The sequence below is a fragment of the Convolutriloba macropyga genome, chromosome 1 (genome assembly GCF_964194025.1).
Source record: "Convolutriloba macropyga chromosome 1, txConMacr16.3, whole genome shotgun sequence".
Taxonomy (NCBI): domain Eukaryota; kingdom Metazoa; phylum Xenacoelomorpha; order Acoela; family Convolutidae; genus Convolutriloba; species Convolutriloba macropyga.
Genome location: NC_134468.1, coordinates 31,703,666 through 31,775,754, shown reverse-complemented (window position 1 = coordinate 31,775,754; position 72,089 = coordinate 31,703,666). Strand labels below are relative to the sequence as shown.

General features: G+C 36.7%; 3 protein-coding genes across 5 annotated transcripts in view; all 3 read right to left on the bottom strand.

The window, feature by feature from the left end:
• LOC142337904 (uncharacterized) overlaps positions 1 to 1,733 on the bottom strand; it is a 433,158-nt gene extending 431,425 nt beyond the window's left edge. The window contains exon 1 of the mRNA XM_075387540.1: positions 1,647 to 1,733. Within this exon, the coding sequence (XP_075243655.1) occupies positions 1,647 to 1,722 (76 nt within the window). The 5' untranslated portion in view covers positions 1,723 to 1,733. The remainder of the gene's footprint in view (positions 1 to 1,646) is intronic.
• Positions 1,734 to 1,841: 108 nt separating this feature from the next.
• On the bottom strand, positions 1,842 to 5,403 carry LOC142338680 (uncharacterized). Its single transcript, XM_075388580.1, has 3 exons — positions 5,057 to 5,403; positions 1,958 to 2,160; positions 1,842 to 1,892 (listed from the first exon to the last, which is right to left on the bottom strand). The coding sequence occupies exons 1-3, from the start codon at positions 5,130 to 5,132 to the stop codon at positions 1,842 to 1,844; spliced, it is 330 nt and encodes a 109-aa protein (XP_075244695.1). The 5' UTR covers positions 5,133 to 5,403.
• Positions 5,404 to 32,076: 26,673 nt separating this feature from the next.
• Positions 32,077 to 59,028, bottom strand: LOC142337889 (coronin-2A-like). Of its 3 annotated transcripts, none has more exons than XM_075387519.1 (10): positions 58,895 to 59,028; positions 53,118 to 53,300; positions 50,616 to 50,798; positions 45,570 to 45,683; positions 44,694 to 44,846; positions 37,009 to 37,188; positions 36,506 to 36,733; positions 33,200 to 33,427; positions 32,752 to 32,946; positions 32,077 to 32,401 (listed from the first exon to the last, which is right to left on the bottom strand). In XM_075387519.1, the coding sequence occupies exons 1-10, from the start codon at positions 58,895 to 58,897 to the stop codon at positions 32,216 to 32,218; spliced, it is 1,653 nt and encodes a 550-aa protein (XP_075243634.1). In that variant the 5' UTR covers positions 58,898 to 59,028; the 3' UTR covers positions 32,077 to 32,215. The 3 variants fall into 3 exon arrangements, with proteins under 3 accessions (XP_075243634.1, XP_075243625.1, XP_075243642.1); XM_075387510.1 differs by lacking the exon at positions 58,895 to 59,028 and adding an exon at positions 58,209 to 58,815; XM_075387527.1 differs by lacking the exons at positions 50,616 to 50,798; positions 58,895 to 59,028 and adding an exon at positions 58,209 to 58,814.
• Between the last annotated feature and the right edge of the window lie 13,061 nt (positions 59,029 to 72,089).

The window sequence follows — 72,089 nt, the reverse complement described above, 5'->3', positions numbered from 1 at the left end:
AAAAAACTAGAGTGTGCATCTCCAGTGACGGAATTGTTCGAGTTTTTCACAGAAATGGTACTAGAGTTCTTGAAAAAAGCACAAAAAGTTTGAGTTAGGACAAGCGATCACTTATATTATGGGGTTCAACAAATGGACGGAAAAACTTGTTAGTTGACCAAAGAATCTAAACGCTGTCGGCTAATCAGAAAATTGGAATAATTACGAAGAAAAAAATAATTTTTAGAACCTTATTGTTCATCAATATAATCAATCTCCTGTGCATAAATTGAAGATCACCGGCATTTTTTCCCAAAAAGAGGAGTAGAACGTGCTGGAAGGTGCCAGAACTGAATCTAATTGAAAAGTTGTGGGCGATTGAGAAGCATCGATTACGAAAACAGACCGTAAAATTTAAAAGTAAAGGTTGCAGAAATTTGCGACGAAATTGACGCAAGTGTCGCAAGACACCTGTCTGAAAACTATAGGAATCATTCGCTAGACTTAATAAAAATTTAAAGTGTATTATTTGATTTTTGCAAGGATTTTTAAAAGGTCGTCAGGTGTACGTAGTTTTTTGGTACCATAGTGTACAGCAAGTGGATCTAAATCTGACTGAACTAGGTTTGAAGGGGCAAAGATAGTAGAATTTATGCGCCAATATACGTACTGATGCTGACATTTTTAAAATTCTACGCGCTCTTTAGTCTTGTCTAAGACAAAAGTGAAAACGCGGCACGTCCGAAAATTTACTTGATTGATTCGTTATTCAGTAGAAGATGCCTAAAAAAGAGGAGAACGGCGGCGTTCAGAAAAATATTGGGTGAAGAGTGTGAAAGCATAGCTGAACACGAAGGCTCGGTAATGTGCGTTCGCGAACCCGCTCATCGGCATTTTTGTGTATTTGTGTATTTCTTTAATGCGAGACAAAACTCTATTTTGAGAAACATTGTCAAAGTCGAAAAAGCCAAGAGCAATTAAACGAAAACATTGCATTGGTTTTAACTCAGCCAAAATAATTGAAATCGCTACTAGAGTACCCGCTAGTGACACTATTTGATATGACAACAAAGGGAAGATTAGCAAAACTCAAAAACTCACAGCCGTTTTCTAACAACAGAGATCGTCAGTGCATAAAAATTAACTGACACAAGATTAGTTCTCAAATGCCTAATTTCAGTTCCAATGAGACCTGATTTTAAACAGACTAAAATACAAGACTACCAAATAGGAAAAAATTTGCGGAAAAACTAAAAAAAAACTTACAACTCTAACTGTTATACAGGGGACCAAAATATCTGGGATTTAAAATAAAGGAAAAAACACAATCCAGGAAAAATACAAATAGCTGCAAACAGCGCTGAGACTCGAACATGCTAAATGAAAATCATACAACAAGGAACAGGGATGAAAAAAGACCCAAGGAAAACAAAATTCATTACCTCAGGGCGCTAATTACAGCGGATGTTTGAGTTTATCAATAAAGACACAAATAGAGCTTTGCTTGTTTTCTGGCTGGCTTTTGTGTCATGTGCTACTGTTCCCAGTGTATCAATTAGGCAGGCCTACAAATTTTTTCGCTGAAAATCCGGGGTGACTTACTCATTTTCGGGACGAATTTTTGATACAGGAGAAAAAGTATCTCATATAAATTAGGAAGTACTCACAGCCCGCCTTCACCGGCACATAGGTCCAAATAATTGTGGCCAGAAGAGTCAAAGCCAGAAAGTACTCTGGCTTCATTTTCGTTCTCAGATTTTAGAGCTGATTTTTGCGAACAGATTAAACATCTTTGACATGAGTTAAAATAATTTTAAATTGTCAAAAAATGGCTAATTCACAGAAAATCAAACCCAACTTAATTACTCCATGATGAAATGTTTACAAGAGTTATTGGCAAATTTATATAATATCTGCATTATTCACAATTTTTCAATCGATTTGCAAATACAAGCATTTTTGACATTACTATGGTTACCTGAATGGGGTCTTGACCATCTGAAAACAGCAGGCACTCCATGGCGTTGTCACTAATCGACGAATTTGTGCCCATAGGAATGAAATTAAATCCAGTTGCTGCACCTAATGTAATTTGATATTCGGAATTAACAGCGGCATCCTGGCCGTCGTAGAAGACGTAGAACTTGAACTCCTCGTAGCTGTTCAGAAAGGCCAAAACATCTGCAAACAAATGAACAGGTTTAAAGGGCAGTTTTTCTACTCCCGACATTCAGTTTTATATATCATATTTTTCTTATTAGTATTGGTTTTCAGTTTGAAGAGAAAATAAACCCAAAGTTAGACCACTGAACGAACTTCAAGTTTTATCACTGCTTGCTCTTGAAGATTCCAGAATTCATGCATGGAGGATTCTTGATGACATTCAATACATTTGAGTGTCATCGTTGCTTTTCAGAGAGAAAGTAATCATTTTTTGGTGATTAATGGTCGTAGAGGGTCGCTAGGTGCCTCAATATTCTAAATAAAATGTGGTATTTTTACGAAGCAACACTGGGCAACGTTCTGATCAATTCAGAATTCAATAATTCTGTTTTTCAGACTAAGTTTAAAGCAATGCGTCACACCTTTAATTAAACGTAGTACTCATTTGCAATAACATATTTTTTATAGCGTGTCCCATTGTGATCAACTTAGCAAACGTCGACACGCTCAGTTGCAAATTTTTTAAAGTTTTTAGTCCAAAACGAACATTCGTTCATTCCAACTTTATGAAACACACTATACTTAGGAACGCTTGCAATTTCTTTTTATGTCGAAAAATGTTGATGTCGCTCCAAACATAATACACTATGGCACGCAAAAATCTACATACAGCATAATTTCTGCTTTTAAAGCATGATTAATGCTTTATAAGCATTATTTGCGCCAAGGCGTGAAAAAAGGTGTGAAATTTAATAGAATGAAGAGAAATTTCATTCTCATTTTCTCCGCTCAAACGGAATAGATGGTTAAACCGCCTTCATCCTTCACTGTTTGCCAATTTACTGCGCTCCGAGACGTCGGATTTTTATGGGCGAAATTACAAAAAACAACTCAATTTGATGTCAAACTCAAGTGCAAAGTAAAACGTTACCTGAAAAATAACAGTTTTGATTTCAAACATCAAAAATTGAGCGGAAGACCAGCAAAATTGTCGAATAAATCCGGAAAAATATAATTAACGGTGTTTTAAACAATCCCAAAACCTAATTGGTGCGTACTGGAGCGAGCCATAACGCTTTCTTTTGCTACGATACAGTTTCCGGAGGTACAATTAGACGAGTGCTCAAAAAATGTGTTGTTTTTCGAGAAAAGAAGTCAGTTTGAGAGAAAAGGGCAAGTATTTTTGTTCAAAATGGAACAGCAAATTGATTAGGAGGCCTTTTTAATTCTGGCAGAAGGTTGTTTTTACTGAAAAAACTAGAGTGTGCATCTCCAGTGACGGAATTGTTCGAGTTTTTCACAGAAATGGTACTAGAGTTCTTGAAAAAAGCACAAAAAGTTTGAGTTAGGACAAGCGATCACTTATATTATGGGGTTCAACAAATGGACGGAAAAACTTGTTAGTTGACCAAAGAATCTAAACGCTGTCGGCTAATCAGAAAATTGGAATAATTACGAAGAAAAAAATAATTTTTAGAACCTTATTGTTCATCAATATAATCAATCTCCTGTGCATAAATTGAAGATCACCGGCATTTTTTCCCAAAAAGAGTAGTAGAACGTGCTGGAAGGTGCCAGAACTGAATCTAATTGAAAAGTTGTGGGCGATTGAGAAGCATCGATTACGAAAACAGACCGTAAAATTTAAAAGTAAAGGTTGCAGAAATTTGCGACGAAATTGACGCAAGTGTCGCAAGACACCTGTCTGAAAACTATAGGAATCATTCGCTAGACTTAATAAAAATTTAAAGTGTATTATTTGATTTTTGCAAGGATTTTTAAAAGGTCGTCAGGTGTACGTAGTTTTTTGGTACCATAGTGTACAGCAAGTGGATCTAAATCTGACTGAACTAGGTTTGAAGGGGCAAAGATAGTAGAATTTATGCGCCAATATACGTACTGATGCTGACATTTTTAAAATTCTACGCGCTCTTTAGTCTTGTCTAAGACAAAAGTGAAAACGCGGCACGTTCGAAAATTTACTTGATTGATTCGTTATTCAGTAGACGATGCCTAAAAAATAGGAGAACGGTGGCGTTCAGAAAAATATTGGGTGAAGAGTGTGAAAGCATAGCTGAACACGAAGGATCGGTAATGTGCGTTCGCGAACCCGCTCATCGGCATTTTTGTGCATTTGTGTATTTCTTTAATGCGAGACAAAACTCAAAAATTCACAAAATCTTTTTTGAGAAACATTGTCGAAGTCGAAAAAGCCATGAGCAATTAAACGAAAACATTGCATTGGTTTTAACTCAGCCAAAATAATTGAAATCGCTACTAGAGTACCCGCTAGTGACACTATTTGACATGACAACAAAGGGAAGATTAGCAAAACTCAAAAACTCACAGCCGTTTTCTAACAACAGAGATCGTCAGTGCATAAAAATTAACTGACACAAGATTAGTTCTCAAATGCCTAATTTCAGTTCCAATGAGACCTGATTTTAAACAGACTAAAATACAAGACTACCAAATAGGAAAAAATTTGCGGAAAAACTAAAAAAAACTTACAACTCTAACTGTTATACAGGGGACCAAAATATCTGGGATTTAAAATAAAGGACAAAAACACAATCCAGGAAAAATACAAATAGCTGCAAACAGCGCTGAGACTCGAACATGCTAAATGAAAATCATACAACAAGGAACAGGGATGAAAAAAAGACCCAAGGAAAACAAAATTCATTACCTCAGGTCGCTAATTACAGCGGATGTTTGAGATTATCAATAAAGACACAAATAGAGCTTTGCTTGTTTTCTGGCCTGCTTTTGTGTCATGTGCTACTGTTCCCAGTGTATCAATTAGGCAGGCCTACAAATTTTTTCGCTGAAAATCCGGGGTGACTTACTCATTTTCAGGACGAATTTTTGATACAGGAGAAAAAGTATCTCATATAAATTAGGAAGTACTCACAGCCCGCCTTCACCGGCACATAGGTCCAAATAATTGTGGCCAGAAGAGTCAAAGCCAGAAAGTACTCTGGCTTCATTTTCGTTCTCAGATTTTGAACTAATTCTGTTCAACAAACAACTTACAAAGTAACAAACGCTAATAAAGTTAATAGTTGATTATGCCCAATCATTCGTAAAAATATTGAATTGTCGCCAAGATTTTTCTAATGGTAAAACTATATATGATTTAAAAACTACAACATTTGAGAAAGATTACTCTTGTATTTGTGACTTTTTTGATAGAAATGTTTAATATTTAAAAGTTTGGATTATACAACAATGTATAATTTTGATTATTGACTTGTAATACTAATACAAGTGTTGGTAAAGTCTTTTGAATCAGGTTGGTTACTTTTTAGTTCAAAAAGCACGAAAAGACTCGCACAGCATGTAGTAGGCTTTATTAAAATGCCTTTACTCCGATTAAATAACACGTGAGTTTGATGCAAGAGCTACTCACCGTAAAATAAAATTACATTAGTCCTTGCGAAGAGCTCTCCATAATAAAAAGTAAAAACGTAAGTTTGTTAACTTGTTTTAAAACCAGTGAACCGAAAAACAAAACCAAAAAAAGAAAGTCAAGAGAAGTTTAAACTTCTCTTGACTTTCTTTTTTTGGTTTTGTTCACAAGATTTTTATAAACACAATTTTTTCTGGGCCAATTTTGTGATCAAACTGATTAAACACGTGGGACGCTCTGATAGAAATTAAAGTTCTAAATCGTTAAAAAAAATATAATTATATGAATGGCTGGGCTTTTCTTAGATGAAGGGGTAATCCCCTCCGGTTTAATTGAGTGGAGGTTACATTTCTAAATTGAGTATCATGCTTCTCTCGATTCTCCAAAGATATGCATCAAAAGGGTTAATTTCTTTTGTTTCTACAAAAAGGTCGACTAGGCACTGCGTTGAATGTTGCTGCCGCCTTGTTTTATCATCATTCTGTCCTTTACAATCAAGACAAGCCAAACAAATTTTGACACCGGATTTATTTCCTAGGAAATTACATGCGCCTTGCTAACACTTTTCGAAAAAAGACCAATATAACATTTGTTATCATTTTAACGCTCTCTGCTTCAAGAACATCATCGACGAGTTTTGTTACAAATTTTACCATATTTCTCGATATGTGGCCAAAATTCTGGTCATTTTTTTGTCAAGCTTTACAGCGCTATCTGTGTCTACGTTTGAAATACATTCAGCAATTTTTCCAGTTTTTCAGACATTGCAACATATTTCCTAAGATCCCTTTTCACGCTTTTCCGGCAGTTGTTTAGAACTCTTCAGTTCTTCAGATCAAGCGAATATTTTCCCTTTCAGACCAACCAGTTTTTTTTCCAATTCAGATTACTGAAGTTTATTTAGTTAATTAAGTTTATGAAGTTAATTAAGTTTATGAAGTTAATTATTTGAGCCTTTTATTTTTATATTTACCATTTTAAGTGGCGTGATAGCCGAGAGGTAATTTGTGGTTGACACATCAATGGGGGAGAGTTCAATCCCCCTCCTCCGTGAAGCTGTCTGTGTGAAGATGAGCTCTTACTTTACCATAGCTTCAGGTTGACCATAGCCTGACCAATGTTGGCTGCAATGATGGTACCACGTGAAAGTTTCAGACACAAAAAAGTGGCTATAGTCACCAAAAAAGAGCATTCATTATTAAAAAAATGAACAGTCTGAGAGGTTGGGAATAAAAGAAAAAGGAAAGCTGAGAAAAGGCTACTGTTAATTATGCACTGCAGACTAATTGCCTAACGCTGTTCCGTCGCAGTCATGCTTCTTTCATTTTTCAAAAAAAAAACAAATCTTTACTATAATAAAAAGTTTTCTTAGGCAAGCTCCACTGTATGTAGGGGGGGGGGGGTTCAAAAGTTCAAACTGTAGGGGGAGTTCATATAGGGAGGTGTTCAAGGAAGGAAGATATTAATAAAAATTCAACAAACGTTGCAGTTCACATATCCGCATTCAATGATGTTTTCGAAAAAAAATGTGGTACAGCTTGAAGAAGCCACGCACTATTAGATATTTTGAATTTCGAGAGGTCAAAGTTAAATCACATTAGTCCATTTGAATTAGTTGTGAACAGCTCGGTGAATCACAACAAACAATTGAAATACACTATCTGTGTACGACATGGTGCAGTCAGCAGACCGAGTAAGACGCCCTATCCAGCAGACTTTGAAAGAGATTTGAGAAAGATGCCACTATCTATGAAACCCTTCTGGGAAAAAAAACTCCCAAACACCCACTGCGATGAGGGAAATGGCACACCCAAGTAAGAGTGTCAACTCTAGCCAAATGAAACATACTATTAGACATTTAGATTGGATCTGGAAAACCATTTAGAAAAACATTATCAAAAACATTGAAAAATAGTTTAAAAAAATCAAAGTCATGCGAACAGAAAATCAATCGAAGCAGCGAATTTTAGTTCATTCAACGTTTTTGTGCTCTACCTAAAAATCGAGTGAAAAAATTTAACACCGCAGGAGTCTTTTTTTCGCTCCGATTCTTGTTTCGGCATCACCAAATCACTATTCAAATTAGACTTCAATACCCGGATGTGTGTGTCATAACAATTCAGTACTGAATCATAGAATTTCTATTATGATTTTAACAATGACCAGAGTTCTGATCATGGCACTTTTGAGACATTTCATAAAAAAATTCATAGTAAAATTCTGAATTCTTTATGAACACAATGGTTTTTGCTCTGCATTTATTCTGAACATTATGACCTTCTTCTCTCTATTTATTCTGAACATTATGACTTTTCCTCTGAATTTGCTCGGATCAGTATGACAAAAAAATCTTTAACATGATGGAAAAAAAACAAAAAGAAAACTCTAATTAATACAATGCAATATTTGAAAAGGGATAATTATTAAAAGAGAAAATTCATTGCAATTAAACGTTTTGTACATTAATGCAACTAGTTTCAAAAGAGTTTCCAAATGTCATTTCAATTCAGTAATTTTACTTCCGCTCTCGAGGTGCTATATGCCAGCACTTATCACGTTCACTTTCACTTTCGCAAAAATTTGTTGTCAGATCTTCAAAAAACCAAGAAGAATTCTGGGAACATATCGAATTCGTGCCATAAAAAACTAAATAGTTAGTATCTAACGGCAGAACAAATTGAACTCATCTTATGTCGAATATCGGTTAAGTGACCTGAAAATAAAGTAACCTAAAAATTAGGGAATTTCAATTACTTTTTCATATAGTACAGGAACATGTACAAACGAAACACTTCAAGCAATCGAGACTTGAAAATTACCCGATAACAGTTATGCAAGCCGTAATAGGCTCACGAACATCACTATATTAAAAAAATTAAATATGACAACAAAATATGATAAGATTTGGAACAAAATGTATCAAGTTAATCATTTTTTTTTCCAATTTTATGATGAAAAACTAGAATTGAATTGCAAAAAAAAACAACTATGAGTGTCAAGTTTGAAATTGGTTAACGATAAAAACAATGAAATGAGGAAAATATTGAAGAAATAGCATAAAAATCAGCATAATAATTGAAAAAGCTCCAAATCCCTTTAATTGCCAAACAGATCGTAAACCGTATGAAACAACCCAAATGATATTCTTTTAGTATATAACATTCTTTAAAACAATGTTGAAAAACGAAAAGAAAACTTTAAAAAGCGACGCGTGACCAAAACCCTCTCACTGAGGGAAAATATTTAACGCCCAGATCTTACGCTTTGTTTCAAAAGAAAAATGAACAAAAAGCTCTTCGAATTTATTCAACAAACCAGTTTTTAATATTTTTCTCACTCCATGAACTTCAGTTGCTTTTCTGCATGCCCAATTATCAATGAACCTTCAAACCAGAAACTTCAAGCAACTATCCAAATTATCCTAGAAATAATACAAAATCATTTCATCATCAACGCTCTGAACAAAATATATTGCTTTAAAAGGCCGCATGTGAATTTATGTCAAAACCATGACAGGTCACCTTGCTTTAAGAATATTTCTGCATTTCAATTTCTTGCTTGCTCAAAAACAGCGGTATGAACAAAAAACCACTCTCTTTCGAATTTTGGCCAATTGATCAACCACCCAAACCACTTAAACCTTTTAACACATTTCTTTTCCTACCTCAAACTCACTCTAATAAAAAGCATTAGGAAACATAGCCAGAAAAATTTTGCAAATATCTTGTGGTCAAGATCGCCGAAAAACTAGAGTTCCAAATTACTGGTCTCTACTGGCCAAAAGCATGAAATCAGAGAAATACAATCAGAAGGCCAATAGCATGGGAATAATCGGTAATTTCAAATACTTATTCTTATAATACATTTACAAATACAAAAAAAAATTTTATATGCCAATGAAAATATTAGGAAAGCCATGAAAAACTATCAAAAATCTAAAACTTTGAGAAAAACTTAAAACTATGGAATCGAGTCAAAATTCTTACACACTTCGTCACTTTTTTTGAGAACTTTATAGAACTCTACTTCTTTGCTTTAAAAAATCATTTAATTTTTAACGGAGAATACCTTGGAGCATTAGTTTTCGAATCATGTAATAATAAATGCAGAAAGGGCATGTAATGAATAAATGATTGCTAAAATATCCCAAAAAACGGAAATAGTTGAAAAGCTTTGAGTTTAAGTCCATCTAGAATTAAATACGCAATAAAATTTCCGAATTATTACTTTTAGTATACAGCTTTCTTAGACCACATTTATAATTTACAACTAGAAAAAAAACAGCTTGAAAAACTTGCAGGAGAGCAACAAAATTTGCTGCCTGCGCAAAAATTTCACCATGCTTGCATTTTGCTCTCTAAGCAAAAATTTATCCATCTGATTCAAAATAAGTTATGAACAAATCTTCGGATTTGTTCTCCAAAGCAACTCGTCAAACTTTAGTCACCCTCTAAAATTCTGGTTTCATATTATTTTACTTAAAAAACATAGTTGGTAGAATTCCAGAAACGACTGAGATGGTCATCTCTATTCCAAAAGTACTTTTTTTATTAAAATGATTTCCGCTAAGATGGCTAAAAAAACTTAAAAAAATTAGGTCAAAAATCCAAAAATTAGGGCCGAAAGCCAACTGAAATAAATATTACAAAATTTAAATACTTTTTATATAAACAACTTTTATATACAAAAACACCTAACAACAATTTTTTATATTCAATTGAAACCATCACACTTGTCTTAAAGAAATAGGCAAGTGGAAAAATGCAAGAAATTGGCTGAAAACAGTTATCTAATTTATCAATTTCTGTTCATTTATAACAACCAAATAACTCTGTTGCCGTCAAAATGTAACCGTTTGATAAATGTGAAAAAAAGTGATCAATAGTCGTCCTTTTATACGCTTAAATAGCTTGATAAAGCACAAAACAGCTTAAAAATCAAAACAGCTCAAAAATGCGCAAAAATTGGATTAATTTTAAAGTGTTAAAACACTATCTGAACATGCATGGAGTTGTTACTGTTGAAGCCATTAGACCAAGAAGTAACCGTTTAAAACAAAAAACTGCTTCAGCAAAGCCTCACATCCACAGAAAAATTTATCACTTAAATATTTTCAAAATTCAATCTCTAGTTCTATCAAAAACAGTGGCTTGAACAAAAAATCACCGTTTTTGCTCATCTCTCATTTTTTTCAACAATGAAATCACCACAAAATTTACTATGCGTTTCATTTCCTGCGTTACAATCTTTCGAGAATTGATATAAAAATTCCCCACTACTGTTCTCGTGGTCAAAACAGAAAATCATGAAGGTTCTTCGAGTTAGAAAATCTAAACACCAGAAGGCCTCTTCGAAACTTAAAAGGCACTTCTCCAATACCCATCTACTAGCGGAAAAAACTAGAAATCATCTTTTCTCTTCGAGTCCAAAAAAAAATTGCCCCAACCCAATGAACTGAAAATATACCCAGCAAATTGCCCGAAAATATCCGCCATTGATATCTTTAACCACGACTCTGATTAAAATAACAGAAAAAAATGAAAATTGATCTTTGTTCAACAAAAATTATAAGCAGCAAGCTCTTTCAGTTCATTTCGTAGTTAGATAATTTCTTGTGCCTTAACGATATGGCACAGGTGTTAAAATTAATATCAAGAAGCAATAGTGGAGATAACTAAGACTTATAAGAACTGAGATCTGAATTTGGGCTTTATGGGTTTATCTTGTTTCGATTTTTGATTTCATTTTTTATAGCTTCGTTCATTTTAGATTGCTTTATTGTGCAGCTGCTGCATGAAAGCACTTTGAGCCGATTGATGAAAGTAACTAGCCTCGAGAAGTCCAAAACTCTTCATGCAAAATTTCGAAAAAGCGGGGAAAATGGGATAAAGCGATGAAATTTTTTTTTCGACGTGTACAAAAAATATAATAGGACCAGTGCTGAATTACAATTCAAAGAGTTGAAGTAACTGAAAACAACGAACTACCATTCACCTTAAAAGAACAGCCTCTGATTACAAACAAATCAAATACCAAGATGCCACTAAAGAAAAAAACACTACAAAAATCGATGAATGAAACCTATTTCTTTTTTTTTCAGGAAAAAAGTGTTATCGAAGATTTATTCCAGACAACGTCAACCATAAAAAACCTTTAAGCAATGGAAAATAAACCAATTTCTAATTGGTGTTAAACCAATTAACACCAATTTTGTAGAAAACCCCTGCAGATAAGCAGGCAAAGTGTATACTAAATTTGCAGGCAACAATCAAAAGTTCAAAAAAGCTGTCAAAGCCAATTAAACAGTAGGCTTTGAACTTCAAACATTCAGTACAGTTTTGGTTAATAGAAGAGCAAATGAGAGCTATCAATAATGAGATTAAACTAACAGTGCTAAACGAAAAGAAAAACAATAGCAAAACTGTCATAATCCAAATAAATAGCTAATATTCTTCGAATGCCGTGTCGAAGTCGCGAACACTGTCAGATATCAATAAAAACTACTAAAAAGACTAAAATGTGATTTGGAAGCATTGAGTTCTGTCATTTTTGAGGCTAAGTGAAGGAACAACAGAAACAACTACAGGAACTCGTAGAAAATACTAAAAATTTTTAGAAACACGTCGCGTCCAAGTCCTTAAAATTTGCAAATGTCGTATTGAAAACAGTTAATAGAGTAAAATGGGCCTATTGAAATGCCAATGAGGACTACCTCTAACCCATTTATGAGATTAGATGACAGATTAACAAAATATAGAAAAACAGGGGCGAAATTCGAAAAAAACGACCCCTCTCTGTTTATGCCAATGGTGTCAAAATGTTAGATATGAACGAAAACCTCCAAACTCATAAGAGAATCTCTGATATCTGTTCATACAGAGAGCATAAGATATAACAAAAAGGAACTACAAAAATACTGATAGTGTCATACTCGCAAAATCATTGAGACCAATAATTGATGAATATTAATGAGAAAACTTCAAAAACAGGCACAATCCGGAGAATCAATTTCATTTCATGAAGAAGGATAACTTTAAGTTTTCTGTAAATCAATTGTTCTCTTTTGCCATTTTTCACTCCACTTCAGCAAAATCCTTGAAAAATGCCAGGACTTAGAGAACTCCACCATGACTAAAAACAGTACTCCAATTTACATCAGTGACAAAAAATGTCGAAAAAGTATGAAGAGATCTTTCAAAAAAACAAAGCCAAAAGAATTGCAGAAAAAAGTCAAATCAGGATATTGACCATAGTTACTGACCTAATGAGCACGCTAAAAAATTACAGAAAACAATTTTAAATGAAAAAAGGCAAAATATTTCTACAAAAATGACCAAAATTGAAATAGAGTTCGATAATGAATTTACTTTTAGTTGCGACTACAAAAAAACTACTTCCAAAAAGTACCAAAACTTTGGATTTCAATTAATTTGTATTTCAAGCCACAAAATATTATCACTTCACAGTCAATCACAAAAAATAGTTTTATAAAAAGAAAACAGACGAAAAGAGAAGAACAAAATTGAAATATGATGTTCTCTTCTCTATAAAATTACAAAGCGCAATTTTCCAACAAAAATTCAGGGATAATTTTTATATACATTGTTTGGTATATCAGTCACCCAAATTTCTCATTTTTTTAAAATTTAAAATAACTCAAATTAAAACTCAGTCAAATTGGACGAACACCAGAAATGACCAAACAACACCCACACAACTACACAGCTGCTGTAGAAAATCAAAGATTAATACAAAAACTGCTAAGTAAAATAGGATTCAAATAAAATAAAATGTTAAAAATGGATGGGAATTGGACCTAAAAATCAAATTTTTCATTCATATTCATAGAGTTGGATAGAAAAATGAAATGTTTCAATAAGATTGAAATGTTCCATATATATTTCTAAACACCCTATTAAATTTTGCGTAATTGAGAAAAACAATTTTGACTGAAAAAATAGTTAAGACAAAAAAACTGCTTGGAAAAGCAACATGTGATCAAAAAATGCTCGCAGTGAAAATTGTTTTATACCTATTTCATTTTCGCTCTCTCTCTCTCTCTCTCTCTCTCTCTCTCTCTCTCGCAAAAAAGAACATAAACTAAAACCCACTTTTTCGTCTCCGCTCTTCATTTTGTTCAGCCGTTTGACCTAAACACTTAGTTTTCACAGGCGGCATTGTCTTTTAAATCCTGTTTCGAATACACCAAAAAACTATGGATAAAAACAAAGCCCTAAGAATTTTGGAAAGGACTTGAAGGAGAAAATAAACCACTCTAACTGACATAACGAAGATCATGCTACATAAGACTAACCAATTTAGGACAACAAGAGGAAAAATTGAAAAACTATATGACCAGAAAAAGTTTTAAAGCATCTGATAAAAACTTGTTTTCAAGTTTGTATTCCAAAACAAATTTTGTCAACAAACCACGCGGTTGCGTTGTGGTTAGTTTGCGTTCTTTAAACAGCTACCATTTGACGGAAAAATCAACAGAATTATTTCTAGTTGAGAAAACGGCAGGAAAAAAGATTAAGGACAAAATCAAATATTCTCAAAATTCTTGAACAAATTATCCAAAAAATGCAGAAATCGTAAATCCCGGCCAATATTTTGTATTAATTTTAAATTTTTCACCAATACAGCACCTGTCAGAACTATATTCAATAACAATAGAAGAAGCAAAAAACGAAAAAGTCTTAAAAAACATTAGAAATTTGAAAAATTTATTTTAAAAAAGTGCCCTGTCTATCCTCGCACCACACCTCTTAGGAGGGTCAAAACACCTCTGAAATAGCTCTAAGTTATTCTTTTACCAAAAAAATTACAGCGGGAAGCACGAAATGCAAAATAGGCAAAAAATTTAAAACACAAAGAAAAGCGGCCAGAAATTGCTGATAATTTGTAATTTATTACAGAACAAATTGAAATCAAAACTATTTCAATCGAAAAGCAGCTAAAACAGCTAAAACAGCCAATTTGAAAAATAGGATTCTCCAAATACTATAAAAGATTGAATAGAAAATCTGTTGAAAAAGTGTCCCAAATGGTAGGTAAACTCCGCAAAACTGATCAAAATTGAATCAATAAATGAAACATTTGCTTCCTAACGTACTAATAATTGCAAAGATAACTGAGTATTGTCAAATAAAAAAAATAGATGATTAGTTGAACGTTTTGAAAACAACCATAAATCCACACACGTGTTGAAAATAATTGCTCATAGCGAACATTTTTTCGCAGCTACTTTCCTCGAGTTCTCAAAAAATTGAACTGTTCAATCTCTCTCTCTTCAAGTTTTTATAACAACTTGTCACCTAAGCACGTTGTTTTAAGGCACTGTTTTAATTACAATAAAAAACTACGGATTAAAAATATTAATTCCTCAAACGACTTCAAGAGCCATCTCTGCCAAAAAGTACCCTACCATAATTTCAGAACCTACTAAAATTACTTGTGCGAGTAAAAATCAGTTGTGGTCAATTCACTAGAGAAAAAGCTTAAATATAAAAATTGAACTAAACGAAACAGTAAAAAAAATATTGAATAGATTTATAATAAAAGGCACGTAAATCCGAGAAAAAATCATTTAAGCAAATAAGAGTATTCGGAGCGCATGCAATTTATATAAAAAGTTATAATAGGATCAAAAATTTCTAAGATTCCAGTAAAAATCAATTACTGCCTAAAGTTAAAAAACAAGTCTGAAAATTTATCATCTTTTCAAATTTTTCAATAAAAAAAGTGCTTTACAGCAACGAACGTGCAATCAGTTGGTGTCTAAGCCCTCCATAAGCGTCAAACAATTAACGAAGACTTAAGAAAAGACAGATTGGATTTCTGTTTATGTACAGAAATCCAAATTCTTTTCACATCGGGTCTCTTGAACAATTTTTCAACAAAAAAAACCTTGTTCTAACGTACATGTTTTAATTACAATCCAACAAAGTTACATAATTAAAAAAACAGATTCCGCCAAGAACTTCAAGAGCAGTCTCCACAGAAAAATATCCTTCCAGAAAAATATCCTGCCAGAAAAACAATACCTACTGAAACCACTCAGGAGAACAGAAAATTTTTTGAGATCAATTCATGGAAAAAATAAGCTCGAAAAAATTACTTTATTAAAAAACCGAAAATAAAATCATAATATTTATAATAAAAGAGCCCATAACGCCAAAGGAAAAGTCCCTGACAACAATTAAAAAAATTGGAATGCTGGCAATCCAAGTGACATTTTTTAATACAATCAGACATAAGATTACAGAAGAAACCGAATTCTGCATATAAAAAATGGAGATAATTGAAAATTTTTAAATTTTTTTTCTCAATTTTCTCAACAATAAAATGTTCTATACCAACAAAAATTTATCAAAAAGCCTCCATATTTGCTTAAAACTCCTATTAGTTACCAGAACCCTTCAAACCGAACCCTTCAAACCACTATAAAGGCAAGCCAAAAACTATAAAATATCATATTGAAACAGCTTAATCAAAAACCAATAAGCTGTTTTAAGAGCCGCCTGTGAACAAAAAATTTCATCAAAACTAGTTTTCGCACTCTCTAAAACAGTGGCATGAACAAAAAAACACACTTTTTTGCTTTACTCCTCAATTTTGTTGATTTCCCAAACAACTGCAGTTTTTTAACGATTTTCATTTCCAGCATCCAATTTCAAACATAGCTGCAAAGAAGAATTCCGGAAAACACCCGCAGACCTCTTTGCCCAAAAAACATCAGTCTTTCAGAAACTCGTGTTTGATGGTAGCAGCCATCAAAGAAGAGAAAATGACAAATTTAATTGAAATAGTAAAAAGGAGCTGAAAATTAAAATGACCCAAAAAATAGCCCATCGAGTGAATTTAACTTCTCACAAAAGTTTGATCAAGTCATGATAAGCAAACAAAACTTTACTAAATTTGAAATAAATGGAAGAAAGCTTTTAAAAAATTGTGAAATTGCAATAATTTTCCGATTAATTGAAAAATTTCAGTTTAGGAATTTGCTTGATTACAACTGAAACTGCAATTTATTTATGATAGAAGCTGCCTGCCAGCATTAGAATCAATTCAGTTATATTTAAATTCAAACGAAAAACTGGCCCAAAAACCGTTAAAATTAGCCTCAAAAGTAGTTGAAAAGAATTCAAATAAAAAAGGCCTTTGATTACTAAAAGCCTTCACAATGATATCAAAAGAACCTCAAATAAATAATTTAAGTCTAACATGGTATTTAGACAACAGACTTTACGAAAAAAAACAGCTAGAAGAAACCCCGCCTTAACAAAAAATCCCTCTTGGCGAAAATTTTTTCACATCTAACCTCGCTGTTTCAGAAGACGGAGTGAACAAAATAACCACTCTTTTCTCCGCCATTAAAAATTGTTGACCAGAAAAACGTTTTCAAACTTTAATCACTACCTGAGCTTCAGGTCTTCTTGCGCGCTCAACTATAAAAAAAACAGAAAAGCATAACGCCTCTTGGAGTTGCAAAAAGTACTTCTTGAAACATTTTTCCGCAGCTATTTTCCTAGCTTTCTCTAAAAATTGAACAGTTCAATTCAATATCTCTTCAAAAATTTTTGGACGTTGCTTGACCAAAATGCTACGTTTTGACGCTCTGTTTTGAATACATTCCGACAAAATTAACAATTAAAAAGACAAATACCGCAAACGACTTCAAGAGCCTCTGCCAAAAAAGTACCCTTACAAAAGTTTAGTACCTAAAAATAATCCTTTTGCGAATTAAAAATCCAAACATAACCGGTAGATTGCCGGAAAATAGCCGCTGTTGATTTCAATAAGCATGATTGGGATTGAAAGAATAGAAGATATTGATAAAAAAAAAGATTTGTACAAAAAAATTTTTTAGTCCGATTTATATTGATGGCATTTCGTACTTGAACATACTTCTGTTTCTTAGAGAGAAGCTACAGGGGCTAATATAAATACCAATAAGCATTAGAGATGGTAACTAAGACTTGGGCTTTATGTGTTTATCTTATGTCAGTTTCTGACTTCAATTTTTTATACTGACTCTGTTCATTTTGAATAACTTTGCTGAGCAACTGATGTTCAAAATCACTTTTAGCAGAATGAGAGAAGAGAGAAACTAGACAAGAGAAGTCAAAAAGATTTCTAGCATAATGTTGAAAAAGCAGCAAAGTGAGGTAAAACGATACATTTTTTGTTCGACGAAGTAAAAAACATAGCAGGACAAGTCCTGACGTACAATTCAAAGAATTTTCATTAACTAAACAGAAAACTAGACCAAGAACGGACTATGAATGGATTGGGTGAATCACTTAGAAAAAAATCCGATCAAAAAAATCGAAAAAACTGTAAAAATCAGAGTGAAATTGCCGCATGTGAACAAAAAACCACTAGCGAGAAAGCGAATTTTTGTTCAAACACCGTTTTCTTAATCTAGTTTAAATTTAGAGCAAAAAAATTCACGCCGCAAAACCACACGTTTTTTCGCTCCGCTTCCTGTTTCGGCGTGACCAAAATCCCTACTCCAATTTGACTTCAAAAATCATGAAAATGTATAAACAGATCTTAAAAAAGACAGCGCCCCAATACAATTCAAATTGTTTGAATTGTAAAAAACATAGCAGGACAAGTCCTGACGTACAATTCAAAGAATTTTCATTGACTAAACAGAAAACTAGACCAAGAACGGACTATGAATGGATTGGGGAAACTATTTAGAAAATAATCCGATTCAAAAAATCAAAATAACAATAAAAATCAAAGTGAAATTGCCGCATGTGAACAAAAAAGAAACTACCGCTAAAGCGCATTTTGTGTTCAAATGCCGTATTCTCACTCTACTTTAAAATTAGAGCGAAAAAATTTCACGCCGCAAAATCAATCGCTTTGTCGCTCCACTTCCTGTTTCGGTGTGACCAAAATCACTGTGTGAAGAGATCTTAAAAAAAGATAGCGCCTCAATGCAATTCAAATTCTTTGAATTGTAAAAAAATTAGGAGCGCTATAATAGCCGGCTGAGAAGATGAGGGCGGCTATTAATAAGGAATAAGCTCTTAAAATTAACGTGAACTAATAAAGCTGGAAAAAAATTATTGAATAGATTTATAAACGGGCACGTAAAGCCAAGAAAAACTTTATATAAGCAAATAGTATTTGGAACGCTGGCAATCCAATTGAAAAATTATAATATAATCAAAATTTGACTAAGGTTATAGCGAAAAGCGATTACTGCATAATTTTTTTGAGAAGACAGTTTTGTCTATTGTCTATTGTCATATTTCTCAACAAAAATGTTTTATAGCAACAAAACGGCAATTAATTGGTGTTTAGGCAGTCCATTGGCATATAGATGCCGAAGAGAAAAGAGTCGATTTCTCTTCATGTAGAGATTTCAAGTTCCTTTAACAATTTTTGACCTGAAAACTTTGTTTAAACGTGTTACGCAGTAAATGAATGAATAATTTTAGCCAATCAGAATCGAGTATTTCTAAATAACAAATTGGCATACAAATCGTTCCAAATAAGATTTAAATACGTTCTAAAATACGTAAAAAGTTTCGCAAAAGTTCATTTAACCTAATTAGGTAAATTAGGTAATTAGGTAAATATAACCACTATATGTATCGATTAAGCTGGTTTTCGGCTTAATATTTTTAGGTTTTCTAGACAATTGTCGATTGAATACGAACTGATTTTGACGTCAATGACATCAGACGAAAAAACCTGTTGAATGAACAACAAAAAATCTTGCCGTCTAAGTTCCACTTGTTGCTATGATCATCGTTAATGCTAATACGTTACTTGATATGGCTTACTGTCGCTTATTATAGCGAATTGAATCTTCGAAAGAGTGGTTTTCACCTTTAATATGGTGCCGCGACCCGGGACCACCTTTTGTTTGGAGAAAAAAAATAAAATTTTCTTTAGCCTAATTACTGTGATGAACGTATTAAATAGTTGAATGGCAGAGTTTGTTATACGATAAGCAATGGGCTATGAGGACAGCAAAAATCTAGCGGAATTTCAGTTCAATTCGAATCATCAAAATACAGATCAGACGTCGTTACGTGTTACGCGTGCCTATTGGTAGACTCTATATCTTTCAAACGTTCTAAATCTGAAATTTTTAACAACGGCGGGGGAGTAAGCGATTTGGATATTGAGTTTTAGGCAAAATGCGAGATGAAGTCCAGTCAGTATGAGTATGCCTATGTTGGGCGTGAAGAGGTAGATATAGACAACAGATCTGGTAACGATGAATGGCTTTTGGGAACAAACCGAGAAGCGAGCTCAGAAACAGAAGAGCAGAGTCAATTAACTGAAGAAGGGCAGTTGATGATGCAGATGGGACTTCCTGCTCCATTTAAAGGATCTGAAGTGAGAAATGACGAACAGAAAAAAGATTATATTGCATCCTTAGAAATCTGACGTTGTCATATGAGTATGGAAACAATTCTCGGTTCAGACGATGGGTTCAGTTGAATTACGAATACAGACAAGGCCACCACCATAGGAGAAGGGTAGTGACTGTCAAAAAAAAAATCCAGAAACTGTAAGACAAAATTTTCTTTTCGAAAACTTATTGCAGTAATTTGATAAAATTTTAGACGGCAAGAAACCCAACCGTTGATTTTCTTATTGCGTGGGGCCTAGAATTAAACTATTCTTGGTAGAAATTACTGGCAAGGGGCCCAGGCAAACATAATTTTTGAGACTAAAAAATATCAATTTCGAAAATTTTGGCCGATTTAACAAAAATTCGAGAAAATTGATATAGTCGGTTAGTATATCAAAAATTAACCTCTGATATAGAGAAAATTGAGAGAAAATAATGCTAAATTGTTCAATTTTGAAAATTTTTGGTCAATTTTGAGGCAATTGCAAAAACTTTAGAAAATCAATACCGAATATTGATAAACCCTACTATTGAGTTTAAAACCGTCCAGTTGACTGGATTACCCTTCCGTAATCAAGAATTTGCAAAAAATTGACCAAAACTTGGAAAAAATTAGACAAACGCATAAAGTTTTGACAAATTTGTCAAAAAATCAATTTTCCTACAAGAAGATTCGTAAATTGAGTAAAACTCAATAAACATGAAAATTTTCACAACCTCCGGCCAACAACAGAAAAAACTGAAACAGAGAAAATCGAATCCCTATAATTTTTTTCTCGTCGCTCTTTTATGTACCGTTTTGTCTGCACCCTTTTCGTCCTTTAACATTTCAATTCTCCGTGTTCCGTTTTTTTTTCAATAACTTCGCTCTCCCAAAACTTCGCTTTTCGTTTTGTTCCGCTACTTTTCCAGATTTCAGTGTAGTATGTCATATGTGATGAAGTATGATGTGTTTTGTTGCAGTATGTTGTTTAAGCTAGTATGCTGGTTAGTTGCTTTGGTCTTGTTGCTTTCTAGGGTGTGACTTAAGTTCGTTCTAGAGTTACGGCTAGTTCGTTCCTGGACTTTTCCAACTCACTAATTTATTAGCAGCCCTGTTGTAATATATTGATTTTTGCTGCCGTATGTTTGCGTGTAACTGTATGATTGTTAGTTGGTCTAGGTTTTGGCCTTCTAGCGTGTGACTTAAGTTTATTCTGGAGTTACGGCTAGATTGTTTCTTAACTTTTCCAGCTTCCATAGACTACATACAAAATCGCTGCATATTACTTAACTTTTGCTGTAGTTTGTTTAATATTGTTGGTATGCTGATCAGTTGTTTAGGTTTGAATATTGCTGGGGTGGGACTTAACTTTATTCTGGAGTTACGGCTAGTAAATTTTTGCTCTTTTCATCCATTTAGTATACTACTGCTTTGCCGTAAATTAGTTCGTTATTTGTATATATTAGGTCCCATAATGACTTGTGCTAGTTTGTCTCTTGCAGTAGCATCTCTCCTCCTCTCTAGGGTGTGACTTAAGTTTATTCTGGAGTTACGGCTAGTTTGTTTGGTAGAGTTTGTTGCTATGGTCTGCTAGCGTTTGAACTTCCCGCCTCCTCGCTTGTGGCCTACCTCCCTCTCGTGACATTCCGTTTTCCCGTTTCGTCGGGCGCCGTCCGCCCGACGTTTCCGCCTCGTCCGTACCGTTTTACCTTTTCGTCGCGCGCCGTCAGCCCGACGTCCTCGTCTCGTCCGTACCGTTTTCCCGTTTCGTCGCGCGCCGTCCGCCCGACGTTTCCGCCCGATGTACCGTTTTCCCGTTTCTCGTTTTTCCGCTCCGACCGTCTCGTTACCGGTTTCCTCGTGCGTCGCTTGTTCCGCGTTTCCGTCCCGTCCGTTGCGTCGCGCGTTGCTCGCTCGACTTCCCGTCCGTAACGTCTCCGTTTTGTCGCGCGTTGCCCGCTCGACTTCCCTTGTGTCTTTTGTCTTCCCTCCGCGCTGAGTGCATAGCATTATGCGCTCCACTTCTGTTTTTGTCGGGCACTGTGGGCTCGACGACCTTTTCTGTTCTTTGGGCGGTTTGTTTTACAGACTGTCTACAGTGTGCTGTGTTTGGTGCATTTTGCGTTGAGTTTGTTTTGCGTGGATTTGGTTTGTTTGGAGTGTGCTTATAATAGATAACCGCTTGCAGTGGTAGTTTTGCTGGTCATTGGAAATAATAACATCGTGATGTCGAAAAGTCTTGATAAAAAAGTTAAAAAACTGTACGCGGCCAGGTCAAAGCATGAAGCTGAATTGCATGCTACACATGATGACATCCTTCATAGTATAAATAGTCAAAGTAGGCGAGTGAAAGTTGAACGCCTAGTAACAAAGTGCAACGAAGCATTTATGACTGTTGTAGACAAAAATGAGGACCTGATTGCATTTGCTGGAAAAACAGAGGATCCAAGTGCTCTTGTTCCTTCATTAGAGTCTTACTTGGAGGCAATGACAACTAAGAACGACAACATACTCACTTCAGCACGAAACTACATCAACTCTGCTGATGATAAAGTGAGTGAGTTACAGGAACCAAGGTTTTCCATTCGTTCTAGACTTCCCTCAATTGTGACATCGTCAAAAACATCCAGTCAGCGTAAACATGATTATGTAATTGCTAAGATGAAGCGTGAAGAAATTGAAAAACAGAATGAGGCAGCCATTCGCCTTGCTAAACAGAAAAAGCAAATGGAAATAGATGAGTTGGAGGAAAACAACAGGAAACGGTTGGCAGAGGCAACTCTGCAAGAATTTGAATTGCTGGACGCCGTTTCTAAAGGTAGCCAATCTGAAACAACTGCAAGTGCTAGGAGCTCGATGAGAAGTGAAAAGGCTGTTCAGGATTGGATCAACACCTCACTTGCTTTAAGTTTTAATAACAACGAGAAAAACTGGTGAACCAGAGTTTACGAAAGACCCTCCAGAATGCGCTAGCCTCAATAACGCCGAAGCAGTGGAAGATCACAACACTGACATTTCAAGGCATTCGATTCCAAAAAATTGTCGAGGCAATTATTTTTTAAGCATTGAGACCTTGCAGCAACTTGACCCCTATTATACTCCACCTGAAAATTTTTTGGCTGCTGCTAACACACAGGCGTTGTACCAGGCGCACCTAAGGGCGCGAATAGATCAAACAGGCCAACAAGGCATGGCACTTCCGAGCGTAACCAACCAAGTAACCGCGGATAGTCACCCGCCTTCTGTACACGCCCCAGGGGCTTCTTCACCACCCATTCAACAGCCCATTCCACCACAGCCGTTCGCACCGCAAGTAAATCAAAATAATGCTTCCGAGTTAATTCCCAACGCACAACTTCAATTCTTAAGGAGACCTGAAACATCAAGTCTGCCTAAGAATGATTCGGCCCCGCGTATATTCACCCGACAACAAATTAATTTTGTCCCTCGAGACCCAAACGCCACCCTTCCTCCTTTTCCGTCAACAAATCATCCAGCCCCCGCAATAAACGTTCCCTCGCACCCAAGCGCCCCACCAAGTCCAAACACTCAACATCACAACTCCGAACCCGCTCATCCTAACGACCGTCCCATTCCGAACCCAGTCTTCGCACCTAACATCACTGCTCCCATCCCACACGCCCCTTTGATTAATCAGCCTCTCGTCAAAGAAACTTTTCAAAATAATAATAACCGAGTAGACAAAGTTGTACGTTCTGTTGTTCCGCCTGTCCCAAATATGCTCACTATCCCTCTTGGCCAAAACTTTGTGCCAAATATGAGTCATTGTCGGTTTCCACAGCACAGACCGTCAATAGTCAACCAAGACACAACCGCCCTGAATAGTCTGCCTCCAAATATACACAACCATATCGCACCCTCAAGCACTAATATTCCACAACGAATATATTCGAATTCACCCCCTTTTGATTGATATGCAACCACCATCAGGTGCACAGCAGGAAAACCAAATCGCGACTACTAGTAATGTTGTACCTGGTCTAGCCACTCCTGTTTTTCAGCCAGCATGCGCTTATTTTGGGCCCACACCGTTGAGTTGGAGTGGTCCGCAGGTGTTTGCACCTGCCCCTCCGATACTGGACAATGCGTCATTGATTAGGGAGTTGGCTGACGCAATAAACAGCAAGAAAAATGACCCCTTGCCAGAATGGAAACTTGCTCAGTATAATGGCGATCCATTACAATGGCACGAGTGGTATGGTCAATTCAAAAGCGCGATTGACTCGCAAACGCTCACTGATGACGTTAAATTGACATACCTTAAGACACTCGTCACTGGTAAAGCAAAGATTGCAATCGCCGAGTTTGCTTACTGTGGTTTAATGTACAAGGATTCACTAAGGACTTTGGAACGTAAATTTGGCCAGCCACAGGCAGTCGTAAGTGCACACTTGGACAAAATAAGCAACTTTCCGCCTCTTAAAATGCACAATAGTGATAACATCATTAACTATTCTGCAGCCATATCCAGCCTCGTTGGGGTTTTCAAGTCACTGTCTTATGATGCTGACTTGAAGAGCGCTTCACTACTTAACCAAGCAGTACAGAAGTTACAACCAAACATGAAAGAGTCATGGTCGCTCTTTACGGTTAAGAAGCACTGGGTTAAGCCTACACTCCTTGACTTTAACGATTGGCTTAAAGAAAAGGCTGAGGCCCATGATCTTATGAAACAAAGTGCAACCAAGGCCAAACCCGAAGAGAACAGCACTTCAGTAACAAAGACCAAAACAGCCTCAAAAGTGTTTGCATCAAATTCACAACAAAGGGAAACAAAGAAGCAAATGCCATCTTCTTCCATAAACACTTACTCTCGCTGCATTGTATGCAAAGGTAACCACCGGCTATGGGAGTGTCGAGTTTTCAAGGAAAAGACTCCAACCCAGAGAGCTAAGTTGGTGGCGGATAATAAACTTTGCTTTTCAAGCTTACGGGACAAGCACACATTCCGCCAGTGCCCTCAACCGAGAAAGTGCCGAGCAGAGGGGTGTAATAGTTCGCATAACTCACTATTGCATGGAGCAGATAGGGTTTTCCCAACAAAACAGTTAACAAATCCCAATACTATCCAGTCTTCTGGCAACACAGGTCAAACTAAAGCAACTACTAGTCAACAGCCGTCTTATAAGACCACAACAATGTCATCTGTTACTGATGTTAAGGGGCTCCTTCAGGTAACGGAATTGCAGTTGGTCAGTTCGTCCGGTTTAGATACCAAGGCTTTAGTATTGTGTGATACCGCCTGCAGTAACTCTTGGGTGGCCGGTAGTCTCGCAAATAGACTCGGTTAGCACGGTAAAGCACTGAAGCTAACTGTCAAGGGTATTAATACAAAAGAAGTAGTTGACACTAGGGTTGTTGAAGTTACTGTGAAACCAAGAGAACATCAAGATTTCGAACAATTTACCATCAACCCTTTCGTTAAGGAGAGTCTGAAAGTCGGCTCAGATATAATTAATGTACAGGCCTTGCAAGAGACTTACCCTTACTTAGCAGTCCTTGATCCCGTGACATATTCCTATAAAAACATTGAGATGATACTCGGACAAGATGTCTATCACGCCATCCGCCCGTTAGAAAACTTCTCTGCCGATGAGAAGCGTTCACCCGTTGCCGTACGCTTACCCATAGGTTGGGTCTTAAGCGGTCCGTTACCATCAAGTTCGTGTTTAACCTCAACGTGCTTTAAAGTGATCATCGAACAGGACAATGAGTTAGCAAGTCAAGTAAAATCATGGTACGACATTGAATCATTCGGAGCAAACAAGCAGATCGACTCAAGATCTGCAGCAGACGCAAAGGCTCACGAGATCCTTGAGAGTACCACCATACACAATGGCCTGAGGTACGATGTCGGAATGCGGTGGGCAGCAGACAACATCCAGCTCCCAAATAATTACTTCTCCTCCCTTGTGCAACTAAAATCGCTCGAAAAACGTTTGGCCAAGGATGAAGACCTCAGAGAGAAGTATACTAGTACCATCAAGGAAGACCTAAATAAGGGGTATGTAATTGAGGTTCCGGACGCTCACAAGGTTGAGAGCCGGTCCGATAAAGAGTGGTACCTACCCCACCATCCGGTTTTAAACCCAAACAATCCAGGTAAGGTGCGTAGGGTGCTCAATGGAGCAGCAAAATTTCATGGAGCCTCACTGAATAAATCTTTGCTCACAGGCCCTGATCTGCTCCAAAACCTTATTTACGTACTTCTTCGCTTCCGACAACATCCATATGCCGTCTCTGCCGACATCGAGGGAATGTTTCTACAGGTTGGTGTATTACCATCAGATCAACCATCACTTCGCTTTCTGTGGCGGGAGGACCCCACAACTAACGTTGTAGTGTATCAATATACGCGCCACATATTCAGGGCTAAAAATTCGCCTACATGCGCCAACTATGCACTGCAACGCACTGCGAGAGACAATTTCAAGCTTTACCCCGAAGCTGCAAAAGCCGTCCTTGAAAACTTTTACATGGACGATTACCTTGACTCAGTGGAGTCTCCTGAGAAAGCCATCAATAGATCGAAGGAATTGGTACATCTTCTCCATCTCGGTGGGTTCAAGCTTACAAAGTTTGTAAGCAATGTGCCAGATCTAGCTGATCGAATTGATGGTTCTCCTCAATCTACTTAGCCCAAGGTTATTGTATCATGTCAAGAGGATTCATCGCACGTGCTTGGGCTAAAATGGGACCACACTAAGGACGATTTAGTTCTGAGTCGGGGTACAAGCTGCACAATCACCAAGTTCCTCACGCAACGCTTGGTCCTAAGTCTTGTCTCGAAAGTCTTTGACCCCATTGGTCTTGTCGCACCGTTTACCGTCGGTGCGCGACTGCTCTTAAAAGACATCTGGCGTGTCACAGGTCAACAATGGAATGACGAGCTCCCACAGGACGTCGTTCAAACATTTTTGGTTTGGAGTGCGGACTTACCAAAGCTTGAAAACATCAAAATTTCCCGAAGTTACTTTAGTGGACCCTTTGATAATATAGAGTTGCATATGTTCGGTGACAGTTCCCAGGATATTTTCAGTGCGGTCGCATTCTTGCGAGCCCGAGTAAAAACACCTACGGGCCATGAAAAAACAGAGCTTGCGTTTGTTTTGGGGAAAGCGCGCGTGGCGCCAATGAATGTAATGACTGTCCCAAAACTCGAACTATAAGCAGCTCTACTTGCCGCTCGACTGAAAAGGGAAATTACACAAGCACTTACCGTAACTATTAACCAAGTATTCATGTGGACAGACAGCACGACTATTCTTCAGTGGATAAACTCTAACGAAAAGCAATCAATCTTTGTGCAAACCACGTTTGTGAAATTTTGGAGTATACCAGCGTTTACCAATGGAACCACGTCGCAACTAAGGATAATCCAGCTGACGCTGGCACGCGTAGAATGTCCGCTGAGGTTTTGCAACTAAGCAGTTGGGTCAATGGTCCACATTTCTTAACCAACTCAAGTTTCCCTTTCGTGCCGAAAAAAGACGTCATCAATAACGTCAAACTTGGCGTCAACCAAGCAGTCATTAAAGAAGACACTGTTTCTCTCGCTACATCTGTTAAAAAACAGCCAACTCCCGTTCCGTCGTTATTCCCATTTGATAAGTTTAGTTCTTATCAAAAGTACTTGCGCATTGCCGCATACGTTCTCCGGTTTTTGCCGAAACATGCCGGCTACCGTAACCCCGATGGTAGCATTACTGACCCTACCGAGCTTGACGAAGCCGAGCGTCATCTACAGTATTTGGTGTAAGGAGAGTCTTTTGAAGCCGAAAGAAAAGATCTTCTTGACAATAAATTCGTTAAACGGAGTAGCCGAATTGCTCCACATTCACCGTTTATTAGTCCAAATGGGCTAATCCGTTCATCAGGCCGCATCAAGCGGTTAATTGAAGTTGGGTTTAACGTAAAGTACCCAATCATCTTAGATGCACGTCATCCGTTTGTAAAACTGTTCCTTGAACACACGCACGTAAAGCATTATCATCAGGGCGTTGAATACCTAAGATCAATTGTGCAGGAACACTACACAGTACTGAAACTAAGATCATCCTTGCGTTCCATCAAAGCACACTGCCTGAGATGCCGAGAATTCCAAGCTGTAACTATGCAACCAATCATGTCTGACTTACCTAAGGAGAGACTTGCTTACCAGGCTCCTCCCTTCACGAACACTGGCGTTGACTACTTTGGGCCATTCTATGTTACTGTCCGCCGTACTACTGAGAAAAGGTGGGGCTTCCTCTTCACCTGTCTCACTACTCGCGCTGTCCATGTCGAGATAGTTACATCCATGGACACCAGTTCGCGTGTTATGGGAGTTGAGCGGTTTGTGTCACGTAGCCATGGGTACACCTGCCATGATTTGGTCGGACAATGGCACTAACTTTATTGGAGCGGAGAAAGTATTGAAAAGTGGAACGTTGTCAACATTGCAGCTGAGCTCGCTCACGAAGGTATTAAGTGAAGGTTCAATCCACCCAGCGCACCACATCAAGGTGGTATCTGGGAGAGGTTGGTACCCAGCTTCAAACGCGTGTTGTATACTATTCTTGGCACGCGTCGCCTCACGGATGAGGTACTGCATACTACCTTTTGTCTCGTGGAGAATGCTCTCAATTCGCGTCCTTCAGCACCCGTAAGCGCCGACCCGTGCGATTTGAACGCTTTAACGCCCAACCACTTTCTTTTAGGAGATTACTCTACCGGTATTCCGTCTGTTGTCGGCAATAATGAGCTTGACCATCGTAAACGTTACGCCCGTGCGCAGTCGTACGCTAATGCGATCTGGTCCCGTTGGATCAGAGAGTACGTACCGATGCTGAACCGACGCTCTAAGTGGCAGACGTCTGCCGAGCAACACCTTAAGACCGGTGACTTGGTTTGGATAGTTGAAGAAACCAACCCTAGAGGTTACTACCCAACCGCTCGGATTGTGGAACTCCGTTACGGCTCCTATAGCGTTGCGCGCTCCGCCGTTTTACGTACGTCGACCGGTTCACTCGTCCGCCCGCTTGTAAAACTTGTACCAGTTTTCCCAACATCTTCCGGGCCGGAGGATGTTACGCAGTAAATGAATGAATAATTTTAGCCAATCAGAATCGAGTATCTCTAAATAACAAATTGGCATACAAATCGTTCCAAATAAGATTAAAATACGTTCTAAAATACGTAAAAAGTTTCGCAAAAGTTCATTTAACCTAATTTTAGGTAAATATAACCACTATATGTATCGATTAAGCTGGTTTTCGGCTTAATATTTTTAGGTTTTCTAGACAATTGTCGATTGAATACGAACTGATTTTGACGTCAATGACATCAGACGAAAAAACCTGTTAAATGAACAACAAAAAATCTTGCCGTCTAAGTTCCACTTGTTGCTATGATCATCGTTAATGCTAATACGTTACTTGATATGGCTTACTGTCGCTTATTATAGCGAATTGAATCTTCGAAAGAGTGGTTTTCACCTTTAATAAAACGCACTGTTTTAATTTTAATTCAACAATTTTACCTGATTAAAAAAGTATCTCAATTGGCTAAAAAATTAGCCAACAAAAATACCTAATTTAAATCCCGGAAAAAAATTCCAGAGCTCTCTCTCTCTCTCTCTCTCTCTCTCTGAAAAAATACCCTGGAAAAACCTGAAACCACAGATGCGACCAAAAAATTTATTTTAGGTCAATGCAGAAAAACTAAGTCGAAAAAAATTATGAAGCAAGAAAAAGGAAAAAATAATGAATGTTTATTATAAAAAGCACCATGACGACGAAGAAAAGGTCCTTAGTAAAAAGTTGAAAATTTGTCTGTTTTTTTTCAGTTTTCTCAACAGAAAAGAGTTCTGCACCAACAAAATTGCAAACAGCAGGTTATTTACCCCATGAGTAATAAGCGTCCTCTCAAATCCCATTTAAAGCAGTAGAACAAAACAATAGGCAAGAATTGACGAATGTCGTCAAAATAGCGTAAAATTTTTCATATTTGCATAAAACTCCTATTAATTACCAGAACCCTTCAAACCACTATAAAGGCAAGCCGAAAAACAATACAATATCATATCGAAACAGCTTATTCAAAAACAAAAAAGCTGTTATAAACGCCGCACATGAACACAAATTTCACTTAATTACAGAAATGTTTATCAAACCTATTTTTTGCAATCTCGAAAACAGTGCCATGAACAGAAAACCCACTCTTGTTTTGCTTCACTGTTCAATTTGTTGATCACCCAGACAAGTCAAATTTACTTTCAGATTCAAATTTTGGTACAATAAAATTGAATTAAAATAAATCCGGAAGGAAGGATTCCGGAAAACAGTCGCAGACGTCTCTGCCAAATCGCCAGCAGTCTCTCAGGAACCCGTTTTTGATGGTAGCAGCCATTAAAGAAAAGAAAATGACAAAGTTAATTGAAATAGTAAACAGGAGCTGAAAATCAAAATGACCCAAAAAAATAGCCCATCGAGTCAATTTAATTGCTCACAATAGTTTGATCAAGCCACGATACGCACACAAACGTGGCTGTAATAATTTTTCATTTTTTTTGTCAAATTTCAATGTAACAATTTGCTTGTTTACAACAAAACTGCAATTGAATGCTAATAGAAGCTCCCTACGAGCATTAGGCTTAATATATATATATATATATAAGTTACATGCAAAATCAAAATCCCTCGTACGAAAAAATTTTCACGCCTACATTTCTCGCTGTTTCAAAAAACGGATTGGGCAAAATAACCACTGTTGTCCACTCTTCCAATTTACTCACCGAAAAAAAAACCTTTTCAAACTTTAATCACTCCCTGAACTTCTGGTTTTATTGATCGCACAATTATCAAACATAGCTGCAGATTGCCAGAAAATAGCCGCAATAGATTCGTAGATCGGCAGTCTAAGAAAAACAGTGAAAAAAAGACAGACCAAAAAAATTCGTCTTTTCGTTGAAGGCTGATCTGTTATATTTTGATTAAAAATCTTTATAACTTATTGCTGCTTCTATTAGCTGATCTCAAATAACCTTCATTTAGAGTGACACACACCCATTTGACCTTATCTCTTTGAATTAAAGTAAATAACATAGCCGGCAGATTGCCGGAATAGCTGCGAAAGAATAGACCTGCGTGCCATATAATAGAGATAGAAACAGATACCGAACTAAATTGAAAAAAAAATCGACCCCGCTCAAAAAACTAGGTAACAAAACATTCAGCGATAAATTAATAAAGCTTGTTGAAATTCATTGCGCAGAAGCCTTTTATTAGGGACCTTTACTGCACATATGAGTTCCTTTGACCTTAAACAAATTCAAATTACACTTAAGTTTTTAAAGTGCTAAAGTCATTTTATTGAGTGAGGTAAGTCACGTATGATCAAAATTTAATCACGCAAATAACCTTAAAACTTTTGCTAAAGTGAGTGAGAAATGACGTCACGCGCGCAAATGCCGTTAGTGAGAGGAAGAAGTCATTCAGAAAATTTGACTTTTTCAGCTTTGCTGTGTGAACAAATGTAAAACGAAAAAAGAGCGTCAGACGACGAAACAAAAAAAAAACCAAGAGCACCGCAATATAGCTACGCTCAGCTTACAGCTTCGCAGCTATAAAAAGTCAATTTCAAAGTGAGGAAGTCATTTTTGAGAGTGAGGTAAGTCAAGTGTGACCAAAAATTTTATCACGCGCATGAACAAAAAAACTCGCTCCACTAAGAGCGAAAAATGACGTCACACATGCAATTCAGTTGCAATTGCATGAACGAATGAACAAAAAGTGGCTGTGACGTCATATGGTCGTAACAAAAATCATGACGACGAAATAAAAAACCAAGAGAAGGCCAATAATAGCCCCAGCTATCGCTGTGCGGCTATTAAAAAGCATTACGCCTCTTCGAGTCGTAATGCCTTCAGCTTCTCAAATACTCCTCTTCGTCGTAAAAAGACAGCGCACCAATAGAATTCAAAATCTTTGAACTGTAAAAAAGAACAAATCAGGAGCACAATAGCCGGCTGAGATGCAGGCAGCTATTAATAAGAAAAAGGAGCACCTAAATTATAGCCTTTGAGAGGCTGACGGCGGGTATAAATCAGTATACATTTTTTCACTTTAGGATTTTGCAAGGTGGTAAAACTCAGACACGGAAATAATTTAATTATTGAATAAAAATGGTTTGGATAAAATCAGCAGTAGATTTATTATCATCAGTAGAAAAATCAAATAAGTTTTATACATGCTTAGTTTCACAATCAAATGTCATGTTTGTTGATCAATTACTCAGCTTGGTTTGCCTTCAGCTTACTCACTTCCTCTTCGGCTGCCTTCAGCTGAGATTTGGAAGTTTCCAGCTGAAAGTTCAGCTTGGACAATTCGTCGTCTTTAGTTTTGATCACATCTTGAGCTGTTTTCAGCTCCGCTTTCAGAGATGCCACTTGCGCTTCTAGTTTACTCTTCTGAGCCTGAAAAGAGAAACAAAATTAATAGAATAGGACAATGGATAGCATCCTTGAGCTATAAATACTCACTTGCTCTCCTGGTTGAACCATAATCTCAGGGCCTGTTTTAAACTCCCATGAACAATTTCATCAATTTTTAAACTTTTTAAAAGTTTAATGGGACTGATGAACTCGCCAAAATCTTCCGACCAATTCTTTACATGCACTTTTATCATAATGACTTTATTTCTTCGAAAATCAAAGTAGTCATTTAAAAAGGGGTAAAAATAGCACGGTAGGTCCCACTCTCTCTATTGAATAAGGCTTTTGTATTTATTTATACAAAATCCATGGAATAAATTTAAATTGTTTACCTGGAGCTCTGAGTTGTCGTCTGAGCCACCGGTAGACACAAATGCCTCCGGTGCATCTCGACTGGTTTCACGTGGGATGTCCTGAATGGGCACCAGAGCAGGCCCACTCTTCTTCCCACCCTTCCACTCCTCAGCTGACATGGCTGGGTCCACACCCACAGTCGGGGGATACAGATCTTCTTGGAAACCCTCGGCCTGCAATCAAACTTAAATCACGCCAAGTTCAAGGTAACTGTCAGAATACAACTAAGCTAGTGACTTGTCGCGATTTGTTCAGATTGTGAGACATCAGAAATATAGAAATGAAAAGATGTGCAACCCTTCACCGACATGGGACTCTAAATAACTAAAGTAAATCGGTGAACAATGGTGCAAATCATCTAAGGTATGGGTAATGCAGAGCAAGTATTCTACGATTTCACTCTTATCGCAAATAACCTCAACTTACTCGTCTAGGGACGTAAAATGATACTGGTTCGACCATATGAGTCGAGTTCAGTAGCTTGTAGCACCTCATGATTTCGCATTCCATGAAGTCGAGACCTCTCTTGGGCATAAAACACATGGACTTCTGGGATGTGTGGGAGTTGTACATGAAAAGGTCGTACAGCTTCACCTCTCCAGCGGCCCCGTCCTCGGGAGCCACAATCTCAAAGTATCGGATTGTCACCTCACCCTGAAATGAAAAGACATCAAGGAACATTACTTCGGCAAGAATAATCCACGTATTTTAGGCTAAGATTCTTTATTGTGCTCAAAAATTTTCTTAAATTAAAAAAAGTATTTCTGTTCAAACACTGAGAAATTAACACATATACGATATCGGAATAAAAGGCCGTAATTTCAGATTTTACCAATTGTTGCTTTGATTCAAAAAAAGCAAAGTAAGCAAAAATCAAGTTTTAATCCATTTAAAAGCGTTTCAAAAACTTTTTCACTGCCCAATTTGTACAACTTTCTTTAACGAGTAGGTAATAAACGACAAATTAGACTAGATCTATAAACGTAATCCACTAACACCAGGCGAATTACTCTCAAACGACCGGCAAGCGGTTAACTTTGTTTGTAGGTAGCCACGGTTTAGTGAGGCTAACTTTAGCTTAATTGAAGGGGCGTGCTGTGAGCGCAGCGGGGGGGCTGATGTGGGGGGGGGGGGGCAACGGTGGGAAGACGGTTTTGTCTGTACGGGGACCTTACGGCCTAAACGATGTTCAGGGCTGGGGATGGGGGGGTTAGAGGGGCTGTTGTTGGGGACATAAGTATAAGTCCCCAAAACAGTTTCTGTGAATCGCATACTTGGAGACTAGTGAGCTTGAAAGGCTCTAAGAGCACTTAATGCCCGCTGGGCGCTACCTTTAATTAAACAACATAGCCGGCAGACTGCCGGAAAATAGCCAGTCCTTTAATAGACCACCAGACTTTTTCGTTAGAGTTAGATTGATCACCAGTCCTTTAATAGACCACTGGAATTTTTGGTTAGATTCGGACTGTCACTTTTATGAGACACATACGCTCTATAAGGAAAAAGCACCAATAGAGCATTTTCAAAATTAATATTCGAAATCAAAAACTCACTCTAATACTCAAGAATTAGGGCATATACATTTGGCACTACCTAGATGCACACTATTGAATTTTAACTAGTAAATGTTCATAAAACTTAGAGTTCATTTAGCGAGTTCAGAACTCATTTTTTTAGTGAGGTAAGTCACGCAAATGACCTAAAAGCAGAACAAATGACGTCACACACACAAATTTTAACTGCAAAACAGTAAAATCACTGAAATTGAAAAAGTCAATTCCAAGAAGTTAGGTCTCATGAATCATCGATGGAGACGACGAATAAAAAAACATAGCAGGACAAGTCCTGGCGAACAATTCAAAGAACTTTCATTAACTAAACAAATAACTAGACCTAGAACGGAAAGAATTGCAAAAACCATCTTAAAAAATCAGATCAAAAATTTTAAAAAATACAGAAAATCAATGCACAAATACCAAATGTGACCAAAAAATCCTTAGCGAGAAACAAAAATTTTGTTCCAACAAAAACTAGGCCTAGATTGAACAATGAATTGGGAAAAAACCATTTAGAAAATCCGATCCAAAAAATCGAAAAAAGCAGTAATTATAACCAACTAACGCCGGGCGAATTGCTCTCAAACAACAGGCGAGCGGTTGGCTTCGTCAGTACCTCGCCACTGTTTAGTGAAGATAGCTTTAGCTTGATTGAAGGGGCGCGAGGATAGGGTAATAGACGATGATATCACGCCACATTACAGCCGCTGAAGTACGGCATCAAAAGATTTAAGGAGAGAGTGTGAGCGCGAGATCAAACGTGAACGAGAAACAGAAGGAAAGAGTGAGCTAGGAATATTTTTAATGATGAGATTCGACTCTGAAACTTCTAGTTTATTAGCCTTGTTAGTAATTAAATCATAGAAAATTGAGTGCAAAGTTTCCACATTTAACAGTGAAGAAAATGTCGAAGAACATTTTGTCTCTTGATTTTTACCATGTAACCCATCTGCAAGACTTGAAAAGGTTCGTTGGCCAGTAATGATCGTTAAACTACGAAAAGAAAAATATTCAAAAATTTTAAAAACAATTGCAAATTTTGAAAAATCTTGTTATAATTCCTGATATTGATAACTTCAGAACCATTTCATTGTATCAAGAGATTATCCAGTATACCTATTTCAAGCCTTAAAAAGTTTCGCTGGCTCAGAAAGATCCAAAGAACTTGTAACATACTTTTTCAAAAAATTTTAAAAAATTAAATTTTATCAAAAAATTGCAAAAACTCGAGTCGTTAAAATATAACCATTCTGATAACCATTCCATTAACACTAGAAACCATTCAGAAGCTCACTATCAAACCCCAGAGGAGGTTTCTGGGCCCCTGGTGCACAAAAAAACCAAAAAAAATAAAATTGAAAATTATGAAAAAATTTTTGTTTAAAAGCAATTTTAAACAAGCAATTCTTTTTAAAAAAATTGCTTGTATTCGTGATACTAAAATCTTGAAAACATTCCATTACATCTAGAAAATATGCAGTAACCTATTATCAGGCACTATAGGTGTGTTGGCTCTTGAGGCTTGAGAAACCTAAAAAAAATGAAACAATTTCAATAAACTTAAAAATTGCACAAAAAATATTTAAAGAAATACTAAAATTCATGATGTTTAAATCTTGAAAAAATTCCTATACATCTAGAAACTATACAGTAACCTATTATCAAACCCTACAGGAGGTTCCTTGGCCCTTGAGGCTAGATAAAACTAAAAAATGACAAAAATTTTAAACCCGGAATGACAGGCGAGGTGTTGGCTTTGGGTGTAGCTAGCTTAAGTATAGGAGAACAGCCTCAGAACGTGAGGAAAAAAGTGGTTTAAAATCACCATATGCCTCCTCAAGCGCTCCTCGACAAATTCGTGTACCCATGCTTAGTAGAGCTCTAAGAGAGCACCACGCTTTTTTCGACGAAAAAAATTACTCAGGCGAGTGAAAGAACAGCCGGGAAGAAAACGATCGAGCAAATATTGAGCATTAAAAAGATACACCCGTGTACAATAATAATGGTTTCAAACAACATTCATGAGCAACTAATAATTATCTGTTCCTCAGCAAGAAAAAGTTTATCATCAGGCTACAAGTTGCTTTCGAGGTAGAAACTCTAGCCGGTTACTCAAGCAGCAAAATGCGATTTGTAAACTGATACCGAAACATTCATTCTACGGTGGTCAACTTACTCTAGCAGCAACATAGACTACACTGCTGTCAGCATCGAAGAAGGGAAACAGACACCCTGACCCCTCTCCACATGCGTGTGTTATGACACAGGTGTCTAGAGAGTCCATCTGCCAGAACTTCATCTCGGGACTGTTCAGGCCAGAGAAACCAGTTGTTACTATTAAGTTAGTCTTCCCAAGTGTCGCCATTTTGGTGGCACGTTTCAGCTGATGAGCGGTACCCGAAGCCTAAATACCGGCTACTTAATTTCTTTAATTCTGCACATTATATCGGAACTGAAAATAGTAGAATAGCGCTATAAATTGATTCTAGCAATGAAAGTAGGCTACGGATGTGTTTGCATTTCTTAGATTGACGGTTAACTCCTCGAACTTTTTTAAAGCCAAATTGAGGAAAAAGTAACAAACTATCTCAAGAGCACACTTTACATTTCTAAGTTGTCTCTATTTTGTTCTAAACCGGAACAGTGACCAAAGATCAAATTTGCGCTTTCGGATCAAACCTTAGCAATCAATTCTCCGGTTCTAGCATTGAAGCTCCTTAGTATCTGCTCCTTGCCCAGGGTGAATATCCTCTCCCCCTCGTAGTCCCAATTCACTTGGAACACGAAATCCCCATGTGGTTCTGTCTTGCTTACCACCACATCTTTCTCAGTCGCAGCGCCAATGTCCAACACAGCCGCCTAAAACATCGGTCCCACTTAATTAAAAGGCCTCTCAGCTGAGGTATATGAAACTTGTTTTGTTTTACCAATTGCTGAGATGTCATAACAAGCTGTCAAACATTTGTATAACTTATGTGTCGTTTCTAACAGCTGCACTCAAATCACCGTCAATTAGACGCAGTTGAAATCGAATCTCCAAAGTAAGCAAAAATCAATTTGAGATTTAAAAGAAGTCAATTTTGAAAGAAGTCAGTCACGTGTGACCAAAAACTTTATCGCGATTGGAAAAAAAATCTCCACTAAGAATGAAAAAGGATGCCACGCACGCAATTCAGTCAAATTGAATGAATAATGAACGAAAAGCAGATTTTCGGCGAGCATGACGTACTAAGATTGTTATAAAACCTTGACGAAATAAAAAACAACAGGACAAGTCCTGTCGTACAATTCAAAGAACTTTCATTGAGCAAACATAATACTAAACCTAGAACGAACTGGGTGAATTGGAAAACCATTTCTAAAAAAAAATCAGCTAACAAACAATTTAAAAAACAAACAGAAAATCAATGTCAAAATGCCGCATGTGAACAAAAACTCAATCGCGAGAAAGCGAATTTTTGTTCAAACACCGTTTTCTCACTCTACCTTAAAATTACAGAGAAAAAAAATTTCACGCCACAAAACCACTCGCTCTTTCGCTCCACTTCCTGTTTCGGCGTAACCAAAATCACTACTCAAATTTGACTTCAAAAATCATTAAAATGTGTGAACAGATCTTTTAAGACAGCGCCCCAATACAATCCAAATTCTTTGAATTGTAAAAAAAAACAGCAGAACAACCTGACCCCAAAGTCAAAAAATTTTCTTTGACTAAACAAAAAACTAGACCTAGAGCGGACAATGAATGTTTTGGGAAAAAACGTAAATAATCCAATTAAAAAAACCCTAAGAAACAGTAAAAATCAGTCAAATTGTCGTTGCACTTCCAACTCAGGGTCAAATTTTTCCCTCCTGTCTCTGCGTTCTGAGTAACCAAAATCACTACTCCAAATTGACTTTAAAACTTATCAAAATTTGTCACCAGATCTCAAAAAAGACAGCGCCTTGATAGAATTCAATTTCTTTGGATTGTAAACAAAAACAATTCAAGATATTGTTTGAAGTACAATTCAACCATTTTCATTGACCAAACAAACAAACCTAACCGACTAACGTCGGGCGAATAACTCTCAAACGAACGGTTGGCTTCGTCAGTGGCTAGCCACGGTATAGTGGGGCTTGCTTTAGCTTAATTGAAGGGGCGTAAGGTAAGCGCAGCGAGGGAGGGGGTGCACCGGGGCTGATGGGGGGGGCAACAGTGGGGGGGGGCACGGTGGGAGGGCGGTTTCTGGCTCTACTGCTCTTACGGCCTGAACGATTTGCAGGGGTGTGGGGGGGGGGGGCTGATGTGGAGGGGGGTCAACCTGTAAGAAACGCCCTTCACACCATAAGTCTCCAGAACAATTTCTGTGAATCGCATACTTGGAGACTACTGGGCTGAACGGCTCTAAGAGCACTTGATGCCCGCTTGGCGCTACCTATGTATCCCGTTTTTTGAGGACAATTAATTGTTTGAGAGCAAGTAATTAGACATAGCAATGACTAAGATTCACAAAGCCAGTTAGAAAAAAGCACTAAAAACTCAAAAAACAAATGTCAAATCGCCGCACGAGAAGAAAATATCAGAAGCACCAAAGCAAACTTTTATTCAAACAGTGTTTTCTCATTATCAAGTCGAAAATCATGACTTCAAAAACAAAATTGTGCAATTTATTGATTTTAAATGACCACTAGAAAGTTATCGTTCACTAAACGACCACCGACTGATAGAAAATCAACAACAGTACATCCCAAGAAATCGTGGAGGGAAAGTAAAATGAGTGAAAGAATACAAAACCTCCGCAATTCTTGCTAACATTACGTGAAGAATTACTGGATGTAAAGAATGAACTAAAAAACGACTGAGAAACTCCTAACCAAAAGTCTTCATTAAATTACAGCATCATCTTTAACAAACATGACTCAAAATTAATATCAATCAGAGCCAAAGATCACCAGAAACCAATGCAAAAAAGCGTAAAATAAGACAAAGTCGCAAAAATATCTCAAAAGTAAGAACAAAACAATCGGTATTTTTTTCACCGCTATTCGATTTTTTCATGAAGACTATTTTTTCAAAATTCACTTATGCTCGGTTTTAATTTTCTCGCTCAGTTATCAAAAAATATATCGCAAGGAGACGTCCGGATACGAATCGTCTTCACCAAAATACTAGCCTTCCAGATAACTAAAATCTACTAACAGAACAAAAGAGAGCAAAGAAGACAACAATCTTAGCCATTAAAAAAACAATGGCCAAAAAGTTAACCGAAAAGTAGGACATTTCGGTTAAGAGTACACATATAGACGAAAAACGTTGTTTCTGGATTTGAGGTTTAAAAATTGGTCAAATAGTAATAAGCACGCCGTAATAGGGCCACAAACATATCATCGTTTCAAAACTAGAAAAAGCAGGAAAATAAAAAATTTGCGAAGTTGATAGAAAACAAACTCTACCAAAAATTATCATTCAATGCATATTGGAAAACTATCAGGAGCGTTAGGATGCAATTCGCATAACAATAAATGCAATAAACCAAAGCAATGGTTAAAACAACGCCGATATTGCCCAACAATCAGTAAAATAATCTAAAAAACACCCATTTAGCGTAAATCTCCCTCTATCAAGAACATTAAAAAAACTCGAATGTTAGAACTTTGGTTAACAAAACCTTCCTGTGAAAGTCTCCAGAACAGTTTCTCCAGAACAGTTTGTGAATCCCATACTTGGAGTCTAGTGAGCTGAAAGGCTCTAAGAGCACTCGATGCCCGCTTGGAGCTACTTGTGTATTCCGTTTTTTGAGGACAATTAATTGTTTGAGCGCAATTAATTAGAAATAGCTATGACAAAGATTCGCAAAAGCAGTTAGAAAAAAGCACTAAAAACTCGAAAAACAGATGTCAAATGGCCGCACGAGAACAAAATATCACTAGGACGAAAGCAAACTTTTATACAGTGTTTTCTCATTCTGAAGTCAAATCATGACTTCAAAAATAAAATTGTGCACTTTATTGATGTTAAATGACCTGCACTAGAAAGTTATCGTTTACTAAACGACCACCGACTGATATAAAATCAACAAAAGTACATCCCGAGAAATCGTAGAGGGAAAGTAAAATGAGGGAAAGAATACAAAAATTCCCATTTCTTGCTAACATTACGTGAAGAATCACTGGATGTAAAGACTGAACAAAAAAACGACGGAAAAACTCCTAACCAAAAGACTTCAATTAAATTACACCATCATCTTTAGCAAACATGACTCAAAATTCATATCAATCAGAGCCAAAGATCACCAGAAACCAATGCAAAAAAGCGTACAATAACACAAAGTCGCAAAAATATCTCAAAAGCGCAATTAAGTCCTATAGATGCTTTAAGTGGTCCAAAACGATACGAAACAAAATTAAATAGCTTCGATTATTGAGACAAACACCTTTGGCTGAAAAGAAAAAGATCTTACCAAAAAAAAACGTTTTGAAAAGGCCGCTCGTGATCAAAAATACTGTTCGCTTAGCGAATCTTGCACGCCTAATTTTACCGTTCTCGCTCGCTCGCTAGCTCCCCATCTCTCTCTATCTCTCGCTTTCTCTTTCAGATTGATATATAAATCAAAACCACTCTAAATTATCTCGGATTTTGACTTTTGTTCATTAGACTGACTAAAACACCTGACCGGTAGCATTTGACTTCCTATTAAACACATCCTTTAAAAATAGATGTCACATGAGGGAAAAATCCAGAAACGAATCGAAGTCATGTTCAACGAGAAAACTAGCATTCCAGAAACAAGTATCTACAGGAAGAACATCAAATGAGAAAACAGCCATATTAGGACAAATAAAAAATCAACCATAAAATGCAACCCAAAGGCAAACTCAAAATAAGGAAAATTCAAATATTTATATATCTGTACAAGATAAAAGGAACAAAAAAAGTTTTGATTCAAACAAACGAGACTATGAAAAAGCTCAAACATAGGGTGCGCCGTAATAAGCCCACAAAAGCCTCTTCTAAGGAAAGGAAAAATAGGAAAATCACGAAACTTTAAACAAACATCATTTTTCTCGACAAATTTAGCAGGAAAAACTACCTTGCACCAGAAATAACTTTATTGAAATCGTGATAAAAAATACCGACGAGCATTAGACTTCAATTCAGTTTCTATTTAGTTCCAATTAGTGCAAAAAAGCACTAAAAATGGCCAAAAATTACTAAGTAGCCTATTAAGCGGAAAATTGTTTGAACAATTGCAAAATTAGCGTAAAATCCCTTTGACTACCAAGAAGCTTCAAAAGGCCATCAAAATAATGGTGAGAATAATACTCCAGCCAACAAAAATCTAGACCGCAGACAATTTGAAAAAAAACGACTTGAAAAAGGTGCACGTAAAAAGAAACGCGCGCTCAATAACTTTTAAAACCAACAAGTCCCCACTGTTTTAAAAAATGTCAGAGCAAAACAATCAGTACATTTTTTCACCGCTATTCGATTTTTTCATGAAGACTATTTTTTTCAAAATTCACTTATGCTCGGTTTTAATTTGCTCGCTCACTTATAAAAAAATATATGGCAAGGAGACGTCCGGATACGATTCGTCTTCACCGAAACACTAGCCTTTCCGATAACTAAAATCAACTAACAGAACACAAGAGAGCAAAGAAGACAACAATCTTAGCCAATAAAAAAAACATTGGCCAAAAAATTAACCGAAAAGAAGGACATTTCGGTTGCGAGCAACACATACAGACGGAAAACGTTGTTTCAGTCATTTGAGGTTTAAAAAGTGGTCAAATAGTAATAAGCACGCCATAATAGGGCCACAAATATATCATCGTTTCAAAATTAGAGAAAGCAGGAAAATAAAAATTTTGCGAAGTTGATAGAAAACAAATTCTACCAAAAATTTTCATTCAATGCATAATGGAAAATTATCAGGAGCGTTAGGCTGCAATTCACATAACAATAAATGCAATAAACCAAAGCAATGGATAAAACAACGCCGATATAGCCCAAAATCAGTAAAATAATCTAAAAAACGCCCATCTAAAAAACACCCATGTTCTATCAAGAACATTAAAAAAAACTCGAATGTTAGAACTTCGGTTAACAAAACCCTTCACACAGCAAAACATTCAAAAATAGAAGAAAACAGCCTTAAAACGGCGCAGGCGAATACCAAAAATTAATCGCTAGGCAAAATTTGTTTACACCATTTCCGCTGTTTTAAGAGTTATGAATGAAGCAACTCCTTTTTTCTCCCCTCTTCAAATTTCTTCACCGAAATAGCTTTCAAACGTTATTCACTTCCTGAACTTCGGTTCTTTGGTCTATCACTATACAAAAAACAGCCGCAAGAATTCCGGATGTATCTCGAAGCGTCGGCTCCACCCAAACAAAACTCGATGCTACCATTATCTTTTGTCTGAAAACATTTTTGCCTCATTAGAGTAAAGTCTAAAAGTTAATAGATAACAAAATTTTTGAACAAAAAAGTCTGCTAGGCTGGACAACTGACCAGTTTAACATTCTTAGAAACTGAACTGAATAAAACAAATTTAGGTGTCAGGAACAAATGTTCAGTTTTGGTATCAAAGCATTTCAGAATATTTTACAATTACTTCTCTCTTGTCGACGATATTATTATGAATCTTGTTGGCAACTTCCAACTATTGAAAATTAAAAATTATTAGGAATCAGACAAACATCAAAACTCAAAAAATTGTTTATTAGAAAACAAAGAATCAAAAAATTTTAAAAATATCTGTCAGTTCAGATAAAATTAGATTATGAAAATATAAGGATTTTCAACAAAACCCAGGAGCGACAAAATGTCAAATCAAGCTCAAACAAAGAAAATTGAAAAAAAAAAAACACCTAAGGAAATAGATGAAAAATTATCAAACTCTTTAACAACTTATAAATTCAGAGCAGATAAAACTACAGGCAATAACTCAGCATAGATATTGAAAAGAAGACAGTCTAAATGCTAGAATCTGGAGGTTGAAGACACATTGAAAAAACGGGAACAAAAAGTTTTCTTCATAATAGATTTTGAAAGTTGGAATTTCAATCAATTAAAGTTGAAATTGAAAAAACATAGCCGGCAGATTGCCGGAATAGCTGCGAGAGAATATACCTGCGTGCCATATAATAGAGATAGAAACAGATACAGATCTAAATTGAAAAAAAATCGACGCCGCTCAAAAAACTAGGTAAAAAACATTCAGCGATAAATTAATAAAGCTTGTTAAAATTCATTCCGAAGAAGCCTCGTATTAGGCCCTTTACTGCACAAATGAGTTCCTTTGACCTTAAACAAATTCAAATTAAACTTAAGTTTTAAAGTGCAAAAGTCATTTTATTGAGTGAGGTAAGTCACGTATGCTCAAAATCTAATCACGCAAATAACCTAAAATCTTTCGCAAAAGCGAGTGAGAAATGACGTCACGCGCGCAAATGCCGTTAGTGAAAGGAAGAAGTCATTCAGAAAATTAGACTTTTTCAGCTTTGCGGTGTGAACAAATGTAAAACGAAAAAAGAGCGTCAGACGACGAAACAAAAAACATAGCAGGACAAGTCCTGACGTACAATTCAAAGAATTTTCATTGAACAAAAAAAAACTAGACCTAAAACGGTCTATGAATGGATTGGAAAAACCATTTAGAAAAAAAAATCCGATCCAAAAAATCGAAGAAACAGTAAAAATCAAAGTGAAATTGCCGCATGTGAACAAAAACCACTAGCGAGAAAGCGAATTTTTGTTCAAACACCGTTTTCTCACTACTTTAAATTTAGAGCAAAAAAATTTCACTCCGCAAAACCACTCGCTTTTTCGCTCCACTTCCTGCTTCGGCGTGACCAAAATCACTACTCCAATTTGACTTCAAAAGTCATGAAAATGTGTGAACAGATCTTAAAAAAAAAGACAGCGCCCCAATACAATTCAAATTCTTTGAATTGTAATAAAAAACCAAGAGCACCGCAATATAGCTACGCTCAGCTTACAGCTTCGCAGCTATAAAAAGAAAGTCGAAAAACAAGAACAGTTTAACATTTAGCATTGCTGGTTCAATAAAATTACATATCACTTCTCCAGCCAAAATTAAAAACAAAAATCAGACATTGAAACTATTGAAATATTTTGCAAAAATGTCAAAATATTGCTGAAAAAGGTATTGAAACAAATTGGGGTCCTTCCCATTATAGCCCCCCACCCACATCCACATCCAGCTGATCAAGCTACTAAAAATACCCTACACAATTCCCTTTGAGGACACTTAAATAAAATAGTTTATGAAAGGCCCTTTGAGGACGCTTCATGAAAAATAGTTTATAAAATAGTTTATCAGTGGTTATATGAGTGCATATTATGTTATCTAACCGTGCAGTCAGCAGAACATGTGGCAAGGATATTCTCTGCACTGGGGTGCCACTCCAGCCCGTACACCCTCTTCTTGTGGTGAGTGATGACTCGAATGGGCTCCAGCTCTGCTCCCTCCTTCACACCCTCCTCCGGAATCACCCAGATCTTGATCTGCAAACACTACGCACATTGAAACAAATCATACATAAACCGACTAAAGTCGGATGAAATGCTTTCGAACTCGAACGACAGGCTGGGCAATTTGATTCAGAGGGGGCTGTAGCAAAGAAAAAATTTTCTTTATAGGTACAGAAATTAGGACTAGGGAGGGATTCGGGCCCACTCGAGTGTCCTTGATCGAAGCACTTAGTATTCGTCTATCGTTCCCTTGTGATCTAGTTTACAATCGCTTTTATTTTTGCAACGCATACTTCATTCCTCAATAAGAGCAACTTAGATCAAGCAAAAAAATCAAGAAATCAAGCGTGAAAAAGTCACTTCAGAAGTGATATCGAAACAATGATCTAGCAGAAAACGGTCAGTGAAAATTTTGCAAAAAAAACACACGTTTATAATAATAGACTTCGTTGGATAGCAATTAATGACCCTCTCAGTTTATTAAACATCAGACCCTTGTATGTTCCAATTACTCCCAAAGCACCTAAAATCGACACTTCAAATATCCAGAAAGATCACAATGATATTACAAAGTCTTCCCAAATCGCCCATACGCAGCTATGATTCCTAGAAATTTAATTTCCGCTATTAAAATTACGCATGGTCATCAGAATCATTACATTTTTTCGATGAAAAACTTGTTTGAAGCCAAGAAAATATCGGATGCTGTCCTTAACATTTCAGATCAGAAGCCGGTTGATGAAGAAATGTTTTTACCGTTCCATCGTCAGCAGAGGTGGCAAGCATTCGGTCGTTGAATGGGTTCCACTTTAGGTCCATCAGCTGACTGCCAGAGTGCTTGACCTGCACGTAGTTGCTTTGTCTCCCCACCTATATACACAAACCTACCGTCAACACAATAGATTGGGAATTAACAGTATCCAAAATCTATATATCCGCCGGGTATTGATATTTCATTGTAAAAGAACCAAAATAGATCCCCGCGCAGATTTCAGAAGAAGTTTACTCAACTAAGACCTGTTAAGTTTGTAAACACGATCACAAGGTTTTGCACCTGTACTCGCAATGGAGGCCGTGAAAATCACTTTTGAATGAGACAAGGATATAAATACAACGATAATTGAAGACTTTTAACGCAGCACCAATAGCTCTCAAATGCGCTGCGCAAGTTTGTTCCATTTGATAACTTTCGCTCTATCGAAATGGGACAATTAAATTTAATATCAATTTTAGGTAGCATTAACCTTCCGCTCTTGAATTTATTTTTTATTACGACTCGAAGAGGCGTTATGTTTTTCTGTTTTCTAAGAATCGAAGATGCTTTATGGTTTTGTTTTTTTTTGATAAGTGAGCGAGCGAGAAAACCGCAATTTCAGGGAGTGATTAAAATTTTGAAAAAGTTGTTTCAATGAACAACTTCGAAGAAGGGAGAAAAGAGAGAGAGGTTCCTTTTTCATGCCTTCTTTTGAAACAGAACGAGAAATGTAGGTGAAAAAACGTCCTAAGCGAGCAATTTTTTTTGTTCACGTGCGGCTTTTTCAAGTTGTTCTTTTTTGTTCTTGGAAACTTCTATGTTGTCTAAAAGGTTATTTCAGACTAAAGTTATAATTTTCGGGTTGTTCTGATATCGCTCCGACGACTTTTGGTAATTAAAGGGACTTTTACGCTATTTTGAAGGTTATTCAACTAATTCTCCGGTCTTAAAGATATTTTTGGCGATTTTGGCCCATTATTGTATTTCATTGCTTTTACTTCTCAATGAATGTAAGCTTAATGCTCGTAGGCAGTTTCTACTACAAATTAAATGCAGGTTCTTTGATCAAAAGCAACTTTTTCTCTTTGATTTTTGAGAAACTGCGAAAAATTGTTTCAACTCCTTGCAGTTTTTCACTTCATTGATATTTTTGCTTATTTTGGCTTGTCCTTAATTGTGTGAGCGTTGAAGTTGGAGCGATTTTTGGAAATATTGTTTTCCCTTAGTATTTGTACTTGTACGAATTGCAAAAGTAATTGAATTTTTGTTTCTTTCTGAATAAAATTGTTTGAAGTTAAATTTTCTGTTTTATTGCAATTAAGATAGACTTTTCTCTTCTTTGATGCTCACTGCCATCTGAAACTAGTTGTTAGACGGGCTGCTTTTGGCGAAGACATCTTCGAGTCGTTTCCCAAATTCTTCCGGCTATGTTTTTTTTATAAGTGAGCGAGCAAGAACACCGGATGTCCACGGAGTGAATAGAGTTTGAAAGTTGTTTCAGTGAACAACTTCGAAGATCGGAGGAACGAGAGAGTGGTTATTTTGTTCACTCCTTTTTTTTAAACAGAGCAAAGAATAAAGTCCTAAAAAACAAGCGACCCGTTTTTTTTTTGTTAACACGCGGTTTCTTCAATCTGTTTTTTTGTCTTCCAAAATTCTTATTTGTCGAAAAACATTATTTCAGACTAAAGATATATTTTTGACGTTTTTATCGCATTTTGAGAGCTCATTGTAATTTAAGGTCGTTTTACGATTTGTGACGGTTTTTCCTGTTTTTGGCCCATTTGTGTCTTATTACTTTTACATAACTGAATATAAGCCTATTGCTTGTACGCAAATTCTATTACAAATTGAATTCGGCCTCTGTGGTACCAAGCAATTCTTTTCATTGAAAATTGACAAAAATTTGAAAATTTTTTCCGATTTCGTATACTTTGTCTCTTTATTTCAGAGTTAGAGATGTTTCTTTTCTTATCGTGGACTTTATAAAGTTCTGTATGCAATTTTATTGTCTCGGTTGCATGAAATGCTTGCATTTGTATATGAACCAGTACAAATCGAAAGCGTGACGATTTTTACAACTCTGCAACTTTTCTAGTGGATGTTAGTTATTTCGAAATGTGGTTTTTGGCTAAGAGGACTCTTTCAGGCGTTTCCGGAATTCTTCTGGTTAATTTTTGTGGCTGAGTAGTTCTGAAACAAGATCAAAAAGTCGATGCCTCAAGTGGAAACAACATCAATCTGATGAACAAAAGAGCGAAAAACAGTGGTTTTTGTTCATTTTCATGCATCTTTCTGAGAGCGAGAAAGTAGGTGTGAAAAACTTCTGCGATAAGCGAGACAATTTTTGATCGCATCCGGCTTTTTTAAGTCTTAACACTAAGTTTTAACACTTATGTTTGTCCAAATTGTGTTAGCTAGTAATAGTAGTTTGAAAGAATTTTTGACCATTTTGAATGTTGGACAAACTTTTTCAATCATTTTTTAATAATTGTCTTCAATTTTATAGCATTTGGGGGGAGAATTGAATTATTTGTTCCAGGGATTTTGGTGATCTTCTTTGTACTTGATTGTTCACATAAATTCATGTTTGCTATAGAAAATGTAATATTTTGACAACTTGTGGCCATTTTTATCTTTTTTGGGGGGAGGGAGGGTAGTTGGTTGGTTTTTAAAGTGGGAGGTAGTTGTAGGGGTTAGGTACGTCGGGGGCTATAGGCAGGGGCAGATGAGTAGGTAGGTAAGGGGTAGCCGTGGGGGATTGGTAGCTGTAGGTTGGTTGGTGGGGGACTAGGTGGGGGTAGGTACTTGCGGATAGGTATAGAAGGTTTAGGTGGGTGGGAGGGTAGGCAGGGGGTTTGATAAGGGGTGATTGGTCTGTGGTTTAGATATGTAGGAGGGACTTACATGTGATCAAAATCTGTCAAATGACCTTTTCCCAAAAATATTATCAGCAGTTCTTCATTACTCCACCTTACAAACTAAGCTATCATTGCAGTCCAATGTTCGACAACAGAAGTCAATGTTCAAAAACAGAGGCATATGCTTGAAAAGAAAGATTAAAAACTCAATTCATGAACAAGCTTGCTCAGCTAAAAAAAATGGTGTAATGACAATACTCCTCTACGAGTCATTAAAAGAACACAGGATTAAAACATACCCGCAGATTGCCGGAAAATAGCCGCCGTTGATTCCAATAAGCATGATTGGGATTGAAATAGATTTTTGTACAAAAACATTTTTAAGCCCGATTTATTTCGATGGCATTTCGTAGTTGAACATACTTCTGTTTCTTAGAGACGCTACAGAGATGGTAACTAAGACTTATAGGAACGACGTTCAAATAGCGGGCATCTAAAATTGGGCTTTATGGGTTTATCCCGTTTCTATTTCAGACATCAATTTTTTCATACTGACTGTTCATTTTGAATCGCTTTGCTGAGCAACTGATGTTCGAAATCATTTTAAGCACAACAAGAGAAGAGAGAAACTAGGCTAGAGAAGTCAAAAAGATTTCACGCAAATTGTTGAAAAAGCGGTAAAATGTTTCTGTTCGACGTAGTAAAAAACATAGCAGGACAAGTCCTGACGTACAATTCAAAGAAATTTCATTGATTAAACAAAAAAACTAGCGAGAAATGGAAACTTCAAACAAAAAACTAGGCCTAGAACAGACTATGAATGGATTGGGAAAATCATTTAGAAAAAAAGCATAGTGAAATTGCCGTATGTTAACAAAAAACCACTAGCGAGAAAGCGAATTTTTGTTCCAACACCGTTTTCTCACTCTACTTTAAAATTAGAGCGAAAAAAATTCACGCCGCAAAACAACTCGCCTTTTCGCTCCACTCCCTGTTTCGGCGTCACCAAAATCCTTACTCCAATTTGATTTCAAAAATCATGAACATGTGTGAACAGATCTTAAAAAAAAGACAGCGCTCCAATACAATTCAAATTCTTTGAATTGTAAAAAAAAAATTAGGAGCGCTATAATAGCCGGCTGAGAAGATGAGGGCAGGGCGGCTATTAATAATTGCAAAAAAACTTCTTTAGAGCAATTGAGAAAATGAAAATTGACTGCTTTGAAAAACTGTTGAATAACCAATAGATCCCATATCAAAATATTAAAAAGTAGATTAAAACTGAAAGAAATCACGCTGAGAATATATTTATTCACTATGAGAAATGCTGCGATGGAAACAAGAATTAAAAAAATTCAAATATAGAATGAAAAATATTGAAACTTTACATAAAATCATTGCTTTTGGTTTTCATTACACGACCAACAAACACTTGAAAAATTCTGTTATAAAAATGAAATGCTAATAATTATCGATGAGAAGAAGAAACAGTTTAAAAGCAAACGCGCATACAGCTGACTCTCTGAGAAGTTGATTTTGAAAAATTTGCGAGATGATGAATACGTTCCTCAAAACTATTGTAGTGTTCCCTTCTGATCTTTATAGGAACTCCCTGCCTAAATTGTTTTCAGCCCAATGTCCAACATTCAAAAGCTTGTACAAAAAGGAAAAAAATCAAGGGTTTAACTATTTGAGCACCTTTGATGGTCAGATCTCGGAGCAGTATTTCGGTCGTTAATTCAGCGCAAAAAAAAATTTCTTTATACCTTCCAAGCAAATATAGCATAATCCATTATGACTCTTATGAAGACAAATTGACAAATTGAGCAGATGTGCCTATAGTAAGACGATTAAAAGGTTGAATTTTTGTGTTCTAACTTTTAGAACATTTGGCTCTTATACTGATGGCTAAAAATTTATTTCACTACAAAGGGAAACCAAAGGTAAGTTACGGAGTATACAGTATTGAGTTAACGAAAATGACAAAACTGTCAGGTTTGAATTTTTAGATTACAAAATTGTGTCAGCAGTTTTCAGGGCAGGACAAAAATGAACAAATAAAAAAGTACAATCTTTGAAGAAAATGGTGACAAATGTAAAGTGCTCTGGCATCTGGAAATTAATTCCCTTTTAGAGAAACAAACTGAAGATTTGAAAGTACCTATTGCTTCGGACGATTAGACTCACATGTTTAAGGTCGATGACGGTGAAACAGCCCGGTGCTTTTGTAGCGATGGCGAGGAACTTTGGGTTGACGCAAGAGTAGTTGTTCTCAAACATGTTGCTACTGACCGGGATGCCTTCATAGCTATCCTGCTTCTTGTGTGCCTGTCCATAGATGTTGCGGAACTTGCTATGATGCACCACTTTCTGAAAAACCATTGCAACATTTTAGAATAGAAACAAAATTTGCATTATTGCAACATTTTACTCAAAACATTTTCCTTTAAGGTATAGGCGGATAGGTATAGAAGGTTTAGGTGGGTGGGAGGGTAGGCAGGGGGTTTGATAAGGGGTGATTGGTCTGTGGTTTAGATATGTAGGAGGGACTTACATGTGATCAAAATCTGTCAAATGACCTTTTCCCAAAAATATTATCAGCAGTTCTTCATTACTCCACCTTACAAACTAAGCTATCATTGCAGTCCAATGTTCGACAACAGAAGTCAACGTTCAAAAACAGAGGCATATGCTTGAAAAGAAAGATTAAAAACTCAATTCATGAACAAGCTTGCTCAGCTAAAAAAAAAAGTGTAATGACAATACTCCTCTACGAGTCATTAAAAGAACACAGGATTAAAACATACCCGCAGATTGCCGGAAAATAGCCGCCGTTGATTCCAATAAGCATGATTGGGATTGAAATAGATTTTTGTACAAAAACATTTTTAAGCCCGATTTATTTCGATGGCATTTCGTAGTTGAACATACTTCTGTTTCTTAGAGACGCTACAGAGATGGTAACTAAGACTTATAGGAACGACGTTCAAATAGCGGGCATCTAAAATTGGGCTTTATGGGTTTATCCCGTTTCTATTTCAGACATCAATTTTTTCATACTGACTGTTCATTTTGAATCGCTTTGCTGAGCAACTGATGTTCGAAATCATTTTAAGCACAACAAGAGAAGAGAGAAACTAGGCTAGAGAAGTCAAAAAGATTTCACGCAAATTGTTGAAAAAGCGGTAAAATGTTTCTGTTCGACGTAGTAAAAAACATAGCAGGACAAGTCCTGACGTACAATTCAAAAGAAATTTCATTGATTAAACAAAAAAACTAGCGAGAAATGGAAACTTCAAACAAAAAACTAGGCCTAGAACAGACTATGAATGGATTGGGAAAATCATTTAGAAAAAAAGCATAGTGAAATTGCCGTATGTTAACAAAAAACCACTAGCGAGAAAGCGAATTTTTGTTCCAACACCGTTTTCTCACTCTACTTTAAAATTAGAGCGAAAAAAATTCACGCCGCAAAACAACTCGCCTTTTCGCTCCACTTCCTGTTTCGGCGTCACCAAAATCCTTACTCCAATTTGATTTCAAAAATCATGAACATGTGTGAACAGATCTTAAAAAAAAGACAGCGCTCCAATACAATTCAAATTCTTTGAACTGTAAAAAAAAAATTAGGAGCGCTATAATAGCCGGCTGAGAAGATGAGGGCAGGGCGGCTATTAATAATTGCAAAAAAACTTCTTTAGAGCAATTGAGAAAATGAAAATTGACTGCTTTGAAAAACTGTTGAATAACCAATAGATCCCATATCAAAATATTAAAAAGTAGATTAAAACTGAAAGAAATCACGCTGAGAATATATTTATTCACTATGAGAAATGCTGCGATGGAAACAAGAATTAAAAAAATTCAAATATAGAATGAAAAATATTGAAACTTTACATAAAATCATTGCTTTTGGTTTTCATTACACGACCAACAAACACTTGAAAAATTCTGTTATAAAAATGAAATGCTAATAATTATCGATGAGAAGAAGAAACAGTTTAAAAGCAAACGCGCATACAGCTGACTCTCTGAGAAGTTGATTTTGAAAAATTTGCGAGATGATGAATACGTTCCTCAAAACTATTGTAGTGTTCCCTTCTGATCTTTATAGGAACTCCCTGCCTAAATTGTTTTCAGCCCAATGTCCAACATTCAAAAGCTTGTACAAAAAGGAAAAAAATCAAGGGTTTAACTATTTGAGCACCTTTGATGGTCAGATCTCGGAGCAGTATTTCGGTCGTTAATTCAGCACAATAAATAAATTTCTTTATACCTTCCAAGCAAATATAGCATAATCCATTATGACTCTTATGAAGACAAATTGAGCAGATGTGCCTATAGTAAGACGATTAAAAGGTTGAATTTTTGTGTTCTAACTTTTAGAACATTTGGCTCTTATACTGATGGCTAAAAATTTATTTCACTACAAAGGGAAACCAAAGGTAAGTTACGGAGTATACAGTATTGAGTTAACGAAAATGACAAAACTGTCAGGTTTGAATTTTTAGATTACAAAATTGTGTCAGCAGTTTTCAGGGCAGGACAAAAATGAACAAATAAAAAAGTACAATCTTTGAAGAAAATGGTGACAAATGTAAAGTGCTCTGGCATCTGGAAATTAATTCCCTTTTAGAGAAACAAACTGAAGATTTGAAAGTACCTATTGCTTCGGACGATTAGACTCACATGTTTAAGGTCGATGACGGTGAAACAGCCCGGTGCTTTTGTAGCGATGGCGAGGAACTTTGGGTTGACACAAGAGTAGTTGTTCTCAAACATGTTGCTACTGACCGGGATGCCTTCATAGCTATCCTGCTTCTTGTGTGCCTGTCCATAGATGTTGCGGAACTTGCTATGATGCACCACTTTCTGAAAAACCATTGCAACATTTTAGAATAGAAACAAAATTTGCATTATTGCAACATTTTACTCAAAACATTTTCCTTTGATGTGTAATATCATTGGTAGTTGGGAGAATATATCCTGTAACCTTTTTCAAAGAAAAATCAACTGTTTTTCTGTGCCATTAGCCAGAAAAATTTTACAACCATGATTTCGTTTATTTTCTAGCAACAATGAGCACACTGCATTAAACCCCTATAATGTTACGCCAAAAATCTCGTTACTAACCTCAAGTAAAGCAATGTCGAATGACTTCGACTTCAATTTGAATGCTGCCATTGAAAGATTTAAAAATTATTGCACTTGGTTGTCACTGTATTTAAGGTTTGATAACGTTGCGGCTAATCAATGAACAAGTTAACCGGGAGATATTCGGAGCACAAAGTTACTATTTAAAGCTGGCGATAATTCAAATGCAAAGCAGTTGAAAATATATAGTTATTTAAGCTGGATTGCTACAAAATGCGATCAATCAATCAGAATTTTTGTTCCTTCAATTGTAGTTTCAAAAAGTCTTGATCAAAAGAATAAACGTACAGAGCACATAATTAAAAACCATCCTCGGGAAACGTTGCTTAACAATTTGTATTCATTTCACTGAAACTGAGAAATGCTAATGTGAGAAAACAACAAAAAGGCACAAATTTTACTACGAAGTGCGCTGCTAAACCGGAAATCAGTTCTTGTTAAATGGCACAGCGCAGAATTGCAATATTCTGCTGAAAGAAAAAAAAATAAATTATTGCGAAAGCTATACCAGATTTTGTATTTACAAACAGCAAATGAGAGCAATGCATACGTCATTCAGACTTATTGTCTGGAGAATATTTGTAAGCTAACCGCCAAATTTTTCTCCATAATGTAAAATTATTTATCCGAACAGACATAAGGCAATTATGCAACATAGTAACAAAAAGCTTTCAAAAACTCATTCTTATTTTTAGAAAACGAATCGAGTCAAAATTACTCTTCCATCAATAAAAAGCACCTGAATTGTGCACATTTCCACAATAGATCAGCGTAGAAAAAAACTGAGGGTAAAATTAGCCCACAATTTGCAAAATGAAGGTACCAAAATCATTAAAATCATTAGTTAGAATACTTAAGCTTTAAAAAATATATATAACATAGTTATTAAGAAGCACAAGTGACCTGTCAATAATACACCGAACAGACAGCGCAACAAAGAGAACGACAAATGCGGAAACAAATCGAAAAAAGAAAATTAAAAAAAACAAATAACGACAACCTCATAATAAATAACAGCAACATACTAATTAAAAGCATTTACTGCTTACTGAAAGATTCAATCAATTGCAGATGAGAACAATTAGTGCACTTGAACCACTTTTTAAACACATCAAAAACTCGTTGAAAGTAAAAATGAGAAGTCAAATTGCTGTATGTGAGCAAAAAGCACAGAAACCGCAAGTCTGCTTTCTCACTCTAAATTTAGAGGTACAAAAAACGTCACCATAATATTGCGCCCTTTTTCTCCGACTGCTACGTCTACAAACAGCTTTCTTCAGCTTGATATCACAGCTTTGAATTCGCAATGACTTCAAAACAATGTGTTAGAAAAATAAAAAGAAGTCAATGTGTTGTCAATTCTAGTTTTAATATATCCACACTATATAACCACGCAAGATTAACTTACCAGATACTCTCGTTGTCAAAAGTAAACGCACAAATCGCAGTCTTACATTGTAAATTACCTGTTTTTGAAGTCAATTTGAACAGCATAATTTAAACCGTTTCATTTCAACCGATAGCATTTTAATAATCTAAATTGCCTGATCAAATTGTCTATAAAATTGCGGGCCGTTTTTCGTTTTCTTTTGTAAATCGATCGACAAGTAATCAACATAGCCGGCAGATTGCCGCAATAGCTGCGAAATAGTCTTGCGTGCCGTAAAATACAGATGGAAAAAGATACATAAGTGAGTTGATAGAAGTTATCGCCGCAGCCTAAAAAACTTACAAGTTTAATTCAAAGGAGGATGTTTTTGGGTGCAAACAATGTTTAACTGCCGAAGTTCGAAACGTCGATCTCCTGATTAACAGCCCTTCGCGTTAACCACTCGGCTGTCGGACCATACAATCAACTTTCTTACAATCAACTTCGTTTTAGCAACAGACACAACTTCTAAATAGGCGCAATTTAGGTCACGCAGAAAGCGTGAAAAAACCATTTCAGCAGTGAAGAGACAGAATGTTCTATAACAAATGTAAAAAGAAAATGGAGCGTCGAACGACTAAACAATAAACATAGCCGGAAGAATTCCGGAAGCAACTCGAAGCGTAAAAACTTCACAAAAAAGTACCGTAATTGCAGCAGAAAACATTACCTTTTGTATTAAACCACTAACTCATTACCTCCCCAAGGCTGATCTAAAAAAATACCACTGTCACCAAGAGAAACAAAATGCACCAAAATTTTATAATATTGAAAACGTTTGTTAACGTTAAAAAAAGTTAAATGGTCAAAACACTGATAGGGTGAAAAAGCTGACAGGGCTATCAATTGCCCTCAAATAATTCATGATTCCGATTTCAAAAAGATCGCAAAAGTCAACGGCAGATAATAATCTTAGAAACCAAATTAAAATTTTCAAAAAAAAATTGCTAAAATTCAAGAATCAGAAAACCACTACAATTAGAGTTCCAATCACTGCAATTCAGAGAACATATACTTCTGCCTTTTTGTATATATGCTAGACAAGATTTTATACTAATTCGAAAATTTAACCATAGAAAAGACAATCAAAAGAAAAATATTGAAAGGCAAAAAATCATTTAAAAACAATACCAAGGCCGGAAAAAATTTAAATATGAGAATTTTTTGAAAATGCTTTCTAGCAAACTCCCAGCACTGCCTTATGTTGAATGAAATCAATTGCAAACCAATCAAATGAAAATCTAAGAAAAAGCAGAAATCATTAGATTTTTTAACAACTCAAAAAATCAATATAACCAATATACAGGTAGGTGCCAGGACAAAGCTAGAATGATACAAACTGGAATGTGAAGAATATGGACACAATGAAAGGAACACCGTAACAGAGACTAATTCTTGAACAACGAATACATTTCATTGTTCAAAATTCGGAAAAATAGAAAAGACAATTAGTCATCCGAGACAAAGATCTATCCTGCCGAACATAACACAAAAAAAGGCAAATTCAAACATACAAAACATTGAAACATTTTGCAAAAAGAGGTCAAAAACTTTGGTCAAATTTTTAAGACTGCATTTATGAAATTTTAAATTTTTTTCTAATTCACTCTAAAATTTTTGAATTTTTATTGAAACGAAATTAAAGTCTCTAATGTTGTACAATAGACTATTTCTAGTAATTAAAACCATAATACCGACGAAAACATTGAAAAATTGGAAAAAAAACACTAAAATCGGATTAGCGTATGTACAATTTTGTGAAATAACATTACATCGGGGTAGAAAGATGCGTTGAGTATAGGAATTATCATAGGGGAGTTGCCATTTTAACTGACTTTCGGCAAAGAGACGGCTTAAAGATCCAAAAATAAAGAATCCATAAATTAATAGAAGACAGAAAAAAAACCAAAAAAACTGTGTGCTATTTTTGAACTTGAAACGCATTTCCAGGCTCTGCAAAACATTGCGGTATCAATTTTCGAGGTTTAAATTTCAATATAGCATCGACTAAAAATCATTTCTACCAAAACCAATTTACAAGCAAAAAAAAAAGTGGCCACTCAGACGAAAAAAAGGTTATATATGTGCCATTCAGTCAAAAACTACTTTTCAAAGTGATTCACTAAACGCAGAGCATGATCAAAAAAGTTCTCTCGCTCCAAAAAAATTATTTCACACGGCAATTTTACTCACTTTCGCTTTTAGGTCAAAACAGCGTCTGAACGAATAGTACTTCCGATAAAAAAAACCTTAAGAAAACCAATACTACTCGTCGAGTCGTAAAAAACCAACAGCACCGCAATATAGCTACGCTCAGCTTACAGCTAAAATCAAAGTTTAATAGATCCAAATAAAAAGTGGCAAGTATTCGTTTAGAGAAGATCTAGATAGAAGTTTGCCAATTTTCCGTACGACGCGTTTAGTAACACGTTTATTCTGTTCAACTTGCTCATTAAATTGTTGATTTCACAATGCAGAATCTTTCCTAAATATTGGAGGCATTAACAGATCTTACGTAAAACTCAATTTACAGCTGTTTACGGAAAACTGTGTCAAAATCTATTTGGATTTTCTCTTTAAGTAGAACGGCCAGTTTTTATGAAAATGGATTTATTAAACTTATGATTATTTGTCCAATATAAAAATCAAACGAAACGGTCAAAATTATGACAATGTCGCAGACATATAAAATGCTATTTTTGCGTTTCTTTTGTCAACGAGTATACTTGAATGTAAAGTTGATTAACTCCACTAAAAAAGTTGTCACAAAATCACAATTGATTCGCATCTTACATAAGCACGTAGATTGGTATAGCAGTGTTATTTGTATAGATATCACGTGTATAACAACCCGATGCAACAAAAAAGAGTATTAAAATGTCCACCAATTTTATAATTCTGATGCGGAACGATAGATTTTACCCTTTGGTTTTCTAAGGTAGAACTTCAATCTGAGCACCTCCCCCTCGCCACTTGTACCCCGAACTCAGTCGCAAGTAATTTTGTATCAGGCAGTAAAGTCTCTTGGTCCGCTGATACTTCTGTTCTAACATACTTAGGTCAACATTTAGGCGAACGCGCTATCACGTCAAAAGGGGGAGAAAATTGATGCCAGCTGGACATTCATCGAGGAACTAAATTTTTTTATCGGATAAGGAAATGGCCTAAATGATGCATTAGAGAAGAAAGGTACTAACAGTCATTTGTGAAGATGATCAACGTCAACTTGGATCAAACTTAAATTTGTTGCTCTACAATATAATTCCACAGCTTAGAATAACGCAGCTCTCCAGCTCACAAGACCAAAACTAAGGCGTTTAAGTTTGTGAAGAAACAAACAAGAGAAAGGGTAACTTTCCAAGCCAGGCTCATACAAGTTTAAGCAAACTATGAACACCGTCAAAGTTCAACAATATCTTGTATCACGGTTGTTTAAGAGTAATGACAGATCTTTAACGGTAAATATAACAAATCTGGTCACACAAATACTGCCTCATTTTGTAGCATGTTTTACCATCACTTTACTTCTGAACGTTTTTGTACTTTAATAAACGGTTGAGTTTACTAAAATCTTTAAATTGACAATTTGTTTGTAAGATAACTTAATACGGCATTTGGGCAGCTAAATGAGATATTTACTTCTATTGAACAAAGAATAACAATACAAAACTGTAAACTAGACCTTCAGATTACTGCAATATGACTAACTTATATCTGTGTACAGAAAACAATCAAACTATGCCTCATTTATGATAAAAGTGAGCTCGTCTAAATCAAAACAAGCTCTATACCAAATTAATTTTCCGCACCAAAAGAAAGCCTCGATGAAGTAGTTTTAAAACAATGGTTAAACATACGGTTATATGAGACTCTTTAGGCTTACCATAATTGGAGATTGTAGATCGAGCAAGCTAAAGAAAAGCAGGCTTGTAAGCAGGCAAGCGTATTTTGATGCGATGAATCGATGCGCTGTTGCTTACTCGACGTCCAATTTGGTTATGTAGACGCTTATAGCTTAATATATTACAACCAACACAAAACCACTTTGATACCGCATGTAGAGAGCATTGTATTTTGCATGTTTATATTCAAAATAAGACGCAAAACTAACAGCATTGTTGCTCATTACTTGACCATGGTTGAAGAAATTCTAACTAGTAGCTAACTCTGTCATCAAATTCAACTATTATCAACAGAAATCGATTTCAATTTAGACAAATTGCAAATTTATTTGCAAATGCCAATCTCCAAAGCCCAGTGGTTACTACACAAAAACACCTCGTGTGCAAAAAGCAAAACAATTTGATAACTTGAAACAGCTAAAAATTGGCATTGTAAGGCGCAGCATGCTTGAAATTAGTATTTATCTTAAAATAAAAAATAATATAATAGTATCTTTCATAGCTAATAAACTACCAAAAGGAGCATAGCAAATTACATGGTACATAATTATCTTATCACTCAAGAATTGCAATAATCGGAACAGTGAATGGGTGCAACGCTGAACCACGAGATGGGATCTCAATGCAATGCAAAGTTTTTTCGTCAAAAGATCAAGAAATTTTTATAACATAGACTTAAGAATGAAAAGAAGTCCCGGTGTAAATGCTAGGCATTATTTTCGAACCTTCACGGAGCAAACAGATAAATCGGTGCATAAAATTTGACGTCTAACGGAAATCGGATCTCATTGGTTTCGCCCTCGCTTAACTTAAAGGGCACATAACTTTTAATTTCTAGCGCCCAAAGTATCGAGTTATTTTTACAATAACAACAAAAAATATAATGCATCAATAATAAAAATACCACACACAAACATCAGCCGAGAAAAATGCAAAACAAAAGACAGACAGTACCAGAACTCAAACAACCAATGGCGAAAATAAATGATTCAAACTACAGCCTCACTTCAACAACATAGCGCCCATTAAAGCATCAACAATTTTGCGCCGCCTATGTGTCCTTGAGCATCGAACGCAGAGGATGGAACTGTTCCGAATCCAGAGGATAGAAATATTTTTCTAGTTGAATATCCCCATTACAAAATTCGATGGGGATAAACAAAGGCAATGATGCCGATACAAAATAGAGCACGAATCCATGCACAAATCAGTTTTGATTTCTGACAGAATCGGATTTATTGTAACCCCACTGTTTTTTATGCCCCCCCCCCCCCCCACAAACAAATTATAAAAAGTTATGCCCAGGAAGCTTGGGGGGCTGAATAGGTCCAGAGAATCTGAATAATAAATAAATCCTCTTTATTTTGTTACCTCAAAGCACCTTCCTGTTAACACAGATTACGCGGATAACATGTAAAACAATAATGTTTTCTGACTTAGATACCTAGAGCCAATAGACGCCTAGATGCTTGCTTTCAGTCACTGTAAAAGTTGAAAACAGAAGTACTTCAGGTAATAATACCAAAAATATATTTTTGATACATCAATTTATGTGCTCGTCCCCCAGGCCTTGGAATGGGCATTACCCATGTTTAGAACTTGATTTGAAACTATTCAAAAACTATAGTTTTTGATACCACAAAAATTATAGTGTTGAGTTCTATGATAACTCTCTTCTTAGCTTGCTTCTTCCTTTTTTTAAATCTTTTTAGAGGCGGCTATGTAGGTGCTAGTGCCAAGTGCTATATTGTATGAAGACAGAGTTATCGTTGCAATATCCTTTCTAATAAAGGCTTTTAATTGCAAGTTTTTGCTAAGTGCTATTCGAAGCGCGGGTTCGGTAAAAACGCTCTTTTTCTCTAGCATCGTCATATTACGGCTCTTTAGAAAAAGCGGAGGCGATGGGTTTCGAACCTTTAATCTTATGATTATAAACAGGGTTGCCTAGTGTGCTGTGCCAAGTGGGACTTGATTAGTGGTATTGTCAAAGTCAAGGGATTTACTAGGCTAATTAAGTATAAATGGAAAGCAACATCAATAGTGGTTTGTTCTAAGTTTTTATTGAGTAATCCAGATCAAAATGCTGAAAGTTTACTTTCTGTTTGCTCTTTTGTGGCCTCTTGTTTTCTCATCTGATGTATGCGAAGAAATTGAGCTGGGGAACGCGACTGCTGTATGTTGTGAAAAGAATGCTACATTCCGCGTTGGCCAAGTGGATGTGAGGTTCGTGCCATATCGGAGCCATATTTGTCCAGTTGGTGATGGAGGGATTGGAGATTTGTGTCCTCGATTCTTGCCAAGTTTTTCAATGATGTTCGTGTTGGTCGTGGCAGGCGTAGTAAGCATGCATTAGAAAAATAAAGGCCTGCAGTTTTGTACAAAAATAGATTAAAAGTGTCTGATTACATAGTGGTGAGGCTGTATTTGTAGATTGAGGGCCTCCTGACCGCCCACAACTCTCCTTAGGTGAGGCATAAGTGTGCTTCGTCTTGGTATGAGGGCTGTTTTTCTCAGGACATCTAGGTTCGTGGGCTCGCCCTGCCAAACGTAATTAATTTGCACGTAGGTGCGATAAATCGGCGTCTCTGGTATGCCCATTTTTATTAGCAGGGCGAGCCTCCCGTCGAATGAGAAGAGTTGTGGGGGGTCAGGCTGATAGTTCATTTGTTGTGTTTTCTTGGCTGCCGTTTTCTTCGCTGTTAAAAATAAAACTGGGACTGAATAGATAAATTGATGAATAGTTTCTTTTTTTTTCTGAGAAAGGTTAGAGTGGGAGGCCGTTCATTAGATTTTGCATCAGTGTGATAGTTGTTTGATAATCTCTTCGGGTTTATTTGCATTTTTCCCAGGAAGATTAATGTAGTAGTGATCTGTCAAGTGAGGCAGTTACATTTGCTCCACGTTGTTAGGGGAGTAGAGTAATGAAGTAAATCCCTCGGCATGGCAGTAAATGACAGTCACTAATGGAGTTTTCGGAAGTAATTCCCTCGGTATGGCAGTAATTGACAGTCACTAATGGAAGTTTTGGAGAAAAGTAAGTTGAGAACAGTGTGATTGACTTCTCTATTGATAAAGTTATTCAGAATACGTTTACTGCGAAGAGGTCAAACTTTAATAGCGGCCTTATTCGTCGACTGTTGGATCTTTTATCGAAGCTTTGCAAAAACGATTGTAATAACGAAGAGATGGGATATTCTATTTTATCAAAGTGTGGACACTAAAAGGATCGTTAATTACTTATAACAATTTAGGATTTCATAGGCTAGCATTAATTTTTTTTTGTAATTTTAAACAGAATTATCGTGTTTAGAACGACACGAGGCAGACAAGATTTGCTAATCAAAATGAACGAGTTCAAATATCAGTACTACGATCGGAAAAAACTAATAAGTCTGGGATGGAAAGAAGTGGAAACAGTCGATGGGCGGGGTATAAATATTTGGAACTCCTTAAAGAATAAGTTAACTATAGAAGGTAAAGGGGGACTGGTTGGAGAAAATGGTTGGCCAAAGGTACCATTGTCAAAAAATAATGAAGAAATTGTGGGATTACAAGAAAGTTTAGTAGAAGGGTTCCGGGGCTGTAGAGATCAGGGCGATGTGTATAATTATGTTAGTAAATTAAAGTTGGAGAGTGGTGATAGCAGGTTGTATCAAGAAGTTGGTTCGTATACTGGTATGTGTAATTCAATAGGTTAGACGTTTTGTGTGGATGGTTTGATGAGTGGTGTTTTGCTTGATGGTTTTACTGGTGTAAGGAGAGATGCCATGGTACAATAGAATGAGTGGTGGACGGTGGCACATCTGAAATTGGGGGTAATGATAGTGTTTCGAAATCGCCGTGTGGTGGGAAATTGTTTCTGATTTGTGGAAGTTATCAGACATCAAGGGATTTTCATAATGTTATGGGTACTCCGCAATATTTTATGGATTTAATTAAGAGGGGTCCTTCGGCAAGTGGTTTGGGAAAGGATGTTTGGTTTTTCATTCCGACGAAAGATAATGTGTTGTGCCAGCCTTCGTTGTGTGCGCATGCTGTCTTAACTTTTACAAGAGGTTTGTCGTTATTGACTGGCTGGGAGGCGCGTGTTCAATCGACTCAAGTTGTTGTGAAGTTCAATGGGCATCCATAATTTTCTGAAGTCCACATTTTGTCTATATCTTTTGTCAGGTTGATCAGTTTGTCTTCCACTGTTTTGTTATATATTGGGTAGGGGACCAGGATTTCAGTTTTGACAAATTTTTCTGTCAATAGAATTTTCTGATGAAGGTTGAATAATACTCCATCTTTTGTTGCCACCGATGGTTGGTTCAATTTTATCAGGAGTAAAAGTTGTTGTAAAAATAGTACGATATTGAGCATTTTGCTAACTAGGCTTGTTTGTGAAATTGAATTAGAGTCTTTGTGCGACTGATTTTGAGGTACAAAATTGTGGAAAATGATTTGAGCTGTGTCTTTTTTCTTTTTAAATTAGGATTTTTTTTGGACTGTTTTCATTGGTTGGTGACGTATCTAATGTGTATGTATAATAGAGAATTAGTGCTCAATTATTATTGGCTGTCATCTTCGAAGCCAAAAGTTTGGTGAAGGTTTCCGTTGATCTCCCGACGGTGAAGTGTTAGCGGAACAATTCTTCGTCTGTTTTGAAGCGTTGGGCCAAGGTCCGCTAGTTTTCTGTTGGATACTCTTTGAGGAAGTGGTGAAGATGTTCTTGGGTTGTCGTGTTGAGCAATAGCACTATTGTTCTCGTTATTTTCAATTTGTGAATTGTTGCCTCCTATGAAGGAGTGCTCATTGTTCTCGTCGGATCTCGGATGTTGGACATCATCGCTTGAGTTTGTATTGTTGTGTTAAATATCGTTGATCGAGTTGGTCCGGTATAAGGATTCGCCTGTAGTGTCTAATATTGGGGGCGTGTAGACGGGGCTATTAACGTCATCAAATAGATCGCCAAGGTTTTCAGATGAATCGAACGTGAAGTCATTGAGACTCTGGTTTGGTGACTGTGAGCTTGTTGCTCGTGAGTCTGCAATGCTCTCATCGTGATCAGTTTCTGTTGTATCAATTGTCAGGTTTGGGTCTGGGATGTAGCCAATTGGGAAATAAGTTATTACTTTTACCTGTTCTTCCTTTGATTTTTCTGACGTTTGCAAGAGTTTGTATAGCGATTTTTCTCGGGCCAATGCCAGATGATCATTTCTGCGAAGGTTGTATCGTCGATTTGAGCCAAAACGACTGTCGGACGGTAAGATGTTTGAGTTGTTTGAGAAGACGTAGTCTCCTGTATCAATTGATTCTGGTGTTTCTTGCATGTTTGCGCTTGGAACTGAGCCTTCCATGAAGAACGCATCTTGGTCAAACGTCGGTTCGTGTGTTATGTCATGAAATTGTATTGGCGGGTCTTCAGAAGAAAAATTAGCTGTTTGGATGTTTGAGTTGAAAGAAACTGAATGGACATCTGGTGTTGTTATTGGTAGCTGCATGTTGTCTTCGTTAATGTGGTGCCTAACTTGGTTGTCGAGCAGCTGTGGTTCTCTCTCTTCTTCTGGTATGTTGGGATCTGCTTCAAAGTTTCCGGGCTCTACATGTTCGAGGTCTTCTACTTGATATTGAGGTTTCACAGGTCGAACTCGCATTCGATGGATTCATGGATTCATTGCGTGTAATTTGTGTTGGTTTTGCGTACAATGTAGTTTGCATTCGTGAGCACTTTTTCTACTCTGTATAATGGTATCCCCTTCTGGCTTTTTCTACTCTGTATAATGGTATCCACCTGCTTTGCTGTTTATTCATCACTGCTACCTGTTTTGTGTTTTTTGGGTCAAGGATCAGGCAGTATGATTTGGGATTTAATGGTGTGGCGTTGTTCCTGTCATAGTAATTTTTATATTTCAAATAAGATGAGATTAGGCTGTCGTTTACGCTGGAGAAAAGTTCCGTAGTTTTATCTTGTAGCTCTTTAATGGAGTCGTATTTTGGGTGAGACTTTTTTGTCCATAAATTTGTGTTTTGAAATCTGAGGTCCAAAGGATTTATAGGTGTTCTGCCGTGGGAGACGTCAGATGGCGTGCAACCAAGAGCTGGTGAAAATGATGTGTTGTGAATGAATACTGCAATTTCAACGTGTCTGTGCCAATCCGACGAAGTTTGGTTTTTGTTGATTCTCAAAATTTGTTTGAGCGGTGCGTGGTTTCTTTCAAGTAAGCCAATGGTTTGCGCATGTTCAATGTGCAATGTTTGAGCTCTACCTCCAATAGGTTTGCTAGTTCGCTCATTAGTTCGGATGTAAACGCAGTACCAAGGTCACATATGATTCTTGAGGGAATGTAGGAGTGTCTCAGAAAAATGGAAACAAGGGCTCGTGCTACGATGTCTGCGTCGCCTTTCATAAGATGTGTGGCGAAAAGGTACTTCGAGAACACGTCAATACCTGAGAGAATGTACGTGTAGGGAGAAGGTTGCATCTTTCCCAACAGATATATTAGTAAAAGGTCTGCTGGGAAGTTTTGCAGAGACGAAAGTGGTTGTAATGGAGGTTTCAATGCAGATGTTGGTGCTTGTTTTGTTTGCAAGCATGTGAGACAGTTTCTGATATATTCTGTTAGGCGTTCAGTGAAATTCGGGAAGTAAAATCGTTTTCTGAATTCTGCTATTGTCAGTGAGACTCCTTTGTGCCCACTCCAAACACAGTTATGAATTCTGTAGAGTACTTCTTTCTGTAAGTGCGACGGGACGCAATATTGTTTAATAATTTGGTTTCCAGTGTGGTTATAGAACTTTCGATGATGAACGCCTCCTGTTACCGATAGTCTTAGGAACTGCTTGAGATACGTTTTTAGATTACTGGATAGATATTGTCCTGTAGTCGGTGAACCTCTCTCAAACCAGAGAAGTACCCGTTTGATATCTTTGTCTTGTTGTTGTTCTGCACGCAGGTCTAAAGGTCCGTGCCCATGAGTAATGAATTCATCCAATGGGTTTTGTTCATGCATGGCGTTTATTTGTTGCGTTGCAGGTGCTAGAATTTGCAGTTGAACGTCAGCTCGAACATTCATAGGATCTTCTCCGCTGGTTTGTTTTCTCTCAAGTAAGTATGTTTTCATAATTTTAGGGGTATCGTCATTTTCTGAGCTGCTCAGATAACTGAATGAATTGTCTGGCGTATCTGCTGCTATGTAGATTTCAATTTCGTGCAGCGGTATGCGTGAGTTGATGCGTGGCTCGAGCTTCTCTTTCGGGTTTATGTGTATTCTCGACAGATAATCCGCTGCTAAGTTGGCTTTTCCGGGTATGTGTCCCAGTATGATGTCGAAGCTGAGTACATGATCGAGAGCATTCCAAAGTGTTGGCGGTATGATTTTTGTTTGAAAGAACCTGGTTACTGATCTGTTGTCTGTCAAAATGAGAATTGGTTTTTTACATCCCCATATAATATTTGCAAAGGTGTCTAGGGCAAAGTGAACTGCGAGGAATGCTTTCGCATATATCGAAAGTTTGATTTGGTTTGGGTGGAAAATTATAGATCCAAAACTGACGGGTGCATAAATTTTCAGTTCCTGATTATCATCATTTTTTGTGTAGTCTTCTATCATTAGTACGTATCCGGCTGCGTAAAAGGATGCATCGGCCATTATTACATATTGCTGGTCAACTTTGGGTAATCTGAGTGAACGGTCATAGGCTGTTCTTAGATCATTCGTGAGCTTTTCCAGCATAACTTGGTGTTCTTATTCTATCACGAAATTGGTGTCTTTCTTAAGTAGACGGTAGAACGGTAAAAGTTTTTCAGCAAGTTCAGGGATAAAGGCTTTGTAAAATTGAATACATCCGATCATTCGTTTGACTTGTTTTGGGTTTCGCGGCATTCAGAATGTTTTCAGAAAATTTGTAATCTTCTGTGTAATTGGTGTGAGACCCTCAGAGGTTATCGTATTACCAAGGAATTGTATTTCTCTGAGTCCAAATGCACATTTGTCTGTTGCGAGTTTCATTCCTGATTCGCGGATGCATGTAAAGACTGCTCGAAGTTTTTCCAACATGTCGTTTGTGTCATGTGCTCCGATTCCAATGTCCTCGACGTACTGCAAGCATTTATCCGCTGTTATCACGTTTTTTGACGGGTCCAGTTTTTGACACATGAATGAGCTAAAAGCGCTGACACTTCTGCTTAGTCCTTGGGCCAGTCTTTTAAAAGCATATGTTCTCGATGCGAAGTTGAAGGCCAGTAACTGTACTGATTGTTCATCTGCCATTGGTACAGAGAAGTAGCCGTGGCTGCCATCCCTTTTGCAAAAGAGGTTCTTGCCGGCTAAGTGGGTTCCCGCATCTGCTAGTGTAGCTATCGGGAAGTTGTTGTTGTTGTAGTCGTTTCCAATGAGATGGTTTATTTTTCTGAGATCTACTAACATTCTGAGCTTCCCATTTGGCTTCCGTTTTGCAAATATTAGAGATGAATAGCGGCTGAATGGGAGCGTTGTTAGGACTCCGTAGTACTGGAGAAGGGCTAGTTCAGCAAGCAAATCGTCTTTGAGATGAATTGAGATTCTTTGAGTTTTTGAGTATACAGGTCTGTTTGTTTCTGGTGTCAATTTGACTGAGAAATTGTGAGTGTAGCCAATGTCAAGGCGGTGCCGTGTGAATATGTCATTGAATTCTACTAGAAGCTGTTCTGTTCTTTCTTTATCTTTTTTAGAGAGTACGCCGTCGCTCCATTTGAATGCGTTAAGAAAAGTTTTCCTGTCTTCGTTTTTCGAGAGTGTTTGAATTGCTTCAAGATTTTTAAATTTAACAAGTTCGTCATATATGCGTTTTTCAACTGCACTCATCTTGGATGTGTCGGGATTGGTTTCTGGGGCCGGAAACCAGAATCCGTTTTCGTGTTTTATTGTTATATGATTTATTTCGCCTTTTGCTGTTCTCTCTATAGATTTTTCTATTTGCTTTATTGTTTTCTTTGAGTCGCTTGATGGGAGAAGTTTTGATGGGAGCAAGTGGTATCAGGTAGCGTGCTTGCTCTGGTGTGATAATTTTGAATGTTGCTACTGGAGAGTCTTGTCTAATTTGCAGTGGAATTTCTGTTGTATTGATTGCAAGTAGGGTGGTAGTTTTGTTTTTTGTAAGTTTGTCAAGCGTGCTTGTTACACCAAGGCCCAGTTTTTCAAATTTGACAGTAGGCTCTACGAGTCCAATTTGTTCTTGTGCATCAGTTTCCTCCGATGGGATTAGTTCCAGGGATTTTTATTCCCCAGGTGAGAGCGTATAGGTTGTTTTGGTTTTGAGCATGATTTTTTTTTGAATGTTGAGACGTTTTTGTTTGTTGTTGCCTTTTATGTGCATTAGATTTAGCTGAAAAGTAAATTCTGGTGTTTGGAGTAGTCTGTTGTGGGCATCAATAATAATCTCATTTTTATCAAAGAAGGGAAAGCCAAGAAGGATAGCGGAAAGTGTTTCAAACACCATGAACTGTTCCTCAAAATGTAGGTGGCCGATTTTGAATGTCAGTTGGACTGTAAATAAATTGGGTCAATGGTGTAGGAAAGCTGTAGAAACGTCTATTTCAGGAGGATTTATTTTTTCTTGTTTTTGGTAGAGGTTTCTGCTTATTTTATCAAAATGTTTCTTTGACATGGCGCTGCTGAATGCTCCAGTGTCTGCTACTGCTTTCATTATTAATGTTTTGAACTGCAGAGGTATTATGAATACATTTTCGCTATAGTTTGTCTTGCTAACTGGTATATGTTGTAGAAAAACATGCAGGTTATTTAGTTTTTTGATTGCTGATTGAATGGCATATTTCCATCGCGGTATGCTGGTTGACGTTGTGGACAATCTCGGGCAGTGTGCTCATTGCTAGCACATGTTCTGCAAAATGTTCTCATTGGTGTAGGAGATCTTTCGGTACGTCCATTACTTCGGTCGTTTCGTTGGAAGTTTGACCTTCCTCTCGAATAATTTCCTCGACCTCTCTGAAAGCTTCCACGGTTACGTCCTCTGCTGTTGTAGTTGTTACTGTATCCTCTGCCATTTTGGTTTTCATTAAACTGGTATGTTTGTCTGTTGTAGTTGTAGCCTCTGTAGGAATTTCCTCTTCTGTAGCTAGGGTACTTAGTACTCTCCAAGCGCTGATGCGGTGGCTGTGCTACTTGCATTGATGCTATTCCTGCCGCCATTATGCTTTCTATGGCTTGGGCCACAGCAGGGTTTCCTGATGCGTTTAGTGTATTAAATGCCGTGGTGTGTTGTGGTTGGGGGTTTATCTGATCAATTCTGACTTGTCGTTTGATGATAGCGCATAGTTCGTTCACCGTGATTTTGTCATTCTCTTTCAGCAGCACTTTCTTGTACTTGAAGGGCATGCCTTGAATGAAATGTTCTCTTATTCGTCTTGTTGTTTCGTCAGTGCGGTCGATGTGAGCTGCAGGATCGTCCACAATTGCGAGGTTGGCGAGGCGTTGCAGATCTGTGAGGAAGTCATCTGGTTGTTCTTTCACTGGATCAAACTTTCTCGATTGTAGATGGAGCTCAAAGTTTCATCTTTGATCTGCTCCTGCATATCGGTTGCGTTGTTGTTCAAGCGAATCGTCTAGGTCTTTCCTTGTGTTTTCGGCGAGTCGAAGGTAATAGTTGAGTGCATTACCAGCTAAGTGTAGGTGAAGATATCGTGCCCGTTGGTGAATCGCTTCACGAATTCTAGCTACGGCAATGCTTGCTCTCAGTAGTCCTTCAAATTCAAGCCAGTTTTCGTTTGGTAGTCCTGAGAACCTTTTCAGATTTACGTGAGGCGGACTTGGATCTGCCATTTTGTTTTAATCAGTTCGTTGTTGAAGTGTTTCTGTGGAAAGAAGAATTTGTGCGCTTCTCCAATTTAGCTGTGTCACAGAGTTTGCAGTTTAGGCTATTTGGTTGGTCTTTTTTGTTCTTCGCTGCAAGTTTTTGGCTTACTTTTCTGTCGATTGTTTTGTCTATGAAGAATACGAACGGGTTTCTAGGATGATAGCCTTCCAACAGTGTCATAGAAGTATTGTTGTGGTTTGCGTTGTATTTTTTCTTTGCCAGCAAAACAAATAGGTTGATGCTCAAATAATTTTGAATGGATAAAGTTGGTTTGTGCTTGTGGTTTGGTTAATTTCTCGAATTCAATAGTTTTGAAAGAAATTGTAAAGTTCTGAGTTTTTTGTAATACGGATCCGTTTGATGTCGGTTTGATTTTCTTCTTGTGCGATAAAATAAAGGCTGATTCCAGTGTTTGTTTTTCTAATGATTCGGAGATTGTAAGTTGTTCCGTTAATGGCTAATTCCATGAGTTGCAAATTTTTTTTTCTTTTTAACAGAAGTAAGCGTTCAACATCTCTGTCGCCATAAGATAACTCTCTTCTTATCTTGCTTCTTCCTTTTTCATTTTCTTAGAGGCGGCTATGTAGGTGATAGTGCCCTATCCTTTCTAATAAAGGCTTTTAATTGCAAGTTTTTGCTAAGTGCTATTCGGAGCGCGGGTTCGGTAAAGACGCTCTTTTTCTGCTACAAGTTTTCAATTCAAGTAATTTAGTAAGCAACTGAACTGTACTGAGCAGAGTCGTCTGTATGAATTTCAAGATAATAAATGCGTGCTGTATGAATTTACAAAAGTCTTTTTCAACCAATCAAAATTTAGCATCGTCATAAGTTCTTTATTTCACAGTCGAGCGAGCATCGAAACGCGTCTTATGGGTCGAGCAAAAATCTTTTTATGGGCATGTTTTGTCGAACATGATCTATATTCATTGACATTTTGGGTCAAGCAAGTTCGCGAATGACAGGATTATAGCAGAAAAATTAAAAAAACAGTTCGTTGCAGTTGAGCTCCATTTTAATTGGTGAATAATATCTAATCTGCATAAATTATTTTCTCAGAAAATTATTTCTAGTCAGTTGTCGAGTCGATCTGATAAAAAGCACAAAAAATTTTGACAAAATATTAGCACTGCTTGATAAAAGAATTGCTTGATAACTGTTTACTGAATTCCTTTTCCAAAATTTTTATTTATTTATATTTCACAAAGAGTACATACTTATTGAGCCTCAATGAATAACAAAAAATTACAACTAACGCATTTTCTGATTCCATTAGTTTTTCAAATATTTTAATTAATGCGAGAACACCTTACAAGCTCAACTAGTGTTATGTTGTTGCACAGTAAACTTACATAAAATAATTCAATTCGCCGAGAAGAATCAGTTTAGAAGGTACTCTCATAAAAGTATTGAAATTACAGGAATCTTACAAAAAAGTATCTTTTGTTATTCCGACATAAATTAGTTATCTTGCAAAACCCAGTCATAAAAATAGCTATATTGTAGTACTCTGGCAGAAAATGGTTATCTTGCAAGAATCTGTCAGAAATTTATCGCAGAAGACGCATCGTCTTGTATGAATTTACCAGATTCCTACAAGATAACCATCCACTCTCGACTAGGGTACGCACAAACTTCAAAAGAAGTCAATCACAAAGAAAAGAAAATCTATAGAGGAATCAGAGGAATAAAACTACAGAATATAAAAATATTTTCTTGTTGAATGTTTTCCTGGATATATTCTGTTTCCCCCCCCCCAGCTTAGTGAGCATAATTTTTTTATGACCCCTAGGCGCACGTGCTATTTTCTTACATCGTAACATGCTATATAACAGCATATAATTTGTAACTGGGGGTCATAAAAAACACTGGGGGGCCGAACCAGAATAGGTCCAATTTCCGTGATCGGAAAACTTTAAACACATGTTGAAAAGAGTGTCTTTAGTATTAAAAGCAAAAACTCGGACCTTATACAAGCTTTTTCTTCTTTATTATCTAGTGATATTCAAAACGAATATTGCTTCAGAAGCTAATTAAGCCTTTATAGCTCTCTTTCATACCTCGGTTACGACATAAATACAGACACCAAAAAAATCAAAAATTTCTGTTTTTCTTTTAAATCTTCTGTGTTCTGTTGAATCTGATCGCTTTTCAATGTTTCTCATCAGTCGTTTATGTCCTGATTGGCTTTTTGCGAATAATAGGCGTGGATTTCTAAGGGCAATTATATCGGTAATCGTAAAACTGACACAAACTCGAATTTTTTTAATTTAGAAATTATTGTCAGTTACAATTAAATTTGTAAAATATCGCTGACTTGCTTTCAAAGAGATTTGAAAACACACG

Coding starts and splice junctions, on each gene's coding strand:
- LOC142337889 (XM_075387510.1), bottom strand. Junction 44,847..45,569: donor CCTCTGCTGACGATGGAACG/GTAAAAACATTT, acceptor TAGTGTTTGCAG/ATCAAGATCTGGGTGATTCC. Junction 32,402..32,751: donor ACGACAACTCAGAGCTCCAG/GTAAACAATTTA, acceptor TTCTCTTTTCAG/GCTCAGAAGAGTAAACTAGA.
- LOC142338680 (XM_075388580.1), bottom strand. CDS start 5,132: ATGAAGCCAGAGTACTTTCTGGCTTTGACTCTTCTGGCCACAATTATT. Junction 2,161..5,056: donor TGTGCCGGTGAAGGCGGGCT/GTGAGTACTTCC, acceptor ATTTGTTTGCAG/ATGTTTTGGCCTTTCTGAAC. Junction 1,893..1,957: donor ATGGTCAAGACCCCATTCAG/GTAACCATAGTA, acceptor TGAATAATGCAG/ATATTATATAAATTTGCCAA.